Here is a 72,089-nt window from a genome sequence, read left to right as displayed (position 1 = left end):
CATAATTGAATACCAGTACTAAATAACCATAAGAAATTTTATTTTGAAACTCAAAGAAACCAAGATTTTATTTTAAAGCTTTCTTAAAACATAGCATATGGCTACAAATAGCCAGACCTTTATGGTGCACCAGCATTTTTAAATATGCCTTGTATATACTTGAAAGAGTAAAACCCATTCTAGAGGGTATGAGATACAAAATTTCACTCTCAATTTATTAAGTAAAGTTATTTTTAAGAAGACACAGAAGAACTGTACAAAAAAAGATCTTCATGACCCAGGTAATCACGATGGTGTAATCACTCATCTAGAGCCAGACATCCTGGAATGTGAACTCAAGTTGGCCTTAGAAAGCATCACTACGAACAAAGCTAGTGGAGGTGATGGAATTCCAGTGGAGCTATTTCAAATCCTGAAAGATAATGCTGTGAAGGTGCTGCACTCAATATGCCAGCAAATTTGGAAAACTCAGCAGTGGCCACAGGACTGGAAAAGATCAGTCTTCATTCCAAGCCCAAAGAAAGGCAATGTCAAAGAATGCTCAAACTACCACACAATCGCACTCATCTCACATGCTAGTAAAGTAACGCTCAAAATTCTCCAAGCCAGGCTTCAGCAATACATGAACTGTGAACTTCCAGATGTTCAAGCTGGTTTTAGAAAAGGCAGAGGAACCAGAGATCAAATTGCCAACATCCGCTGGATAATGGAAAAAGCAAGAGAGTTACAGAAATACACTATTTCTGCTTTATTGACTATGCCAAAGCCTTTGTCTGTGTGGATCACAATAAACTGTGTAAAATTCTGAAAGAGATGGGAATACCAGACCACCTAACCTGCTTCTTGAGAAATCTGTATGCAGGTCGGGAAGCAACAGTTAGAACTGGACATGGAACAACAGACTGGTTCCAAATAGGAAAAGGAGCACTTCAAGGCTGTATACTGTCACCCTGCTTATTTAACTTCTATGCAGAGTACATCATGAGAAATGCTGGACTGGAAGAAACACAAGCTGGAATCAAGATTGCCGGGAGAAATATCAATAACCTCAGATATGCAGATGACACCACCTTATGGCATAAAGTGAAGAGGAACTAAACAGCCCCTTGATGAAAGTGAAAGAGGAGAGTGAAAAAGTTGGCTTAAAGCTCAACATTCAGAAAACAAAGATCATGGCATCTGGTCCCATCACTTCATGGGAAATAAATGGGGAAACAGTGGAAACAGTGTCAGACTTTATTTTTTGGGGCTCCAAAATCACTGCAGATGGTGACTGCAGTCCTGAAATTAAAAGATGCTTACCCCTTGAAAGGTAAGTTATGACCAACCTAGATAGCATATTCAAAAGCAGAGACATTACTTTGCCGACTAAAGTCCATCTAGTCAAGGCTATGGTTTTTCCTGTGGTCATTTATGGATGTGAGAGTTGGAGTGTGAAGAAGGCTGAGCTCTGAAGAATTGATGCTTTTGAACTGCGGTGTTGGAGAAGACTCTTGAGAATCCCCTGGACTGCAAGGAGATCCAACCAGTCCATTCTGAAGGAGATCAGTCCTGGGATTTCTTTGGAAGGAATGATGTTAAAGCTGAAGCTCCAGTACTTTGGCAACCTCATGCGAAGAGTTGACTCATTGGAAAGGACTCTGATGCTGGGAGGGATTGAGGGCAGGAGGAGAAGAGGACGACAGAGGATGAGATGCCTGGATGGCATCACGGACTCGATGGACATGAGTCTGAGTAAACTCTGGGAGCTGGTGATGAACAGGGAGGCCTGGCATGCTGCGATTCATGGGGTCACAGAGTCGGATATGACTGAGTGACTGAACTGAACTGAATTGAACTGTATATACTTGAAAGAGTAAAACCCATTCTGGAGGGTGTGAGATACAAAATTTCTCTCTAGATTTATTAAGTAAAGTTATTTTTAGTTTCCTATAAATTTTACTTTTTTTTCAACAGACTTGGAAAGTCTATAATTATTTTAGATACTAACTTCACTTAGTATTTAAAATAGAAAAGTAAAGCAAAAGTTCTAAGATATTAGTGGTATTTGGGGCTTATTTGGAAGATATAATAGCTGAAAGTATCCTAAGATTAATTTCTAAGCTTTTTCAAACTTCTCCCAATTATATTCAAAAGCACACACACATAATTTTAATGTAAAGTTGTGGGAAAGATCTATCTTAAGCATTAAAGAAGCTAAACTATAAACTACTTAAATATTATTGTAATATTTACATCTTATTTTTAGAGTAGTAGTTTGGCTGCTAAGTTCTGTCCAACTCTTGTGACCCAGTGGATTGTAGCCTGCTAGGCTTGTCTGCCCATGGTATTCTCCCAGCAAGAATACTGGAGTGGTTTGCCATTTCCTTCTCAAGGGGATCTTCCTGACCTCGGGACTGAACCCAGGTATCTTGCATTGTAGGCAGATTCTTTACCAACTGAGCTACCAGAGAAGAGTACAAAGACAAATAATGTAAAATAACTCTCTAAAAATGTCATTCAGACCTGAAAACATTTCAAAGCCATAAAAGATTAAATTTTATAAAAATTTTACTTAGGCTTTATTTTAAGAAAAATTCATGCAATGAAATATTCAGTCTGTTTTATCTTAATCTGAACTATATCAAATTGTATTTGAAATCTCAAGGCTCTAGAAGTGATAAGTCTGGTAATAATTTACTTTCCATAAAAATTCTATGATGCTGATATCATATAGTGTTACCTATATTCTTAAATTATCGGCTTCTGTATCAGCTGGCTTTTCTTGCATTATAAATCACCTCAAATTTTAATGGTTTAAGAAAATAAGATGTATTCATTTCATCAGTCAGTTCAGTTCAGTTGCTCAGTCATGTACAACACTTTGCAACCCTATGGACTGCAGCACACCAGCCCTCCCTATCCATCACTAACTCCTAGAGCTGCCCGAACTCATGTCCATCGAGTTGGTGATGCCATCCAACCATCTCATCCTCTGTCATCCCTTTCTCCTCCTGCCTTCAGTCTTTCCCAGCATCAGGGTCTTTTCCAATGAGTCAGTTCTTCCCGTCAGGTGGCCAAAGAATTGGAATTTCAGCTTCAGCATCAGCCCTTCCACTCATTATTCAGGACTGATCTCTTTTAGGATGGACTGGTTGGATCTCCTTACAGTCCAAGGGACTCTCAAGAGTCTTCTTTCTTTAGAATCCAACTCACATCCATACTATTTATCTTCTACTTAGTTCACAGTTCTTTTAGTTCATAGTTCAGAGAAATAGCAAGTTAGCCAGTTGGCCTGGACTCAACAAGGCAGTTCTGCTGGTTTGAGCCAGGCTCGAATGATCTTGGCTGGGCTTCAGTCTTGTTTCTGCATAAGGGTGCCAGCTCCACTGGGAGCTAGCTGAGAGTCAACTGGAAGTCTTGAGCTTTACTCCCCAGGGTCACTCATTTTCCAGAAATCTAGTTTGGCCTGTCCACAACACCAGTAAGAAATCTCTTTTCAAGTCTCTGCTTTCATCAATTTTGCTACTGTCCCTAGTGACTCAGATAGTAAAGAATCTGGCAGCAATACAAGATCCCCGGTTTCAATCCCTGGCTCAGGAAGATCCCCTGGAAAAGGGAATGGCAATCGACTGCAGTGTTCTTGCCTGGAAAATTCCATGGACAGAAGTGCCCGGTGGGCTACAGTCCATGGGGTCGCAAAGAGATACAGCTGAATGACTAATACACTTTATTGATCAAACAAAGTCACTTGTCAAGCCTAGAATCAATGTGGGAAAGTTTCCCTAAGATGGAGCTAAGGGGTGGCTAGGATAAGTTGGGGACCATTATTGCAACAATCTACAATAGCCATTTGAACATTTTTATTTGAATGCCAGAAACCAGTAAATCAAAAATTATTGAAAAAATTAAGATTGGGTACCACAGAGAATTTCATATATTGGATTGTTCTTAGTAGATGATTGATAAACGTTGGCAGATTGAAGTGAGTTTTTATGAAGGGCATAAATTAACAAAGTATGTTACAAAACTACTTTCAACTAGAGTGAAAACAATGATCATGGCAACCAATTCATTATTAGAATGATGATAGGGGTAAAACAAAAAAGGAATGGAATTAAAAGATAGCTAATTGAGAATCTTAAATTCTAGGTACAGATTTGAATTGATTGAGAAAGGTTACTGAAGTAAGTTATTAAAAATATTGGATAGAAAAAAGTTGATTATTGATTAAATAAATATAGAATATAAATTTTGGATTGGGGGATCAGTCACACTGGATAAAAGTAGACTTGAAAAATTGTTGTTAACATAAATTTCATAATTACAGAGCTTATGTATGTTTTTATTTATTATACCCCATTGATACCTTTATGTTTAGTGAGGTGCTTGGCATAAATTCAGAACTGATAATTATTTTTATTGACAACTAATTAAATAGTTTTATTTTATTTCATTTTATATTTTTATTTTATTCAAATATCGGGTTCAGTTTTCATTACCAGGCTTGATGTAAAGTTCAGTATTAGTCATCTTTGAACTCTTTATCCAAATGCATGAAATCATATGTGTCTCAAAAGAATGAGAACTGAGCCTGGATCTTAGTCCATGATGGTATACTTGGTTGATATACTTTGGTGTACTTGATATACTTTGGTTGCAAAATGCTGCCAAACTAGTCCTCAGTAAACTGTCAGTGCTTCACAGAGCAAGCAATTGAGATGTCTTTCAAGAAATCCTACTCTGGCTGTAGGCTCTTACAAGGGACCATTGATTCTGTCTGCAAGGCAAGGAGCTTAGTACACAAAGCCTGTCCGCACCCACCTAAGATAGGTATAAGGATGAAGACAGAGATGGTGGCCAGGAAATGATGTTGACTTCAGATAGGACAATGGTAGTGGAGATAGAGGAAATTTTATGTACATGTGCATGCTCAGTCATTCAGTTGTGCCTCACTGTTTGTGACACCAGGGACTGTAGCTCACCAGGCTCCTCTGTCCATGGGATTTTCCTAGCAAGAATACTGGAGTGCGTTGCCATTTCCTCCTCCAGGGGATCTTCTCAACCCAGGGATTGAACCTGCATCTCCTGCATTGGTGGGAGGTTTCTTTACAACTGAGCCACCTGGAAAGCTCATAGTGGGAATTAGATGGGTGCAAAATATGTCTTGGGATTGGAGCTAGTAACAGTTTCTGATTGCTTCAATGTGTATGACAGTGAAAATAAGAATTGCCCAAGGTCCTGGATCTGGACACTCAACTGGATTAGGAGGTTGTTTACTCACATGGGAAACAAGAAGGTAACAGGAATAGGTATGGAAAAGATTAAGAGTTTGACTTTGTGTCTGTGTAATATGAATTACAATTTAGGGAGTCAAATGGAATTGCTGTGTAGGCAAATGCAGAGTGGAGTTGGGCTTCCCAAAGTGGTGCAGTTGATAAAGAATCTGCCTGCCAATGCAGAAGACGCAAGAGATGTGGGTTCAATCCCTGGGCGGGAAGATCCCCTGGAGTAGGAAATGGCAACCCACTCCAGCGTTCTTGCCAGGAAACATTGACAGACGGAGGGTTCTGGTGGGCTGCAGACCATGGGGTTGCAAAGAGTTGGACACAACTGAGCACACATGTAAGAACATATTGGAGTTAGATGACAGGGAGCTGGTTTGGGCTGGAGTTATACATTTTCATCCTTATCATTATATAGTCACCTGAAGTATAAGCACCTGAAAGGCAGGAACAAAGGGCTACATATTTTTGCTCTATTCACAATGCTTGCCATCTTTAATACCATACTAACGTGGTCACCAAATGTCTTAGGCCAACAGTGTAACTGTTAAGGGTACGCATTGGTAAACTCAGACAGTCTGTAGTTGTGGGTGACTAGATCGGTTCTGTCAACTTTGGAGAGATGCACAGGAGCCAGGCACAGCTGGTTTCACCTTAGCATGTTCAGCAGGAGAGAGATCCTATCCTTTTTCCTATTTTTACAGAAACATTGTAAAAGTGCTTGTGATATTTGTCTGAGTTTCTGCCATTTGTTTTAATGAAAGTGACTTTGTTTTCCATTAGAAAGACAGCATGGTTTCAGTTGTCCAGAGAAATTATAAACCAATGTTGATATTGCTAGTTAATTCCATAAGAAATAGAATACTCCACAACTCCTGTTCATGAGAAACAAAGCCACTAGACCAGTAAACCCTAGAGGTACTGAGGTCTTCGATGGACAATTCTGTTTTTCTCTCCACAAGATAAGGTAAAGTATTTATTGACACTATTTATTGGGTATGGATACCTATTTTATGCCCGTCAGTTCATAAGTACACATGAAAGTGAAAGCCACTCAGGCATTCTGACTTTTGTAACCCCAGTGACTGTACAGTCCATGGAATTCTCCAGGCCAGAATACTGCAGTGGTTCAGTTCACTTGAGTCACTCAGTCATGTCCAACTCTTTGCAACTCCATGAATCACAGCATGCCAGGCCTCCCTGTCCATCACCAACTCCCGGAGTTCACTCAAATTCATGTCCATCGAGTCGGTGATGCCATCCAGCCATCTCATCCTCTGTCGTCCTCTTCTCCTGCCCCCAATCCCTCCCAGCATCAGAGTCTTTTCCAACGAGTCAACTCTTCACATGAGGTAGCCAAAGTACTGGAGTTTCAGCTTTAGCATCATTCCTTCCAAAGAAATCCCAGGACTGATCTCCTTCAGAATGGACTGGTTGAATCTCCTTGCAGTCCAAGGGACTCTCAAGAGTCTTCTCCAACACCGCAGTTCAAAAGCATCAATTCTTCGGTGCTCAGCTTTCTTTACAGTCCAACTCTCACATCCATACATGACTACTGGAAAAACCATAGCCTTGACTGGACTAACCTTTGTTGACAAAGTAATATCTCTCCTTTTGAATATGCTATCTAGGTTGGTCATAACTTTCCTTCCAAGGAGTAAGTGTCTTTTAATTTCATGGCTGAAGTCACCATCTGCAGTGATTTTGGAGCCCCCAAAAAATAAAGTCTGACACTGTTTCCACTGTTTCCACATCTATTTCCCAGGAAGTGATGGGACCAGATGCCATGATCTTTGTTTTCTGAATGTTGAGCTTTAAGCCAACTTTTTCACTCTCCTCTTTCACTTTCATCAAGGGGCTGTTTAGTTCCTCTTCACTTTCTGCCATAAGGATGGTGTCATCTGCATATCTGAGGTTATTGATATTTCTCCCAGCAATCTTCATTCCAGCTTGTGTTTCTTCCAGTCCAGCGTTTCTCATGATGCACTCTGCATAGAAGTTAAATAAGCAGGGTGACAATATACAGCCTTGACGTACTCCTTTTCTTGTTTGGAACCAGTATGTTGTTCCATGTCCAGTTCTAACTGTTGCTTCCTGGCCTGCGTATGGATTTCTCAAGAGGCAGGTCAAGTGGTCTGGTATTCCCATTTCTCTCAGAATTATCCACAGTTTTTTATGATCCACACAGTCAAAGGCTTTGGCATAGTCAATAGAGCAGAAATAGACGTTTTTCTGAAACTCTCTTGCTTTTTCCATTATCCAGCGGATGTTGGCAATTTGATCTCTGGTTCCTCTGCCTTTTCTAAAACCAGCTTGAACATCAGGAAGTTCACAGTTCAAGTATTGCTGAAGCCTGGCTTGGAGAATTTTGAGCATTACTTTACTAGTGTGTGTGCAATTGCGCAGTAAGTTTGAGTATTCTTTGGCATTGTCTTTCTTTGGGATTGGAATGAAAACTGATCTTTTCCAGTCCTGTGGCCACTGCTGAGTTTTCCAAATTTGCTGGCATATTGAATGCAGCACTTTCACAGCATCATCTATCAGGATTTGAAATAGCTCCACTGGAATTCCATCACCTCCACTAGCTTTGTTCATAGTGATGCTTTCCAAGGCCCACTTGACTTCACGTTCCAGGATGTCTGCCTCTAGGTGAGTGATCACACCATCGTTATTATCTTGGTCTTGAAGATCTTTTTTGTACAGTTCTTCTATGTATTCTTGCCATCTCTTCTTAATATCTTCAGCTTCTGTTAGGTCCAGATCATTTCTGTCCTTTATTGAGCCCATCTTTGCATGAAATATTCCCTTGATATCTCTAATTTTCTTGAAGAGATCTCTAGTCTTTCCCATTCTGTTGTTTTCCTCTATTTCTTTGCATTGATCTCTGAGGAAGGCTTTCTTATCTCTTCTTGCTATTCTTTGGAACTCTGCCTTCAGATGCTTATATCTTTCCTTTTTTCCTTTGCTTTTTGCCTCTCTTCTTTTCACAGCTATTTTTAAGGCCTCCCCAGACAGTCATTTTGCTGTTTTGCATTTCTTTTCCATGGGGATGGTCTTGATCTCTGTCTCCTGTACAATGTCACGAACCTCCATCCATAGTTCATCAGGCACTCTATCTATCAGATCTAGACCCTTAAATCTATTTCTTACTTCCACTTATAATCATAAGGGATTTGATTTAGGTCATATGTGAATGGTCTAGTGGTTTCTCTTATTTTCTTCAATTTAAGTCTGAATTTGGCAGTAAGGAGCTCATGATCTGAGCCACAGTCAACTCCTGGTCTTGCTTTTGCTGACTGTATAGAGCTTCTCCATCTTTGGCTGCAAATAATATAATCAATCTGATTTTGGTGTTGACTATCTGGTGATGTCAATGTGTAGAGTCTTCTCTTGTGTTGTTGGAAATGGGTGTTTGCTATGACCAGTGTGTTCTCCTGGCAAAACTCTATTAGCCTTTGCCCTGCTTCATTCTGTATACCACAGCCAAATTTGCCTGTTCCTCCAGGTGTTTCTTGACTTCCTACTTTTGCATTCTAGTCCCCTGTCATGAAAAGGCCATCTTTTTTTGGTGTTAGTTCTAAAAGTTCTTGTAGGTCTTCATAGAACCATTCAACTTCAGCTTCTTCAGCATTACTGCTTGGGGCATAGACTTGGATTACTATCATATTGAATGGTTGCCTTGGAAAGAAACAGAGATCATTCTGTTGTTTTTGAGATTGCATCCGAGTACTGCATTTCGGAGTCTTTTGTTGACCATGACGGCTACTCCATTTCTTCTAAGAGATTATTGCCCACAGTAGTAGATATAATGGTCATCTGGATAGCCTTTCCCTTCTCCTGGGGATCTCCCCAACCCAGGGGTCATATCCAGATCTCCCGCATTGCCGGCGGATTTTTTACCAGCTGAGCCACAAGCGAAGCCCAAGAATATTGGTGTGGGTAGCCAGCCTATGCATTCTCCAGAGGATCTTCCCGACCCAGGAATCGAATCAGGGTCCCCTTCATTGCAGGTGGATCCTTTAGAAACTGAGCTCTCAGGGATGCCCATAAGTACATATATAGTAACCTGTTTCATCTTATTTATCATTATATGAAGGAGTTATAATTATCAACATTTTCCTAGTTAAGAAATAAACTTTGAAAGAGCAGTAACAATAATAAATACTCACCAGTGTCACCCACACAGTTACAGACAGAGATATAATTTTAGCCTGATTGACTCCAAAAACACTGAATCACTGAATGAAACTCCTATGGGGAAATGCTTCTTTATTGAAGTGAAGGGTAGGGAGCAGGGAGGAGTAAGCAGAGAGAGGATGAAACTGTAAAGTGAGGAAACAAAACTTCCCAGAAGACACGCTGCATAAGGCAATTTGCTATTATTAGCCCACCCTGCCAAATATTCTACTTGATTCTGCCCTTTGGTTTAGTCTTCAACAGATCCTGTGTGCCAAATCCCCTAGGTGAAGCCCTGCACTTCACACTTTCATCACTAGATCATAATACCTATTGTGTATGTGTGTGTCTGTGTGTACCTGTGTGCATAGTGCTTTTTGAATTTTTTTTTTTATTTTTTGTTGAAGGATAATTGCTTTACAGAATTTTGTTGTTTTCCATCAATCCTCAACATGAATCAGCCGTAGGTATACATATATCCCCCTCCCTTTTGAAGCTTCCTCCCATCTCCCTCCCCACCCCACCCTTCTAGGTTGATACAGAGCTTCTGTTTGAGTTTTCTAAGCCATACAGAAAATTCCCTTTGGCTGTCTATTTTATCTATGGTAATGTAAGGTTCCATGTTACTCTTTCCATACATCTCACCCTCTCCTCCTCTCTCCCCATGTCCATAAGTCTGTTCTCTATATCGGTTTCTCCCTTGCTGCCCTGTAAATAAATTCTTCAGTATTATTCTTCTAGATTCTGTGTGGATGTGTTAGAATAAGATATTTATCTCTCTCTTTCTGACTAACTTCACTCTGCCTATTTTTTATAGTTTACAGTTCAAAGACTTTTTCCGATCCATAAACACTGTTTACTCTGAAGATCATCTCCCTGCTTTCTGAGGATTCTATAGATGCACCAAAACATGTACTCAGGAAAGAGGCAGTTTTTATTATTTCAAATTGTAAAAATCAACAATTTTTGAGAAAATCACAGCTATCATCTGAAAGTTATATCAAGTTAGTACTCATAATACAGAAAAACATATAGCTCAGAATTGAAGAAGTGCCCCTATAGATAGGTAAGTAATTTTTCAATGCTCACTCACCATTTTGCTATAATACTTGGCCTTAGTTCTCAACCTGTATAATTACTCTCCTGTTTTGAGTGAAGAAATACAAATTATCCCGAGAGATTCAAACACATTTATTCCAGACCAAAGTTTGGGGCTAATCAATAATTTTACTTCTGTTTATGAGTTAAGAACTAGTTGATATTGAGTGTCCACAAATGGGATCAGCTAGAGCCTAGATTCTCACCTTTTATGTAGGTAGCTGGTGGTGGAATTGACTTTCTGAAAATCTTTAATAGAGAACAGAAGGAAAAAGAGTTAAAGGCTATGTAAGAATAGGGATTCCTTGGTGGATTAGTGTAAAGAATCCACCTGCAATGCAGGAGACAGAGGAAATGAGGGTTCAGTCCCTGGGTTGAGCAGATTGCCTGGAAGAGGAAATGGCAACCCACTCCAGTATTCCTGCCAGGAAAATTCCATGGACAAAGGAGCCTGGTTAACTACAGTCTGTGGGATCGCAAAGAGTCAGACATGACTGAACGACTGAGCACACATACACAAAGAAATGGATAACTTCTCCGGCACTCCTGCATTTCATGCATGAACTCAGTGCAGTGAATAGATTAGCACATTTAGTTTTCAGTTCAGTAACTGAGGGTTGTTATGAAAGTCAAGTGATACAGATGGTAGGCAATTATTCATGCTGCATCAGAAAACTACGATAAAGACACTATTAAAATATGATTGTTGATTAGTAATCATCATGGTTTCTGTGGGGAAAAAAAAAAAAAATAGTGAAAATGAAATCCCTGGTGGAGATTGCTAATGCATTAGGCAAAGGGAAGGTTAAGATGTCAATGTCATTAACTGTGAGATCAGATGACCTAGATCATTATTTTCCCCTTCCAAAGTCTGTCAGTTTAAACCAGTGCTTTTATTATGATTATATTATTATTATTATTATTATTATTATCCATGTGCATTTCTAATGGATCGCAGTACTCATGTAGCCTTGCAGTCACTATATTTCTTCTTTTTCAAAAGTGACCCTTGTTTCCTCCTTGTTAAAGCATTCATTTAATTGGGTATTGATTTTAAGGGAATTTGAAAATTCATAGAACATGATTTTGCCATTGGTGAACAACCCACATATTGTAACAAAAAATTTCATTGTTAATAATGATAACTTAATGAGAATTCATTATGAGGTGAATGTAGTCAGACTCGATTCTTGTAGATTAAAGTAGATTATTTCTAACTTTGCACAATAATGTGTCAAGATAGTATGGACTGAATGGTGCCCCCGCCCCAAAATTAATATATTGAAGACCTAACCTCTGATATTTGGAATCAGGACCTGTACGGAGATTGTTCTTATTGTTTAGTCACTCAGCTGTGTCTGACTCTTTGTGACCCCATGGACTGCAGGCAACCGTGCTCTTCTGCCCATGGGATTGCCCAGCAAGAATCCTGGAGTGGGTTGCCATTTTCTACTCCAGGGGATCTTCCCAACCAAGGGATTGAACCCACATCTCCTGCATTGGCAGGATGATTTATTTTACCTAAGTCACCTGGGAAGCCCCTTTCAGGAGACAGATAAGATTAAATAAGGTCATCAAGTTAGGACCCTAAGCCAATAGGACTGGTGTCCTTTTAAGAAGAAGAAGCAGCACTGTAGGTGTGTGCACACAGAGAAAAAGGCCACATGAGGACACGGAAGAAGGGAGTCAGCTGTGAGCCACGGAAAGAGGACCTAGGGAAAACAAAAACCAGCCAGCACCTTGATCTTGGATATCCAGCCTCCAGTACTGCAAGAAAATAAATTTCTCCTACTTACTCCATCTTTCGTATTTTGCAATGGCAATCCTCATGCAACTATTTACAAGAACCAGTCTGTGTTTGGTCAATTCCATGCCTTTCTGATTTCATAGCCTGGGTTGACTCACTGTATCTACAAATGCACTTTCAGAGCTGAATTGCTCTAATCAAGTACTAATCAAGTGCTCTTGAGGTATATGGAATTTGGGATAAGGGAGTAAGTATGTAAGTTTTATTCTTGTTTTTTAAATATCATGTTGTTTGATTCTACTTTTCTGACTTTCCCAAGTTTGGGAAGCCCAAGATTCTTGAGTATTTTGAAAGAACTTTGAGTATTTAACTCATACATGCAATGAACTAATATTTCCTAATTACCTACTATGTTCCAAGCATTATTCTATTATTGTGGATGCAATAAATAAGACATAATACCTCCCTAACTAGCTCTAAGATAACCATCATCCTATAGGAGGGAGAAGCAAAAGAACAAATCATTACAATACTCTCTGACAATGAATTAACAGTATGGTCCATGATCTCATTCTAGTTTGCAAACTCTTACTGATCTGCCATGTGATTAGTACAGATTGTGAGAGATAATATGTAGAAATGTCTAGAATTATTTTTGCATAAGAGCAAAATCTAAGCCTTTTGTTTGCTTGTTTTTGTTTTTGTATTTACACAAGTATAGGTCTTGTCTATAATCAGGAGGAAATTAAAAAAGCAAACAAGCCTATAAGAAATAGTCTTTGATCACAGATAGATTAGAAATTCTCTTCTGTGTGATGTCTGTGTTTCCTTCAGCTTGAGGAAGGAAAATGGAAAAAAAATTCAAAACTGGCAAGCAATTTACCCATGATTTATCATATATTTTTATTATGTTTACTTTCACTTGGGTCAAAAGGAAATAAATTAATGCTATATTTAGAGTCAGCTATTGAGTATATTTTATTTTAAAGTATAAAAAGAAAAAAATGAAGGATAATTGTATATAGATCAATATTTTTTTTCTTGTATTAGGTACCTTTTGTCTCAATAAGGAAAATAAAGTAATTGAGCTTATATAATAATTAGACACCCATCCTCTGACTTAGTTTTACAAAGGCATAAAATGATTACCCAGAAGTCTCTGCTTACAGCTGGCAGGAAGGTGGACCAGTCAAGAGCTGGCTTTGTCTTAAAGGCTAGAGCAAGGTGGAAACTAGAGTAAGGAAGAAATTTTTCAGTTTAATTCTTTTAGGTAATGTATAGGTTATTCTTTTCTGGATTTACCAAGGTGAGAAAGTTAAAAATTCATGTGCCTAATCCCGGTCCAGGAGAATTCACTAACATCATATAATCCCGGCCCGGGAGAATTCACTAACATCATATAGGCCATTAGTCATATGCCTCCCGAAGAAAAGAATGTCTGGATTGTGAGAATACCATTTGAAGCCAGGGTAGACATAGTCTTAGAAAGCTGGTTGATGTCACTATTACTCTCTTGAATTTTAAATAGGTTGACTGTAAAGAAATCAAAATAAAAAATTAAAAGTGTGATTGAAAAGCTTTCAATAACCTAATCCAGAAAATACCTGGCAACCGAACTGGTACAGTAGGACAATGCAATGTTAAATATAGTTATAAGCTGTATTGTCACAGGGAAAAAATAATTCACCCTTATATGTTCATAAGTAGCAAAGTTCAAAAGATGTAACATCACATTTATGTTAATGGAAGAAAATTAATGCTATGTATATATCTAAGAAAATTACCATAGATATGTAATTACTAATAAACTTTTTTCCTCTTAAATTTTAACAGAAGTTACACTTGAATATGAATTGCTCTTACTATGCAGAATTTCTACTCAGCCTACTCTAATCTAGAAAAGCAATCAGTTTTTGTCAGTTCTATTAAAACACCTCATATTCCACCTGTCCATGAAGTGCAATCAGCTCTCTTCTTTTTTCAATTTCCACTTTTTACAAAGGAGAACCTGGGTAGGTTTTGTGTTTCTTTTTCCTTGGAAAAAATGGGATAGAGTGTAATAACACCCCCGCCGATATTCCATTACCACATGCGATTTGGTATAAAATCTTTATAGAAAATTTGTTTCCATAGGAAATAAATCATTTTCTCAGACTTGTTCTTCATTTCCCAGATTTTTGGATTTTGTTTTGCATTTCCCCATTGGAAAGTTTGTGAAAAAAGTCCAATTCAAATTTAAGATATATTTGGTTCCTCTACTAGTTTGTGTATGCTTTTCTGTACAATTGTAGGTATTTTTCTAAGAGAATAGCCTTTTCCATAAATGTTGAGATTTATTTGACTTTGAAATGTTATTATGTTTGAGCAGGACCTTGGCATTCCTAATGTGGCTATAAGAATAGTTTCTTCAAGAAAAGCATCATCAATCATTTCAGTATTTTTATGATTAACTGGAAAAAATATTGACCTATATACAACCCAAATTATTAAAAATTATACTTTAATGTCTATGTTATGTGAAAAATCATGGAAGTAACAGATAACTGTAATTAAACATTATGATGCTTATTTTCATTTTCCCCCTGCTCAATAAACATGAAAAGAAAGAAAGAACATGGTGAAATGGCATGGTGAGTGCAATTAACAAAGAACGATTTTCTTCCATTTAGGAGAAATTATGAAATATAGAGTTCTTCTTTGTTAGAATCTGATCTAGCATCTTGGATCTATCATTTATTATTTTCTCAAATCTGAAAGATTGCTTATGCTCTTTGAATCTTAAATTGAGACTAATGGGTTACCAGTGTTAATGTGAAACAGTGAGATAAAATGAGCACATGCATTGTTAATTGGAATGTTCTCTGTTTGTGTTGATTTCATTTATTTGGGTTTCTTGAAGTTCATTTATAATTCTTCTCTGTTTAAAACTTGAAATATTTAATCATATTCTGACCTGAGGAAAATTTGCCAAGCTCATTTTAAAATTATTGACAACATGGACTGTAACAACCATTTGAGCGTATTTATTTACATTAATATCTAAAATAATGGATGTCTTTCTTTGTCGTTTTCTTCTGTATGACTCAGAATATATGTATTTTCCATAGATTTATCAGGTGCCTTCTTGTACATATTGATGCCTTTATCCACCGATATAAATTTATTTTATTTTTTTTTCAAACTCTCCTTTTCAATTGGCACTGTAGTCAGAGGCATAGATTCTGGATCCATATCTATCTGTGTGGCAGAGAAATTTAGATTAGCATTCTAAAGTTAGTGGAAAGATTTTCAGTGCAGTGCTCTTTCTCCTAGAAGTTTGTGGCATTCTTTGTTACCTAATGTAATCCAGAAAAGACAAACATTTGTCTGGCTGCTGAGAACTAGAAAAATTCCATTGCCCTCATTCCCCAGAGGGATTCCACAGAGAGCAACGTGACATATCACAATCTTTTCAAAGAAGTGCATTTTGACCCAAGATTATATATGGCACAAAAACATTTTTTCTCCTAATACAACACAGCAGGAGGTAAGATTCAGGTTTCCTTCTTCTGTTGAGCTTTATCAGTTTTCTGATTTTCATGACTTATACTGATCTTGAAATCTCAGTATTTCCAACCACCTCACACTGCTGGAATAAAGATTAATATCATGCCTTTAAAGATTGCAAGTTGTGGTAATATTTCTTAGATGTGTACATGTGAGATTTAGTGTGGAAATTTGGTGAATCAATCAAAGACAACCTTAATAAAAAATCTATAGATCAGAAAGCAATGAATGGTGCTGATCTTAAAATATATATATTTAATAGCAAATAGTTGACTAATATTTCATTTTGTCCATATCACTGCCCATTCATCTGTCAGTGGACATTTAAAGTCTATCATACAGAATGAAGTCAGAAAAATAAATGCCATATATTAATGCATACATGTGGAATCTAGAAAATGGTATAGATGAATCTATTTTCAGAGTAGGAAGAGACATGCAGTTGTAGAGGATGGGTATGTGGACATGGGAACTGAGAAGAGGGGAAGATGAACGTTGAGATTCGGACTGATGTATATACACAGCCACGTTAAAAACAGCTAGTGGGAATATGGTCTATTACACAGGGAGCTCAGCTCAAGGCTCTGTGATGACCCAGAGGGGTGGGATGGAGAGTGGGGTGGAGGGAGCCCCAAGAGGCAGGGGATATATTTATACATACAGCTGATTCACATCATTGTATAGCAGACACTGACACAACACTGGGAAGTAACTATACCTCAATTTAAAAACATTAGCAGGAAATAAATGTGAATTTTAGCTGACAAAGCTACTCCTATTTCAAGAACTTTTCATTTGCTCTTCCATCTGCTTGAGAAGTCCTCCTTCCTCCTTCCAGACCATTCCCAATTTCTGCAGTATCTTGCTTATACTCATCCCCAACCACTCTCTCATCTTCGCTTCTAGATCTAGAAATGTTTACTGTTCTCAGTACTTAGACAGATGCTCAAGGAGAGATTTTTCCCTGACTGCTTACCCTCATTTATATTCTTCATGATATTAAAGCATTTAACTTAAAAGTATATACTATTAGTTATGTATTTATAAAACATAAGTTTCATGAAGGAAGACATATAATCTGTTTTATACACCTTGGGACTATTACTATCTAGAATAATGTCTGGCATATAGTGTTTCTCAATTTTTACTCTTATTGACTAAATGAATGAATTCAAGTTTCTTTGGGCCAGATTTGTCACAAAGAAAAAGATTGGATAATTAAGGAATTAATTATTTTCAACATTATATTGGAATTGGTTTATTATTTTGAATATTTAATCTCTGTAACTAAACACTCGAAAAGAAAGCCCATTTTGCATGCCATCAAACAGAGCTGCATCAGCTTAGAATTCTATTATTTGCAAGTTAGGTGGACTTAGAAAATAAATCATCCTATGTAGCCCTTAAGTTTTTAATCTGTGTATTAGGAAGAATAATATTTTCATTAATAATTTTTGTGAGGCTTTATCCTTTGACATACCCTTTATTCCTGACCTTATTCTAAACTCAAGAATCTTATGTGCAACTACTTTCTTGAAATTTCCACTTGGATCTTTAATTAGTATCTCAAAACAACATTTACAAAACTGAATTCAGTACCTTTCCCAATTAGTTTCCCTTCTTATCCTCCCAGGGAAGATCCCCTAGGATCTACAGTCCATTCAGGCTACAGTCCATAGAGTTACAAAAAGGTGAACACCATTGAAGCAACTTAGCACACATGCATGCACTAACCCTCTCAGCCTCATATATGGTAACTGCATTTGACCAGTTGCTTCACAACCAAAACCTTGGAGACAACATTGTATAATCTATTCAAATCTCACAATTCATAGTCTTTAAAGTTATCTTTCCTAAAGTTAAATATGTAATCAAAATTCAACTCTTATTTCTCGAAGGCTTTTCCCTGGCTTACAAAAACTTAGACATGTTGTAAACTCACTACATGTCTACACTACCCTCCATAAATCTCCCCTGCTCCATTCAGTATTCATTGACTTTGTTCCTATGGGTCTCATGTGCTGAATGCATCATTCTTTAGGACTGTTTTCCAGAATAATTTTTCCCAGTTAGCTATAGGTCTAACTCTCTTATTTTTTTCATATATCTGCACAAATGTAATTCCATCAGACATTTTTTGGCAGTCTGCTATGGACTGAAAGTTTATGTCCCTCCAAAACTCATATGTGGGAGGTTTATGGTGATAATATTTGGAAGTGGCCTTTGAGAAGTAATTAGATCCTGAAGGTGGAGTCCCATGATGGGATTAATGTCCTAGTATGAAGAGGAAGCAGAAAAGGAAATGGCAACCCACTCCAGTATTCTTCTCTGGAGAATCTCAGGGACAGAGGAGCCTGGTGGGCTGCTGTCTATGGGATCACACAGAGTCAGACATGACTGAAGCGACTTAGCAGCAGCAGCAGCAGCATGCTCTCCATTTGCCTCATAAGGACATAACAAGAAATGGCCATCTCCATGCCAGGAATTGTCTCTCACCAAGAACCAAATCTACTGGCACCTTGATCTTAAACTTCCCACCGCAGAATTGTGATAAAGAGATATTTTCTGTTTAAGCGCCCCCTGTCTATGTTAATTTGTTGTGACAGACCAAGCCAAGATGCTGTCCTCATCTAAAATAGCATCCCTCCTCATGCCCATCTTTCCTATATCCTGTTTCCTTCTTCAACATAAAACTTAAACTTATATAGTCAATATGAATTTATTATTCACTTACTATTAATTTTCTCCCATTAAAATATGCTCTCCTTGAACTAGCATACTGTTTCATTTACTACTTGGGACAGTAACTAGCACAGAATAGGTACTAAATAATTATTTTTGAATGAGCTAATGAATGAATGAATGACTATTTTTTGCACTTAGAAGGTTCTTAGTAAATGATATACCTTATTAAAATAAATGGTTTCAAACTAAGGGAAATCAAGTTTCTATTTTAAAGTTGTGTCAAATAGAATATCTTTTTTTTTTTTAAAGAAAAATGATTTTCAAACTAGGTTTTAAACTACACATTATCTTTATAATACATACTGAGTTACATGTTTAACATTCTCTGTGGTGAAGCTGATTTAACCCATGGATGAAAACTATCTGTGGTGAACATATGAGATATCAGATTACCCAAAACTAATAATATTCTTTCTGTGTTTTTAATCTGAGACTAAGTTTATAATCAACATTCCACAAGAGGACAAATCAATAATAATTGGTTTCTCTTTGGCACTTCTTTGCATTAATGAGACATAAAACTTAAATGGAATTCTCATGATATCTTCTCAAAAATATCTACTATAAGCAATCTTTCAAAATTATACTTGATGTAAATATATCCTGATACAAGTGCTTTTTCTAAAAATTCAAATGAGACTCTACCATCTCAGTCATAAGTATGCTATATCTCCCTTATTTTTTTACAATCTCCTTGGAAGATCACAAATAAGATTTTGTAATTTGATTTGTCATGAAAACGATTTAATATAGGCTAAATCTTAAATTTCAGTAATGTCAAAAAATAGCACTTTATCTCTTCTGCAATCTCTATATTTTTTAAACTGTTGAAACCTACACAAAATTTGTGATTTCATTACTTCTTTGTTTCTCCCTCCTTTTTCTTTTCTTCTTTCTTTCTATGAAGATATCTTTAATACATATGTTCTACATTGATCAGAGTTCCAATTCAAATACAAACAACTAAAGACAAGAATAAACCTTCTTGGAGTAGTATACATTTGTGGATGGATCCCAGATCTTGTTTCAGAAATAAGAACTTGAGAATGTGTTCACCTATATCTGATTAAAGCAGTTTTAAATGAAGTAGAAATAACATCAGTGATTCATTTTGAAACGTAAAATGCATTTGTCAGTCTACTAAAATACCAATTATTAGATGGAAGTTTACTTTCAAACATTATTTCAACAAATGTAATTTTATAATGTAGGTATTATATCCTAGAATTATAGGATATTCTAAGTTCAAAATCATATAAATAGCCCTTTAAACCACTAATTTGTAAATGAGAAAAATGATCAGTGTTTTTAGAATTGTTTAATCACAATACTTATGCTAGAATCTAGTTTTCTTGACTCCTAGCTTGTTGCTTTTCTGTGTTTTTAATTATATTTAAATTGTTAACTTTTATGAACTTCTATACAGTCGGGACTATTTTTATTATTTCTTTATTCTAATTTCTATCAGGAATTATATATATCTTGATGTAAAGCAATACTCAGAAGTATTGACTACATAATTTTATATCTAGATATTTTATATATCTAGATATTTTATATCTAGTGTTGACTAGATATAAAAGAATCAGTTCAGTTCAGTCACGCAGTTGTGTCCAACTCTTTGCAGCCCCATGGACTATAGCACACCAGGCTTCCCTGTCCATCACCAACTCCCAGAGGTTTTTCAAACTCACATCCATTGAGATGGTGATGTCATCCAACTATCTCATCCTCTGTTATCCCCTTCTCCTCCTGTCTTCAATTTTTCCCACCATCAGGGTCTTTTCAAATGAGTCAGTTCTTCCCATCAAGTGGCCAAAGTATTGGAGCTTCAGCTTCAGCATCAGTCCTTCCAATGAATATTCAGGAAAGATTTCCTTTAGGATGGACTGGTTGGATCTCCTTGCAGGCCAAGGGACTCTCAAGAGTCTTCTCCAACACCACAGTTCAAAAGCATGTTATTCGGTGTCAGCTTTCTTTATAGTCCAACTCTCACATCCATACATGAATATTGTGAAGACCATAACTTTGATTGGATGGACCTTTGTCAGCAAAGTAATGTCTCTGCTTTATAATATGCTGTCTAGGTTGGTCATAGATTTTCTTCCAAGGAGCAAGCATCTTTTAATTTCATGGCTGCAGGCACCCTCTGCAGTGATTTTGGAGTCCAAGAAAATAAAATTTCCTGTCACTGTTTCCATGAAGTGATTGGGCTCGATGCCATGATCTTAGCTTTTTGAATGTTGAGTTTTAAGTCAGCTTTTTCACTCCCCTCTTTTACTTTCATCAAGAGGCTCTTCAGTTCCTCTTCACTTTCTGCCTTAGAGGTGGTGTTATCTGCATATCTGAGTTTATTGATATTTCTCCCAGAAACCTTGATTCCAGCTTGGGCTTTGATAACTAATTTCTTGCTTTACAGTTGTAAATGCCTTGACTATAGATAAATATTATTTCATTTCATAAAGATGAAGAATCCTTTCTTGAGGAAGTTTGCCATGTGAGCAAGGTTCATGGCAGCATAACAGTCTGGAAATAATTTTAGTGACAACAGTGACATCTGAAAATGCATACAAATTTAAACTATAGTCTTCAACATGTTTGCATTTAATTTTAGTAGTTGCTCTCCTTGTAAGATTGTTCTACCCAAACCTATTTTTTCTATACATAAAGACATGTTAAGGGTTATTAAATTATTCCTTCTACAATCAAAACATCCATATCTCTCATTATTACAAATATGTGCAAATTATTATCGTATTTTAAGTTCAAAAGTACCTTTAGAAACTTCCTGACTTTGCCCTCCTGACTGCGACACGAGAGAAGATCTCCTTTCATCATTTTGACAATAGGAATGATTTTGTAAATACTTCTTGAATGTATTTCACAGGTCAGCAGTCTCACTCCAATATAGATCTACATATTAGATTAGATTATAATTTGTTTTCTGCTTCACCTTCACCCTGACATGTTATTTCATATAATGAAACAGTAAATCAATAGAATCCTTGTGGGTGGGATTCTGTAAAGAAAATAACCTGTGTTGGCTTAATTACAAACTCATTAAAATAAGAACATGACATTTCCAAAATACTGATCCATTCTTATAAGTCAGATTCCACTGAAAGCTAAGTTTGGGGCTTACTTTCCTAAAAACAATCTTGGTTAAGTAAAACCACGCACAAGAAAAATCATCACGGATCTGGTTGTACCTAAAGAGCCTACGGATTTTGCTCTCCAAATGAATAGGTACAGTAGCTCACAGATAAGTAATCTGCTCAATTATAACTGGAATTTCTACTTAGTTAAGCACTCTAAAAAAGGGCGAGAGGGAATGTATGGTCTCAGAAAATCTCTTTTTTCTCATATGATTGCTGAGTATTTTGATTATAATCTCAAGGGATAAACAGTAGGCTTATGTCTTATAAAAGAAATTGTGTTTGATGTTCAAGGGTCTTAATATCCACATATAAAATATAATTCATAATTTAACAATGACTTGCAATACACATTAATTTGCTAATATTTATTATTCTCACTTGTCCCTTATTAATGGGTTGTTGTTGTTGTTGTTGTTTTTTTGACTGACTGTATAAAAATTATTTACAATGTTGCATTAGCTTCAAGGGATTCCCTGGTGGCTCAGACTGTGTACAGCAAAGTAATTTAGTAACACATACATACATCTCAGAGAAGGCAACGGCACCCCACTTCAGTATTCTTGCCTGGAAAATCCCATGGATGGAGGAGGCTGGTAGCATCTAACATACGTCTATTATTTTCCAGATTCTGAAATGCTTGTTTCACATTACCATCAACTTCCTATAGCAGTTGGGGAAAAACCTGGCTTGATAGCCATTATGGTTGCTGTTTGGTCACTAAGCTGTGTCCAAGTCTTTGCTACCTCATAGACTGTCGCCCACCAGACTCTTCTATTCATAGGATTTTCCAGGCAAGAATACTGGAGTTGATTGCCATTTCCTCCTCCAGGGGATCTTCCCAACCCACGGATCAGACCCACATCTTCTGCTTGGTAGACAGATTCTTTACCACTGAGCCACCTAGAAAATTCCCGTGTTAGCTATTATTCTCTCACATAAATGGTCTTCCACTCACTAAGTCTGTCTATTCCTTGGAAGCAATGAAATGAAGCACCTCCAAGGAAATAAAAAAATGTTCTTTGGATGCTGATGTAATTGTATTGGGTATATTTATGTTCTAGTAGATCAGGGTCAAAGACTTGAATTTGAAATTGCATTGTAATTCTCCCTAACTGGAAAAAAAAAAAAAAAGTTGGAAGAAATGATCTCTGGAATTATTTATCTAAGATTTGAGCTACTCATCCCTACAAAAACTTTGACTTTCAAATACACCTCCCCTCAAGGTCAAGATTCTAAATAATGAAATCTGCATTACTTCTCATTACAAGTGAGTATGAGTCAAAAAGAAACATGTCTAAGAAAGCAGGCTTCTCTATAACTTCTTCATAGAAGAAGAAAAAAAAGACAAGTCATTGTGGTGAGATATAACTGCTTTTGAGTTTTTATATTATCTGATATATTCCAAATTATTGTGGTTGTTAGAAAATATATTTGGAAATAAGTAAGTATGACACATATACATAAATATACATCAAATATATATAACTATATATTTAAATGAGCTTTCAAGCAGAAATAAATATAAGCAATAATTTCATATTCCTCTTAAAATACTATTTCCTAAAGAGAGGAATAAGGCAGCTGCAGTAAACAGAAGGGGACTTTTAACTCAAGCTTAGCACATTTAGATGTATGCATATATAAAACCAAAATAAATCTATGCATTACCATTTTGGGATATGACATTTTTGAAATGCTGATGTATAAATGAAGACATATAAAATAATTTTTACAACTCTATCTTCCTTTGACTTTAGCTATTGCATATTCTACCAAAATTCTACAATATAGAGTACATTAACTTCTTTATTTTTGTATGATTATAGTCATTTGTTCAAAAATAAAAGATAGACAAATATATGATACTACTTCTATGTGAAGTCTAAAAATGGGTATAAATTAACTTATCTACAAAACAGAAATAGAGTTACAGATGTAGAACACAAACTTAAAACCACCTAGGGGTAAGGAAAGTGGAAGGGATAAACTGAGAGATTGAGATTGATGTATACTCACTACTATTAATCTATATAAACTAGATAACTAATAACGACCTACTGTATAGCATAGGGAACTCTACTCAATGCTCTGTAATGGCCTATATGGTAAAAGAATCTAAGAAAAATTGAATGTGTATGCATGAAAGTGAAAAGTGAAAGTATTGATCCCTTAGTTGTGTCTAACTCTTTGCGACCCTACAGAGAATAGCCTGTCAGGCTCCCGTGTTCACGGAATTCTCAGCACAAGAATACTGCTGTGGGTAATCATGCCCTTCTTCAGGCATCTTCCAGACCCAGGGATCAAACCCAAGTTTCCTGAATTGCAGGCAGAATTTTTACCATCTGAACCACTAGTATGTATGTGTGTGTCTATTTGCTTCAGTCACATCTGACTCTCGGCCTTATGGACTGTAATCCACCCGTGGATTTCCTCTGTCCATGGAATTTTCCAGGAAAGAGTATTGAAGTGGGTTGTCTATGTCCTTCTCCAGGGGATCTTCCTGGCCCATGAATGGAACCCGTAACTCCAACCTCTCCTGCATTGGCAGGTGGATTTTTTTAACCACTAGCACCACCTGGGAAGCCCTAACTAGCATGCATATGCATAACTAATTCACTTTGCTATACACTTGATACTAACACATTTTGTAAATCAACTATACTCCAATAAGAATTTTTTTAAGCACAAAACAAACAAAAAAACCTTTTAAAATACAATCTCTTTTAAAATACAATGACCTGGAGGGTCACCTGAATGTGCATGATCCCTTCTATATCAAGATACTGCTTTGCTGAAGTGGCTTTTGGAGGAAAAAAACTTAGAAATTCCATTTAATGATGAACATGTTTACACTTCAGAAACAATAAATAAAACCAATGCTATGTTTTAATTTAAGGGGCAAAGTTACACTTCCAAGGTTCAAAGGAAGGTCTGATATTTAAATAGAATGAGCAGTTTGATATGTTGCATTACTTTTACTTTCCATTCTGAGATAAAATTCCTTAAGATCTTCTGGTTATATTTACTCCATTCCTAAAGGGTTTTTAAACATTTTACATGTAAAAATTTTGCTAGCCACTCTGTATTTTAGTACCTTCATCCTTAAACTCTTAACTATTTAGTCATTACACTTAAATTTTGCCAATATTAATTGGAAACACTACATCAACATTTTACCCTTTACTATGGTCTGATTATGTCCTTACAAGATTTATATGTTGCATCCTAACCCTAAAGGGGATGGTAATAGGAGGTGCTGCTTTGGGAGTTAATTAAGTCACGAGGGTCGAGCCATCATGAAGGGGATTAGTGTTCTCAAAGAGTCCTCAGAGAGCTCCCAAGCTCCTTCCAATACATAAGAACACAGAAGTAGGCAGTCTCCAGCTCAGGAGAGGGCCTTGACCAGAATGTAACCACGCACAATGATCTTGGACTTCCAACCTTCCAAACTGGGAGAAATAAATGTCTGTTTATAAACTACCCAGTCTGTGGTGCTTTAGTATGTTATAAAGCAGTCTAAATAGACTAAGATACATATCTAGACATAAAAATGTAGTGAATATATATATGCAAAATATCTAGCACAATTCCTGGCATATATTTAGAATAATATAAAATGTTTGGGGTGTGTATGTGTGTGTGTGTTTGTGTGCTTATATCTGTGTGTTAGTGTGTGTTAGGGGCACATGCAGAGTTAATTCAGGAATAAACATATATTTGGATAAAAATAAATTTGTAAAATGTTTAGCTATAAATAAATGTCTAAAGATTGTATTTTTCCCCAAAACCATGTGGAGATTTGATTGAATAATATGTTAATTTTGTTCCTTTTTGTCCTTTCACAATTTATGTTGTTCATTGTTTAGTTGCTAAGTCGAGTCATGTTCCTTGCAACCTCATGGACTGCAGCATGCCAGGCTTACCTGTGCATAACTTATACCAAGTAATTATTTGTATGGAAATACCAATCATGTTGGATAACATGCAGATCTTAATGGAATTTGTGAACCCACTTAATTTATATTCCCTTGGCGTCTACAAGACTTCTTAGTGGTCATGAAGGAGTTATGGAGGAATCACTCAAATCCAGTATGAGTCATTTAGACAACAGTTTTCAGAATCACACCTAACCAAAAAATGTACAGTTCTATTGGGGATCATGTATTATCCTGATTTGTTTTGAATTCTTTATGTATATCTTATCATGTTATAATTTACCTTCAACTTGTTTCCCAGATAAGTGATGTTTACTTTCTTTCTCTCTGAAGGAAAATTCATATAGCTTCTCTTAGATATATTTCCAGTAAAACATTTCTCAGAGCTTAACAGCTCTCAACTTGATAAAGATTTCCATCATTAAACAGATTGTAATGTTATAAACAAATTTCTACATTAATAGTTTGCCTACCAAAATACCAGTGACAAAGTTTGAAGATGTGAGTCCACATCTATTTGAGTCTATTTCTTTGGCATATTAAATATAGTTTTATTTAGATCACAGTTCATAGAAGACACTCAAAAGGCTCAATATTTTTGCTAAAAACACAAATGCTTAAGATGGAGGTATTCTTACATAAGACTAACAATTTTCATACAGATTATGATAAAGGATCCAGATGGCTTTTGTCCTTATTGTTTTTCTACCCCAATCACAATATCTTAGAAGAGTACTGTATATTCAGTAGACAGTTAATAAAAAATTAACTAGGATTCTTATCAGCTGTATGGAGACTTTATAGCATGAATAAAAATAGAAATACAAACAACAAGTGACGTTTTAAAGCTAAATGACGTTTATATGTTTTGGATCAATGTTTTCTCCCTTTGTGTAATATACTTGATATAATATTTAAGAAAATATAAAATACTGTGTGCTGATCACAGAGCCTTTATATCCTCTGGTCATTTCTTTGCAACTGAATGGTATTCTTTGAAGCTGAGATCCAATTATCATCATTTGAGGAAAGATTTTCTCTACCAATTTAATATAATTTTTTTAGCAGTCTACATGATACATGAAGGGAATATAACTATGTCCTTATTTGGTGTTAAATTATCTACTTCATGTAATAAGCAAATGTTGAAAATGAGGAGAGGATGTTCTGTACAATTTTTCTCAAATGACACAGATTGGATGTCCAGTAATTGGCTCCAGATTTGATTTCTGGTCAATTACTCACATTTGAGACCACATTTTATGTATCGAGTTTAGCCTCTCTTCCTTGAGCTTTTCCCATTTAATAAGCACTTTCTATTTATGTAATGCCTATATCTGAAAAATTTAATATAACTCAGATTTCTCATTAATTCTGATGATATAACTGTGAATTAGATGAGTATGCCTTTGCAATGATGGAAACTGAGGTAGAAATAGTTGGAGTGGCTCTCATACAATCTCACCATCTCTCATTTGTAAAGATTAGCCTTCAAGGAGGAATTGTCACCTCATATTCATTCAACACTGGTAGGTCACCATATTCAATAGTTTCCATAGTGACTGTCTCAAATTTTTATATTTTGAAGCTCATTAGCTGAGAGAGATGCTTCAGTTTTTGCTACTGCATGTACATCTGGCAAGAAAAATCTCTGCACTCAGTAAAACAGGAGTGAGGAAAAAGAGTTATTAATCCATTATATCAGGTTGTGAAGCAGACACAGTTAGTCCTCAACAGAGGTCTAGTTTCTAAATGTCTCAGACCATAACATATGCCAGCAACAAAGCTCAGGATCTTGGTCTAATAGTGAGGTCCTTGATATCTGAAGAATGGCATTTCAATTTTCAATATAATCACTAAAATAAAGGCTTCGAGCATTTGATGGGAAGCAGCAAGATGAAAATGAAGCCTTTACAACTGTATATTTCTCAGTCCATTATTTTTCCAAATACAAAATGAAAATAATAAACACAAAGTCTCGGATATTACTGTTCAATAATCACTCTGAAAAGAGGAAAGCAGGCATCTATACTGAAATGTGTCCCCCTAGAGAAACCTCCTTTTTAAAGAGAGATATTTAATGTGAAATGATGCACCAAAGGAAATGTTAGCAAAAGTAGGAATGATGCCAAACTTAACCAAACAGTAGGAACTAAGCTGATCATTAAATGATATTAAAGAGTTGATATGGAAACACAGCATATCGATTCCAGTTGTTAATCTGTAGCAGAGCCTGACTTCCCAATACTTGCTTTAAGATTCTATTGTTTTGAAGAGTCATTTCTGAGATTCCTTTCATACATTACAACTTTTGCCTTCTCTAGAGAAGTTCACATTTGAACCAAGTTACTAATTATAGTATTAGAATGCCATCCTTAAATTTTATATTTTTAGAAAATAAAAATACTAGCATACCTAATGAATTGTTAAAACTCTGAATGTGTTATATGTATTTAATATTACCACAGTTAGAATAATTTAGTAATATTATTTGAATAAAACAGAAAAAAGTGCTTATAGCACATATTTATCATACTCTTCAAGAAAGAGATAGAGGAAACCACCTACAATATATTCAGGAAAAAGGAAAGTAAGCATCACGGTTTACAGTTAGAGATGTAGCACAGGCCAGTGTTGGCTCCCTGCAATGAAATGCGAACGTCTTTGAAATATGTGAAATAATACAAGCAGAAATGATAGATGGAAGAGAATTTCTGCTTGAAACAATGCATAGAATGGATTATCTAAATCACCTTCTGTGAAAGCATGCTGTAGCTGTTGTTCTCTTTGTAAAAGCAAGAGGAGAAAATCAATATATAGCAATAGAATATATCTTTAATAGTTTAGTTTTTTCTGGTTTGTCTTCCCAAAAATGTTTTTGCATCGTGACAAATTGAACTTGTGGAACTTGTGTCAATACTGATACTGTTGAGATCTTAACATTGTGGTTTTTTCAAGTACAAAATCAGTGGGATACAATATATCAGGGTTTTCTAGATAATTACTGCCTCAGAAATACTGAGGGTACTTGGTAAATTTCAGATTCCAGACATTAAAGATCTACTACTCAGTACCTTTTGCTACTATAACAAATTAACCACAAAATTTGTTAAAACAAGACAAATTCTGGAGGTAGAGTCTGAAAAATAGGTCTCACTGGGCTAACGTCAAGGTGTGAGCAGGGCTCTTTCTGTTCTGGAAGCTCTAGGAACAACCTGTTGTCTTGTCTTCTCCAGCTTCAAAGCTAGTAGGGTCGCATCTTCAAATCTTTCTCTTTCTGCTACTAAAGTCACATGATCTTTTTTGATTTTGATCTCCAGTTGCCTTCTTTTAAGGACACTCGCAGCACGCGAGGCCTGCTGAAATTCATGGCATCGCAAAGAGTCGGACACGACTGAACGACTGAACTGAACTGAAGGACACTCGTGATTATATTAAGTCCACCTGGATAATATAGGATACGATTGATGTCTCAAGTCCTTAATTTACTCACATGTGGTATATATTTATTATGTAAGGTAATATACATAAGGTTTTAGAGATTAAGACTTCAACATCTTTAGGGCCCTTTTTCTGTTTACCAGGTCAAATTTTGGTAGAACTAGATAATCTTACTTAGCAATTAAATTCTGTATTCAGCAATGTTTTTGTTAGTACATACAACAATTTATTTATTGATTCATCTATGTAATCATTAATTTATTCATTATTAACAAGCATTTGTTTCATACCTGCTGGATGTCAACCACAGAGTCGGTCCATGAAGACACAAAATGAATTAAAAAAGAAATGTCTACCCTCACTTCATGGAGCTTAATTGCTCAATTTTTTTAGACTGAATTCATGTATTTATTGCCTAATATATGCATGGTGTGGTCCACTTACAAATAATTAGACATGTTAATGTAGTAGACAGAGTATGTATGTATTGTTTTCATTGAAATTACAGTTATTATTTCAGAAGTGGTTTGTAAGAGAGCATAGACAGCCATAGGAATATAACATAAATTTGCAAAGTAAAAAACAAAAGAAAAATGAAGTCTGTGAAACTACAACCTAAGGAGATACACTTAGCAATTGACATAGTACAAGGGTGTGAATAACATCAAATTTAGCCCACTAGAAGAATAAGGAGCTCTTTTCTCTCAGCACCCAATGGAGATTGATTTAAAAATGTGTATTTTATGCATGTTCCTCACCTCTTTTGATAAAATAAAAGTGCTAAAAGTGGTCACCTGGGGGTGGTTTTTAGTTTACTTTTTATTCTCTTTTCTGAGAAGAAACATGTTGTATAACTTCGATTGCACATAAAATAGCATAATAGACATTTTGCTATTTGGATTCTTAGCCAAGTGATTCCATTAAAGGATGTTCAATTAAAGGATGTGTTTTCTGTAATTATCATATAAGAACTGACAGAAAAGTTCCTCTACTTTAAAAATGTTCAAAGTTAGGCAACAATCTGTTAATGCTGCATGATCAGTAAAAATTAGGAAGTTTCTGAAAGTAAGCAATAGCTCTCATTCTCCATTGGCAGGTTTTTCTGAAATCAAGCTCCAGGAATTCTCATTTGTCTCAGGATCACTCTGTTTCTCTAAGCTTCTGTCTTCCCTGATGCTCCCACCTGTTTTTTTGTTTGTTCATTTGCTTGTTTTTACCATAGCTACTGTCCATTCTTCCTCCCCTGGGATAGCAGCAGAGATGTTTTGGGTACGAGTGCAGCCCCACATCACATGAGAAATTCTCACTTCTGTTTTCTCTTCAGCTACTCCCTGATTTGAAGCTGTTTCCTGGGTATTTATGTATCCTTTTGAGTTTGCTTCCTGCTTTGAACTTTCCCTGAGCTTTCTGTTTCTTCAAATGTCTCTACTGTGCTTTTGATTTTCTTAACAATGTGATGAAAAAAACCTGATGAGATGATTTGAGTTGTGTTGATATGTACAACTGGCTTTATATGATTCTACTTTCAGAAAACATGTTTAATAGGAGCCATCAGTACTAAAAGCCTCTCAATCACCTGTCCATTAGTATATTCAGGATGCTGAGCCATGCTAAGTCAATTCAGTCATGTCCAATTCTGTACAACCTAGTGGACTGTAACCCTCCAGGCTCCTCTGAACATGGAATTTTCCAGGCAAGAATACTGGAGTGGTTTGTCATGTCTTACTCCAGGGGATCTTCCCGATCCAGGGGCGGAACCTGCGTCTCATGCATTGGCAGGTGATCTCTTTATCGCTAGAGTCATCAAAAGTAAAACATGATGTATCTGTCTGAAGAATACATTTCAATTCATTTTAAGTAAATGAAAGCACTGCTTTTGTTTTATTCAATAGAATATACAATTTATGTTGGATTCTTTATGTTGGAGCCAAGTCTCCAATATATTTTGTCTTTGTGATAGTTCATTTCAGGTTCACAGAGATCTAGAACCCTACAGAAAATATAGTTAACTCTTTGGCTATTATGGATATTTCTGTAGAAAAGTTTGGCAGTAACTCCCTAAAAAGAGTGGGATTTAGCTTTGTTGAACAATTGTTCATAAGCCCTCATGATACACTTGTATCAACCTTAGAAATGGAAAAAGCAGAGGTTAGCTTTGAATTCCACAATTTGAGTAAATTTGTGTAACTACCTCTTCAGTGATAAGAGAAACAGTTGAGAAGCAGAGATATTAGAATAAAAAAGACTGCCCAAAAAATGGGATAATGCAAGAGCATTTTTTTTTTTAAATTCTTGCCAGCATCTATCACACTTGCAGCAACTTCAGGTGTGACAAGTTTTCAGATCTGTGGGTTAAGAGGGAATCAGACTATGCAACTTAGATGAATATGACATTATTTAGAACCACACCCTCATTTTACAGATGAGAAAATGGGGTGTGGATAAGGTGAAGAGATTTTTCTTTGATCTCACATCCCCTTGTTGGAAGAAGCAAGCAGTGTATTAAGGGAATTAGTCAATAAGTATTCTTATTATAATTAAAATAAAACAAATTGAGTCAACTTAAGGTAAAATGGAAAATTATTAGATCACGTAAGCCAACCATAAAATGACTGGCAGTTGAGTAGCACTGAGGGTAGCCTGGGAGTTAGGACTCGGATTGAGTTAGGGCTGGGTCTTCTCTCTGCTTTACTTCACAGATCAGCTTCATGTTCCCTTTATGTGTGTGGACTTCTTCTGAACATCAAAAATATGGCACTAGGTGTCTTGTTCTTTTATTCTAACAGCCTTTCACCTACAAAGAAAATCTAGTCTTCCTGTTGCAGAATTTAAAATCAGAGGGAAGGAGTCTAGCTGGTTTGTTTCAGGTCATTTGACCATTGCATGGACCAAAGAGAGATCAATTAGATTAATTTTCTCATTCTGCGTAGCCCAAAAAAAGAAACCATTTTTAAAGAAAATGAGGAGAGGATGTTGGGCAGATAAAACAATTCCCTGGGGGCTGGACTTGGAGAGGGAACAAATCTAGGATTTCCGAAGGACGCACTTTATACTCTGGCTGGAATATCTTATACCCAATGTGCTCTGATTTTATCTATCCAGAATGTTCATTACAGATATCAGTTTTAATTGGAATGTCAAATCAGCTGGAGTTAGAAGCATCATTTTTGCTTCAATTATCTTTCCTTTTAAAAAATCCCTTTAAAAATTTGATGAAACCTGATAGCCATATGTTGTATGAAACAATATATACAAATAAGTGAAATGGTCATTTCAGATTATAGCAAATGAACCATTTATTTTTCAGAAATGGTATAATTTAGGTTTTTTCCCCAAAATGCTGTTTTCCCTACACCTATTTTGATGCATGCTTCAAAAAGTCCTTATTTATTTTGAAATACAGATCAGGATGATATTTAAATTAAGTGAATCTATCTCTGCTATTCATACAAGGACTTTATCTTGTGACAGTGTGTCTTATAGCCCTTTAGTTTTCAAAGCAGTAAGCTGTTGGTTCCCATAGACAGGTGCCCTATGTCTACAAGAAATGCATCAATCCTTTTAATTGGACAGGACATTGATAAGGATTAGTCAAACATTATTTTTCCACTTTCTGAAATCAGTATGCTAACTGTGGTTAGAATAATTATTCCATCAGAGCTGTTGTTTTTCTGACTGTATATGAAATTTGAAAGTTTGATTTCAATATGAGGAAGAAGAAAAAATAAAGCAGCTGTCTGACTTCTATCTCCAAATGGGGTATAGAAATATGTATATTCTTTAATAACAAAAGATTATTTATAGAGTTCAGCTTTAGTGAACCTTAGCGAACCCAGTGTAGTGTTAATTATGGGTTCTATTTAGAGAAAAAAGAGGCAGCAAATTGTAGAGAAAGTGCTTCGTGGACATAATCAGGCCACTGAGCTCAACTCTAATCTCTGTGATCTTCAGAGTACCATTGTCAGAGATACTAGGACACTTCCTCCTCTTTCACAGCTTTGGTTCTTTTGTACTATAGAGTAACATGAAGGAAAAAGGAAAGGGAAAAAAACATTTCACCAAGAAAAAAATTAATCTTGCAGTATTTTATTAGCCAATGGTGACCACTAGGTCATAAGATAATGTCGCTCTTTCACCTGCTCTCAGTAAAAGAAACCTTCACTCCATCTTACTAACTAAAATAATAGAGTACCTTCTTCAATCCCCTCTCAGATTCAATACCTCTTGTTAACATAGCAACCTACATGTATAAAGGAGCAAGACAAGATGCTCCTGATTCTGTCTTTACTCAAGTATCCTGTCTGCTATTTGCTATTCCATGACTTCTAACTACAGCAAATGAAGCACATCATGTTACCACTTTCAAATACTTTAATTATTCCTCCTGCACATGAAACTGCAATGAGAGGTAGGAAGACAACACATTATCAGCTGTACCTTGTTTTAAATCTCTCCATCTGGAATATTGTATCTGCATTCTTATAACTCAGTAAGAATATCATCTGAAAATCCAAAGTTAGCATTTCCACCATTTTATAAAATTATAATTCAGTCTTCTAAGATAGATGGAATAAAATAAAAAGAGAATATGAAGGAACGAGTGGTCCAGAGGAAAGACCATGAACTTTAGAGTGGGAGAGACCTGTTTCTAATCTCAATCCTGCATATTATACCAAAAAGAATTTAGGTTAGTCACTTCCATATCTGTAGATTAGACCATTCAGGTATGACCTAAATCAAATCCCTTATGATTATACAGTGGAAGTGACAAATAGATTCAAGGAATTAGATCTGATAGAGTGCCTGAAGAACAATGGACAGAGGATTGTGATATTGTACAGGAGGCAGTGATCAAGACCAACTCCAAGAAAAAAAATCCAAAAAGATTGCCTGAGGAGGCTTTGCAAATAGCTGTGAAAAGAAGAGAAGCAAAAGGCAAAGGAGAAAAGAAAAAATATACCCATTTGAATGCAGAGTTCCAAAGAATAGCAAGAAGAGATAAGAAAGCCTTCCTCAAAGATCAATGCAAAGAAATAGAGGAAAATAATAGAATGGGAAAGACTAGAGAGCTCTTCAAGAAAATTAGAGATATCAAGGGAATATTTCATGCAAAGATGGACACAATAAAGGACAGAAAAGGTATGGACCTAACAGAAGCAGAAGATATTAAGAAGAGATGGCAAGAATACACAGAACTGTACAAAAAAGATCTTCAAGACCAAGATAATCACAATGGTATGATCACTCACCTAGAGCCAGACATTCTGGAATGCAAAGTCAAGTGGACCTTAGAAAGCATCACTACGAACAAAGCTAGTGGAGGTGATGGAATTCCAGTGGATCTATTTCAAATCCTGATAGATGATGCTGTGAAAGTGCTGCACTCAATATGCCAGCAAATTTGGAAAACTCAGCAGTGGCCACAGGACTGGAAAAGGTGAGTTTTCATTCCAATCCCAAAGGAAGGCAATGCCAAAGAATGCTCAAACTACCGTACACTTGCACTCATCTCACATGCTAGTAAAGCAATTCTCAAAATTCTCCAAATCAGGCTTTAACAGTATATGAGCCATGAACATCCAGATGTTCAAGCTGGATTTAGACAAAGCACAGGAACAAGAGATCAAAATGCCAACATCTGATGGATCAAACAAAAAGCAAGAGATTTCCAGAAAAACATCTACTTCTGCTTTATTGACTATGCCAAAGCCTTTGACTGTGTAGATCACAGTAAACTATGGAAAATTCTTAAAGAGATACCAGACCACCTGACCTGCCTCTTGAGGAATCTGTCCACAGGTCAAGAAGCAACAGTTAGAACTGGACATGGACCAACACTGGAACAACACTGGTCGCAAATTGGGAAAGGAGTACATCAAGTCTATATATTGACACCCTGCTTATTTAACCTAAATTCAGATTACACCATGAGAAAAGCTGGACTGGATGAAGTCGGAATCAAGATTGCAGGAGAAAGATCAATAACCTCAGATATGCAGATGACAGCCACACTTATGGCAGAAAGTGAAGAAGAACTAAAGAGCCTCTTGGTAAAAGTGAAATGAAGGAGAGTGAAAAAGTTGGCTTAAAACTCAACATCCAGAAAACTAAGATCATGGCATGTTGTCTCATCACTTTATGGCAAATAGATGGTGAAACAATGGAAACAATGACAGACTTTATTTTGTGGAGGCTCCAGAATTAATGCAGATGGTGACTGCAGCCACAAATTAAAAGACACTTTCTCCTTGGAAGAAAATTTATGACCAACCTAGACAGCATATTAAAAAGTAGAGACATTACTTTCCTGACAAAGGTCTATCTAGTCAAAGTTATGGTTTTTCCAGTGGTCATGAAAGGATGTGAGAGTTGAACCATAGAGAAGGTTGAGCCCCAAAGAATTGATGCTTTTGAAAAGTGGTGTTGAAGAAGACTCTTGAGAGTCCCTTGGACTGCAAAGAGATCCAACCAGTCCATCCTAAAGTAAATCAGTCCTGAACATTCATTGGAAGGACTGATGCTGAAGCTGAAACTCCCATTCGTTGGCCACCTGATGGGGAGAACTGACTCCTTGGAAAAAGACCCTGATGCTGGGAAAGATTGAAGGTGGGAGGAGAAGGGGACGACAGAGGATGAGATGGTTGGATGGCATCACCAACTCCATGGACATGAGTTTGAATAAACTCAAGGAGTTGGTGATGGATAGGGAAGCTTGGTGTGCTGCAGTCCATGGAGTTGCAGAGACGGACACGGCTGAGGGACTGAACTTAACTTCCATATCTGGGTCTCTGTTTCTCTATTTTCAAAATAAAGTTATTGATAGGAACTTCCTCAGATGATTGAGATGATTTAATGAGACTGCACCTATATGTCCTCTAGCACAAAGTGAATTGAAGTACAAAAAAAGGTAGTAAATAATCTAAACTATAGTCTTCCCTCCCTTTTGATAGTCACAAGACAGAGTAGACATCATGAGAACCACACCCTAATAGGGATGATGGACGAAGTAAATCTTCAGAAACATGATATCTCCTCAGATAAATCTGAAACTTCTGTTGGCATATTGACACTGATTCCAATGAGCCAAACCCAGATGTTGCTTCCGTAAGCAGTTGGTTGTCTTCCCTGAACAGTCGATCAGTCTCTTGAGTCTTTCCATCAGCCGGTCAGGACAGCTCTTCTCTTAGCAACATCTGGAGAAGGCAGCTTGATAAGGGAGCCCCACTGAGCTTTCTAGGGTAAGTCTGATTTATAAACCACTTGAAAGAGCTGATCTTTTAAAGATCTAAACTCCCTGGAGTTACCTTAAGAAAGCAGGTCTGGGGGCTGGGGAGCATTATGCATCAGTGTTTCCTCAATGTCTTCTGTGGCATCAGGAATCAGATGTAACCCAACCGAGCTCAGTGATCCTGTGAACTCTCACATCTCCCACTGGTGATGGAACACGATGTTAGAGCACAAAAGCCATCTGTCTCTCCCAAGAATTCCCTTCCCAGGCACCTAACAGCCTTGGGAAAAGACGCAAATGCTTCCTTACATTCACTTTTCCTAAAATCAGCCCCAGATAGCCCCTAATTTCTAACAGAAATAAACTTTAAAGCAGCTTCTGGGTTACTATTCCATAATCATGTTATATTCTGAGAAGTAAATTTTAAGTCATCAAGGTCACGCTGATATGTTAGCAATCATTTTCTAGCTGCCCTGGGGAGGGGTAGCCCAGGGCCCTCTACTCTGTGTCATCTGACAGGGGTTCTAATCCCTGCTCTGTCACTAGGCAATTATGTGAACTTATGTGAATCATTCAACAGCTCTGGACCTAAGGGCCCTCATCTATGCAGACTAAATTATTTCTGAGCTCCCATCCAGGACTAAGATTCTATCATCTGTACCATCAATTTGCTATTACTTGGAGAGCCAGGCTGATTGAATGCTCTCTCAGAAGTGCTAACTGTCCTTACTGAGATCACTTGCACACAAGCTTCTTAGGTAAATAAAAAAAGTTTCTTTTGGAAAGAAAAACCTCTTGGAACTATGGCTTCATATTAATATTTAATGCATTAATTTTATAAAGTTTATGCACCTAACATTTCTATTTCTTCCATTTTATTCAGCAAATGTGGGTTTTGTGAGCTTGATATGCTAGACAAATATATCTCCATGACTTATATACATAATTTGTCAGCCATGGGGTTGTTTAAAATACTTTCAAATGGGGGATGCCCATTCAATAATTTTCTTTTATCTATTTAGCAATAATTTCATATTTACTTTGATGCCCATATTACATTTATGAATAGTTCAGTATTTTCAAATGTTATACATATTGCATCTGCATCTATAATGAATCATTTATTCATCAATTGTATTACCAGTAGATAATGATAACTTGCATATACCAGAACTGAAGCTAATAGTCTTGAATGGATTTCTTCATTGACACAAGCCTAGTCATGCTCATGTGTTAAGATGCCAGTTATTGTAGATCACAGCTTATACTACCTTTCATCCTGTGCTCTGCATGGTTATACAGTTTAAATTCACATCTTTCTAACATTATATAGGATTTCCACAAGACTTCATTGGAGTAAATTGCTGGATATGATACAATAATAGCTGCAAACTCCTGGCATCCTGGGCTCAAGATGAATGACGATAGACCTGAGGCTAATCATCTCCATAATTCCACTTTCACTGCAGCTGTGAAAAGACTTAGACAAAAACATGCCAATGATCCATTTGAAATACTTTTGCAGGGGCAAAATGTTTCAAGTGGTACATTTATTTATGTTATGGTTGAGGCAGGTGGAACCTGTGTTTATTCTGATCTAATTTTTCTATATCTGCTTTTTATTTCATGCTTTAATTTGTTAAAATTATGGAGCTCTCTCATAAAACCTGGTATTCATAGACACAATAATAATAGACCCTGCAGAACCCGTTTATAATTAAGGAGCTGGACTAATCATAACTCAATCTGTTTATAGAGATATATCTGATCTTAACTGGAAAGATTGACTCTTTCCTGTATATGAATTATCCACGGAAAGGGATATAACCCCCCGAAAAAGAACATCTATCTTATCATCTCAAGGTTCTTGGGGGAGTCTTCTTAGGTACATTGACAATAATTTATGGAGAAAACACAGAGAAAGAAGTTGCTCAACTGTTTCTGTAATAAATCAGTCTTAATATACTATTAAATCTCAGTAACTCTAATCTACTACTAATAAATCTACTTATGTAGTAAATAAATAGATGTAAGTACTAATGTCATCTGTGGAGTACCCATAATAGGTCAGGTACTCTGTTGCATATGATATTTGGTGGAGGCTGAGTTAAGGTCTCAAAAGGCTCAAGTAGTAGAATAAACAGAGACAGATGCCAGTTAGTATGACTAGTGCCCTTTAAATGTCAAGTACAAATATCTACCATGATACTGAGTGTACATGAGGGCCAGGAAGGCTTCACAGATGAGAAGCATTTTTTGGATATCCGAAAGAAGGTTTTTGGATGGAAAGAAGGATATTGTCATAGAGGCAACAACAAGTTAAGGGAATGCATCTTGACTTACATATGCCAACTTTTGTGAATTTGATCAATATGAAACTGTTAATCAAGTCTAGTTTATGGGTAAGCAAGTTTTTAACTAAAGCACTATTCCACATCCATAAACCAAAACATAGAACTTAGGGTCAGTGTTGAGTTTACTTATCAGGTGGTGCTGGTGGTAAGGAACCTGCCTGCTATTGTAGGATATCAAAGAGAGGCAGGTTTGATTTCCTGGTAGAGAAGATCCCTTGGAGGAGAGCATGGCAACCCACTCCAGTATTCTTGCCTGGAGAATCCCATGGACAGAGGAGCCTGGCAGGCTACAGTCCACAGGGTTGCAAAGAGTAGGACGAGTCTGAAGTTACTTAGCACGTACCAAGCCACATTACTCAAAGCTGCCTCATATCCTTCTATTTTTCTTTTTTAGCATCCCTGCAGCTATAATACATATAGATCAAGTAAATAATGAGGTCAAAAAACAACAATGCACACATGTCTATGTACATTGCATATGCATTTAAAATTGGGTATGTTTAGTCCCTGCTTCTAAGATAAACAAAGATATTCATGTTAACAAAAAATGTCCAGTGTTATATGATATATGATTTAGTAGGTAAACATAGAAGGAACATTAAGAACACAGGTGGAAAAGATGCTTATATTCTCTCAGATTTGATTTAAGTGAGTGATTCCGATGGTGTGAGCTTTTGCATAATTACTCTCCAGTCAATGAAAGACCAAAATAGAGAATTGATTTTAAATGTCCACTAAATCCATCTGGAGGCACCCAAGCAATATTCAAACTACAAACCAAATGAAGTATTTATAGAACAGCTGGTTTCAGAATCATACACATGATATATATCCCACGTGTCTTTTTAAATACATCCCTTAGCATCACTGATCATACAGACTGTGGATGAACAAATCTAAAATCATACCAACATGTTATTAAAATTGGCTGAACGCTTTCATCGAGAAAATGCCAACCCCAGTGAAAATTCACTGGAGTTTGAAGAAGTCTTAAAACTTTTATTGGTAGAGCTAAGTATCGGCTTCTATAAATAGGAAAGACAAGAAAAAGTAAAACCTGTTGTTACCAATGAAAGAAAAATTTCATGCAAAGATGTAAAACTATGGCTTTGAAGAAGAAAACATTGGAATTGAGAAAATATGTATAGCACTTTTTATTGTAATCAAGATGGGAAACCTACTTAAATGATCTTGAGTTGGAAACTGTGGCCGTATACAGACAAATGTGGATAATATGATCCAATAACAGGAATGGCTGAATTTTAAATAACTTTTCTTTATAATTGTTATGTCTCAGTGTCACCATTTTTTGTTTTCATGAATTTATTTGTTCATCTATCTGTTTATCCAGCCTTAATTAGGCTTTTTCTATGTATATTCACTCAACATTTGTTGTGTTCATGCATGGTGGTCTATTTTGCTCTATTCTGAGGATTTTTAAATTCTCATTAAGGAGGATAGAAAGACTAGAGCATTTTAACCTGAAATTACCATGTGAGAGACAATCTGTTGTCACTGAAGAATTTATTTCACCTTTTATCTGGCATGTTGTTGTTATTGTTATTAATCAGAGCAGACTGATGAAACTTTATAGTATCCAGAAGTAACAAGTAGTTCCTTGAATTTACCTACTTGATGGGACAAGGGCATATGTGAACACTGTTCATTAGAAGCACATCTAATTAATTAGTAGAGAATAAAATTATATGTCTATCCACTCCATGTGAAATAGTTCTCAAAACTCAAAATTCTTCAATGAGAACTTACTTTTTTTAATGATTTAGACCATATTAGTTGAAGGTTATGAAAAGAGACCATGTCAACATCATCTTTGTCTAGCTAGTTCATAGAAAGTTGATAGGCTATTATTTGAAACATTCCCACTACCCACAAACCTCCTGACCTTCTTGTCTTTTGAATTCATCCTTCATTCTGATGTTAAATCTCAAGTATTTTCTCACAAAGGCAAATTGCTAAGTTTTTAACCTCAAGAGCCTGAAAGAAAACATACACAAAGTCTCCTAAGCACATCAGATACATTTCTCTGAAGTGTACTTGACATGGGGAAGATGACTGACACTTACATCCCGATGACAACAAGAACTGAGAGAAAGTAAACATGTTATCACATATTTGCTTATAATGAATCAAGCATCTGTTGAGTGATGTGGCTTTGAGTCCTTACTCAAAAAGTCAAAATACATTAGCCATAAAATACTAAAACAAGCATGTTTCTTGATTCATCACTTTATTTTTTGCATATTTGGTACCTAAGAAAATCTTTATAAAGGCAAGCCATTTTACTTAATGTTGGTAGAATATTCTTTTTGTTTGTTTGTTTATTTTATTGAAGTAGTTGATCTACAATGCTGTGTTGATTTCCACTGTAGAACAAAGTGATTCAGTTATACATATATACACCTTTCTTTTCACATTCTTTTCCACTATGGTTTATCATAGAATACTGAATACGGTTCTCTGTGCTATAAACTAGGATATTGTCTTTTATCCATTCTCTATATAATTGTTTGTATGCGCTAGCCACAAACTCCCAGTGCATCCAACCCCATCCCCACTCTGGCACCCACAAGTGTATTCTAGTGTTGATAGTGTATTCTCACATATATTTCTAATGTGCAGTGTGATTTCAAATATTATCTGTACAACAGATTTAGCTCTACCCAGGTAGTTTTGCTTCCGAGTACTACAATGAAGAGCAAGATATAAGACACAACTGTGGCTGTAACTGTGCTGATTATTTAACTGTGGAGGCCTGTCTAGAGACAAGTATCTACAATAAAAGCATGTGCATGCAAAGAGACAGATGATTAGTTCAACTAAGTAAGAAATTTTTTTTCTGACTGCTAGAACTGAAATGCTCAATTCTTTTCTAATTCTATATGAGCTATTTCATTTCTTAGAATAAGGTCTTGCTCAAAGTACATGTCTGCCTCTTCTTCCATATTATTACGTGATCATTAAATGCTGCTGCATAGGGAACATATAAATGAAATGATATGAGAAGTGGAGGAGTTTCAGCAGACAAGATGATAAAATGCTTTGAGGGGAATAGGCTCAAAGAAAAACAGCAAAAAGGCCTATGGTTGAAGCAGCCTTCATAAAGAACACTATAACTCAACTGCCACAGGTTATTGGGCTCTTGGAGGGCTGGCAATGATGAAAGAGCAAAGCCGAGTCTATAGTATGACTCAACTCATGGGCTTAGGAATATACTCTCATGTTCAAGTCCATTTTTGCACATGTTCATCTGGACCCCTTCCCAACAAGTGTAGCAATGTCATCACTCATTTGTGTTTGGAATGCAAAAGTAGGTGGCCACGAGATACCTGGAGTAACAGGCAAGTTTGGCCTTGGAGTGCAAAATAAAGCAGGACAAAGACTAATAATGTTTTGTCAAGAGAACACACTGGTCATAGCAAACACCCTCTTACAACAACACAAGAGATGACTCTACACATGGACATCACCAGATAGTCGACACTTAAATCAGATTGATTATATTCTTTGCAGCCAAATATAGAGAAACTCTATACATTCAGTAAAAACAAGACCTGGAGCTAACTGTGGCTCAGATCGTGATCACCTTATAGCAAAATTCAGGCTTAAATTGAAGAAAGTAGGGAAAAGCACTAGGACAATTCAGGTATGACATAAATCAAATAACTTATGATTACACAGTGGAAGTGAAAGTCACTCAAGTCATATCTGACTCTTTGCAATCCCATGGACTGTAGTCCATGGAATTCTCCAGGCCAGAACACTGGAGTGGGTAGCTTTCCCTTCTCCAGGGTATCTTCCCAACCCAGGGATTGCACCCAGGTCTCCTGCATTGTGGGGAGATTCTTTACCAGCTGAGCCACAAGGGAATTGGTCCACTGGAGAAGGGAATTGGTCCACTGGAGAAGGGAATGGCAAGCCACTTCAGTATTCTCGCCTTGAGAACCACATGAAGAGTATGAAAACGCAAAATGATAGGATACCAAAAGAGGAACTCCCCAGGCCATTAGGTGCCCAATATGCTACTAGAGATCAGCGGAGAAATAACTCCAGAAAGAATGAAGGGATGGAGCCAAGGCAAAAACAATACCCAGTTGTGGATGTAACTGGTGATGCTCTAAAGAGCAACATTGCATAGGAACCTGGAATGTCAGGTCCATGAATCAAGGCAAATTGGAAGTGGTCAAACAAGAGATGGCAAGGGTGAATATCGACATTCTAGGAATCAGCGAACTAAAATGGACTGGAATGGGTGAATTTAACTCAGATGACTATTATATATACTACTGTGGGCAGGAATCCCTCAGAAGAAATGGATTAGCCATCATGGTCAACAAAAGAGTCCGAAATGTACTTGGATGCAGTCTCAAAAACGACAGAATGAACTCTGTTTGTCTCCAGGGCAAACCATTCAATATCACAGTTATCCAAGTCTATGCTCCAACCAGTAACGCTGAAGAAGCTGAAGTTAAACGGTTTTATGAAGACCTACAAGACCCTTTAGAACTAACACCCAGAAAAGATGTCCTTTTCATTATAGGGGACTGGAATGCAAAAGTAGGAAGTCAAGAAACACCTGGAGCAACAGGCAAATTTGGCCTTAGAATGCAAAATGAAGCAGGGCAAAGGCTAATAGAGTTTTGCCAAGAAAATGCACTGGTCATAGCAAACACCCTCTTCCAACAACACAAGAGAAGACTCTACACATGGACATCACCAGATGGTCAACACCGAAATCAGATTGATTATCATGTTTGCAGCCAAAGATGGAGAAGCTCGATACAGTCAACAAAAACAAGACCAGGAGCTGACTGTGGCTCAGATCATAAACTCCTTATTACCAAATTCAGACTCAAATTGAAGAAAGTAAGGAAAACCACTAGACCATTCAGGTATGACCTAAATCAAATCCCTTATGATTATACAGTGGAAGTGAGAAATAGATTTAAGGGCCTAGATCTGATAGATAGAGTGCCTGATGAACTATGGAATGAGGTTCGTGACATTGTATAGGAGACAGGGGTCAAGACCATCCCCATGGAAAAGAAATGTAAAATAGCAAAATGGCTGTTGGTGGAGGCCTTACAAATAGCTGTGAAAAGAAGAGAGGTGAGAAGCAAAGAAGAAAAGGAAAGATATAAGCCACTGAAGGGAGAGTTCCAAAGAATAGCAAGAAGAGACAAGAAAGCCTTCCTCAGAGATCAATGCAAAGAAACAGAGGTAAACAACAGAATGGGAAAGACTAGAGATCTCTTCAAGAAAATTAGAAATACCAAGGGAACATTTCATGCAAAGATGGGCTCGATAAAAGACAGAAATTGTATGGACCTAACAGAAGGAGAAGATATTAAGAAGAGGTGGCAAGAATACACAGAAGGACTATACAAAAAAGATCTTCACGACCCAGATAATCATGATGATGTGATCACTAATCTAGAGCCAGACATCTTGGAATGTGAAGTTAAGTGGGCCTTAGAAAGCATCACTACGAACAAAGCTAGTGGAGGTGATGGAATTCCAGTGGAGCTGTTTCAAATCCTGAAATATGATGCTGTGAAAGTGTTGCACTCAATATGCCAGCACATTTGGAAAACTCAGCAGTGGCCACAGGACTGGAAAAGGTCAGTTTTCATTCCAATCCCAAAGAAAGGCAATGCTGAAGAATGTTCAAACTACCACATAATTGCACTCATCTCACATGCTAGTAAAGTAATGCTCAAAATTCTCCAAGCCAGGCTTCAGCAATACTTGAACTGTGAACTTTCTGATGTTCAAGCTGGTTTTAGAAAAGGCAGAGGAACCAGAGATCAAATTGCCAACATCCACTGGATCATGGAAAAAGCAAGAGAGTTCCAGAAAAACATCTATTTCTGCTTTAATGACTATGCCAAAGCCTTTGACTGTGTGGCTCACAATAAAATGTGGAAAATTCTTCAAGAGATGGGAATACCAGACCACCCACCTAACCTGCCTCTTGAAAAATCTGTATGCAGGCCAGGAAGCAACAGTTAGAAGTGGACATGGAACACAAGACTGGTTCCAAATAGGAAAAGGAGTACGTCAAGGCTATATATTGTCACCCTGCTTATTTAACTCATATGCAGAGTACATCATGAGAAATGCTGGACTGGAAGAAGCACAAGCTGGAATCAAGACTGTCGGGAGAAATACCAATAACCTCAGGTATGCAGATGACACCACCCTTATGGCAGAAAGTGAAGAGGAGCTACAAAGCCTCTTGATGAAAGTGAAAGAGGAGAGCGAAAAAGTTGGCTTCAAGCTCAACATTCAGAAAACGAAGATAATGGCATCTGGTTCCATCACTTCATGAGAAATAGATGGAGAAACAGTGGAAACAGTGTCATACTTTATTTTGGGGGTTCCAAAATCACTTCAGACGGTGGTTGCAGCCATGAAATTAAAAGACACTTACTCCTTGGAAGAAAAGTTATGACCAACCTAGATAGTATATTCAAAAGCAGACTTGCTGACTAAGGTCCATCTAGTCAAGGCTATGGTTTTTCCACTGGTCATGTATGGATGTGAGAGCTGGACTGTGAAGAAGGCTGAGCACCAAAGAATTGATGCTTTTGAACTGTGGTGTTGGAGAAGACTCTCGAGAGTCCCTTGGACTGCAAGGATATCCAACCAGTCTATTCTGAAGGAGATCAACCCTGGGATTTCTTTGGAAGGAATGATGCTAAAGCTGAAGCTCCAGTACTTTGGTCACCTCATGTGAAGAGTTGACTCATTGGAAAAGACTCTGATGCTGGGAGGGATTGGGGGCAGGAGGAGAAGGGGACAACAGAGGATGAGATGGCTGGGCGGCATCAGTGACTCGATGGATTTGAGTCTGAGTGAAATCCAGGACATGGTGATGGACAGGGAGGCCTGGCATGTTGCTATTCATGGGGTAGCAAAGAGTAGGACATGACTGAGCGACTGAACTGAACTGAACTGAACACAGTGGAAGTGATGAATAGATTTAAGGGATTAACTCTGGTAGACAGACTGCCTTCAGAACTATGGGTGGCGGTTCATAACATTGTCCAGGAAGTATTGACCAAAACCATCTCCAAGATAAAGAAATGCAAGAAGACAAAGTGATTGTGTGATGAAGCCTTACAAATAGCTGAAAAAGAAAAGAAGCAAAAGTTAAAGGAGTAAGGGAAGGATAAACACAACTGAATGCAGAGTTCCAGAGAATAGCAAGGAGAGATTAAATAAACCTTTCCTAAGTGAACCATACAAAGAGATGTAGAAAATCCATAGAATGGGAAAGACTAGAGATCTCTTCAAGAAAATTAGAGATAGTAAGGGAACGTTTCATGCAAAGATGGGCTCAATAAAGGATAGAAAAGGTAAGGACTTAATAGAAGCAGGAGAGATAAAAAAAAAAAAGGTGGTGAGAACACACAGAAGGACTGTACTAAAACTGTCTTAATGACCTGGAAAACCATGATGGTGTGGTCACTCGCCTAGAGCCAGATATCCTGGAGTGTGAAGTCAAGTAGGCCTTAAGAAGTATTACTATGAACAAAGCTAGAGGAAGTGATAGAATTCCAGTTGAGCTGCTTAAAATCCTAAAAAATGATACTGTAAAAGTTTTACACTCATCAAATTTGCAAAATTCAGTAGGGCCCAGGACTGGAAAATATGTTTTCATTCCATTCCCAAAGGAGGGCAATGCTGAAGAATGTTTGAACTACCATGTAATTGTGTTCATTTCAAATGCTAGCAAGGTAATGCTCAAAATCCTTCAAGCTAAGCTTTAGCAGTTCATGAACCCAGAATTTTCAGATGTACAAGCTGGATTTAGAAAAGGCAGAGGGACCAGAGATAAAATTGCTATTGGATCATAGAGAAAGCAAAGGAATTCTAGCAGAATATCTATTTCTGCTTCATTGATTATGCTAAAGCCTTTGACTGTGTGGATCACAAAGATTGTGGAAAATTATCAGTGTTGGGAATACTAGATCATCCTGAGAAACCTGTATCCATAATAAGAAACAATAGAATAGGAGGTGAAACTATAGACTGGTTCAAAATTGTGAAAAGACTTCACCAAGGCTATATATTGTCACCCTGCCTATGTAAGTTATATGCAGAGTACATCATGGGAAATGCCATGCTGGATGAATCACATGATGAAATCAAGATTGCCAGGAGAAATATCAAAAACTGAAAATATGCAGATGATATCCCTCTAATGGCAAAAAGCAAAGAGGAAACAAAGAGCCTCTTGAGGAGGGTAAAAGAGGAAAATGGAAAATCTAACTTAAACCTTAACATTCAAGAAATCAAGATAATGGTACATGGTCCCATCACTTCATGGCAAACAGATGGGGAAAAAGTAGAAACAGTGGTAGATTTTGTTTTCTTGGGCTCCAAAATCACTGAGGACAGTGACTGCAGCCACAGAATTAAAAGATGCTTGCTCCTTGGAATGCAGCTATGCCAAACACAGACAGTGTATTAAAAGGTAGAGACATCACTTTGTTGAAAAGGTCCATATAGTCAAAGCTATGGCTTTTCCAGTAGTCATGCATGGCTGTGAGAGTTAGACCATAAAGAAGGCTGAGTGCCGAAGAATTGATGCTTTTGAATTGTGGTGCTGGAGAAGACTCTTGAGAGTCCCTTGGACTGCAAGGAGATCAAATCAGCTAATCCTAAAGGAAATCAATGCTGAATATTCATTGGAAGGACTGATGCTGAAATTGAAGCTCCAGCACTTTGGTCACCTGATGCAAAGAGTCAACTCATTGGAAAAGATCCTGATGCTGAGAAAGATTGAGGGAAAGAAGACAAGGGGGCACCAGAGGATGAGATAATTAGATGGTATCATCAACACAATGGACAAAAGTCTGAGCAATCTCTGGGAGATACAGAACAGGGAAGGACAGGGAAGCCTGGTGAGCTGTAGTTGATAGAGTTGCAAAGAGTCAAACACAACTTTACAACTGAACAACAAAAACAATTATCACTCAGGAGATTCAAAATGTATTGGTCAGTTTTAGTCCACGAGTTTGGAGCAGGGACAGAATGTCTTAAGTTCTGAAAGGAAAATTGAGTTAGAATGATGTTTATTTCATTTTTTGGTAGCCTCCATCTTACCCACTCCTTATAGGTGCTCCACTAGAACATGAAGAAGGAATCAGAGTGATAGTGGAACTCAGAATGTGATCAAGAAGTTAAGGCTCAGCAAACCAGTTGGAGGAGGCAGACCAGTTGTTTTTCCTACCAGAGATACTGATGGAGGGAAGGAGAGAGGAGAGAGAAAGACAGACAGAGACAGACAGGATGACCAAGAGAGACAGAAAGACAGAGAGAGACAGAGAGAGATCAGAGAGATTCATCAGGAATGCAATGCAATATCTTTCTGTTGTGCATCCTGATGGAAGTTCAAGTTCAACATAAGCAAATGATGAGTAACACATGGACATTTTTTTAAGGCAGTGATTTTCAACACACAATTGCACTTTAAAACAACTTAGACGTGCTAATTCATACTAGTTCAATCCTGGGTTCCAACCTAGACCAATTAAATCAGAATTTCTGAAAATATAAATCTCCATATGTAATTCTAATATAAAGCAAAGTTGGGAAACTATTGCCTAAGGGTGTATAGAACAGGATGAAATGCATTTTGGTAGAGTTGAATATTCACTGTTATTTGGATTTGTTAACATGTTATGGTGATAAGTAATATCCAAGCCTCAAACACCATAAATGGATATAATGAACAATTGTGAGAGAACCCACTGGCTTCAAGACACTTCAGATAAATATAATGAGGCTTCCTCCAAGTTTAGATATTCTTTACATACTCTGACACAATGACTATCCTACAAGTTAACCATGCAATTTGTTTGTTTATGCCATATATATATATATTAGGACTACCAAGTAATTGTGCTCATTTCAAATGTTAGCAAGGTAATGCTCAAAATCCTTCAAGCTAAGCTTTAGCAGTACATGAACCAAGAATTTCAGTCCCAAACTCAAGGGACTAGAAAGAGAAGAGAAACTTAAGACAGGTTCTGTGGGATCTGAAACTTCAGAAACATATTCCAGGGATATTAAAATCCTGAGAAGGAAATGGCAACCCACTCCAGCATTCTTGCCTGGAGAATCCCAGGAATGGCAGAGCCTGGTGGGCTGCCATCTATGGGATCGCACAGAGTCGGACACGACTGAAGCGACTTAGCAGCAGCAGCCCAGAAACACATGGAAAGTAGTGCTAGAAATAAAGGTTGATGTCTTTAGATAGAGATGGCCTAAGCTCCACCAGAGAGCTTCTAAAGGTATTAACATGGTCCCCAAAAGAATCACTTGTGAGCTTTGCTAGACCTAGATTTAGAAAAATTCATATTTGGAAAGAAGGTATAACATAAGCACAACCTTCATTTAACAAAGGATGGGGAAGGACAAGGTATACTTCAGAGGACCAGAATGAATATATGACCAATAATGGCCATATGTTCCTACAACAATTGCTAGAGATAAATTTCAGTGTGACTGATTTTACTTTCCATCATTTGTCAGAACTGAGTTTAAAATAGAAATGATTTTGTCACACAGTTCTAAAGTCACACTTCACGCCTGCCTGAACTCGTGGCCTAGATTTGTACCAAATATGGAATATGTATCAATAGCATTAAAAAAGCAAAAGAAAAGAAAAAAAAAAAAAAACTCATGCAAATCTATCAAAGGATGAACGTTTCTAAGTCTCCTTAGACTGCTGATAATCTAGACCTCAAATAAATACATTTTTCTGTGTTCAATCTCTCATATGAAATCTCCCTGAATGTTTGCCCTATTTCTGGATTGTGTGTACTGCCTCTTGCTTCACAGTTCTCTTCACTTTTTTTTTTTTTTTGCAGTGTCAAGCTAAACTTGGACTTCATTTATGCTATGGCTTATAGGTTGATTCTGATATGCCAAGTCACCTAACTGGAGACCATGAAACTCATGTATTAGGCAAATTAAAATTAAAATCTCCTATTTATATAGCGTTAGCCAGCAAAACATGAGCCGTCACACAAACAGAGTTTTACCATATTTTACTATGTTTAGTGAACTAAACATGGTCAGATACAAAATACTTCAAACTAGCTTGTTACAGAGTTGTATTTTCAATATATTAATTGATTGCAGTGTGACTTTTCCCTTAGGGAGACCAACAAAAGTGGGTCTGGATAGGAGCAGTGAGAAGGTCAATTGGTAGCTAAAATTAGATAAAGAGGGAGAATGATTTGGGATCAGAAGAGAGCTGGGTCCCCTCATTGCAGAACAAGGAGCGCAGCAAAATCTTCAGGGATGAGCTGCCTCAGAACAAGGATGCCCTGCCTTTCAGTAACTTCTGTGTGCCTGCAGCCCCAGCATCACCACCACCCTCCCCCGAACCCTAACACACACACAAATAAGTGAAAAAAAGCCCAAAGGACAAAGGGTAGAAAACCCAGATTCCCTCAGAGGAAGTGAGTGCATACAGCACCTTGACTTCCATTTCTGTAAGTGTGGTGACATATTTTATCTTGACCATTCCTTCAGCTAACAACTATTTTATCAAAGGTGAAAAGCAGATGATGCCATAGACAGATTCAAAATTACAGTGACTGAAGAAAATGGAAATACACAAGTGTCTTTCTCTCATAAATTGTACTTAAGCTTCAGGTTGCAGTACTACCGGCAGGCTAAAGAATTGAGGGAGAGAGCATTGCTACTCAAGTATAATGAAACTGAGCTGAAACAATGGGGGTGTGTCCCTACAGGTTGGGTCAGCTGTGCTACCACTAAACAAGGCAACATCCACACACACACGCAAAGCTAAGGTTTTACTTTCTGTCTCACAATTCCCAGTATCTTCTATGCCAGTTGCAAATAAGAATATATTCCCGAGCAAGGCAGAAACTGTTCTGTTAATAAATGCCTGTGGGATGAAGGTCAGCATCTGCTCAGTCATTTGAGTTTGATAATAGAAAAGACAAATCTGAAGAGAGTCTTAAAGTGGATATCAAGAGAGGAAAGCACTTTTTTGGGGGGATGGGGGTACACGGGTTTGTTGTACTATTACAACTTTACTCGCACTCATCATTTAGATCCATCTATATATACACAAGCAACTTGTTCAAGGTGTTATGAGTTAATGTGGCATATTTTCACTCTTTATACATTTATAAATATAAAACATATTTCCTTTCAAGTCAACTTTCACTGATTTATTCGGAGATTTAATAACCTTCCTTATTCTGAACATTTCCTCTTCCTTTCTGATTTTGCAGTTATGAGTTAGCCTAAATATATTGCAACCCCCTCAAAGCCTGGAAAGCATATCATGTGGAGAGTGAAAATGGCTCAAAAGCATGAAGTCTCATTATCCATAGGTAAGTAACCCAAATCTGTGTCTAGATATTTAAATATAAATAGTTCCTGGTATCTGGACTGTGACAGATGTAAGTCACATTATTACTGCTTAATTGTCTCCATTACTAACTTCCTTACTTCTTTTTTGGCTCTTTGAGGACTCTGTGTGAGCTCATGGGGCCCCACTGGTTTGGGTGAGAGAGAAATGACCACTTTTCCATGGGTACATGGCTGGGATTTTGTTGATATACATCACACTTCGACCCCAGGTTATGCTAAATGAGTGACTTAAAACGATCCTTGGGGAGCTTCCCTTACACACTAGCTTCCTTAGCAACCCGAGTGCCTAAAATCAGCTCTGCCTATCACATTTCCAGTCTCTCCCTGTTCCCATCTCCTGTCTCCTGCAGCCTGCGGTGCTGTGTTGTACCTAGAGGGGCAGTTTGCTTTTCTATGATAACAAGTCTATTTTACCATCAACATTCTTTTGCTACCATTGAGATACAATTTATTTTTTAAGAAAAATCTCCATAGTGTTATGCTATATTAAGCAACAGAACTTCAACTTCCCCAGAAGTATATAAAGTCTGAAGGGTTGAGTTGGAATCCAAGATTACATTCCCTTAGCTGCTAATTGACATGGAACAATTATCTCTGTCTTATACAGGCACTTTGGGGCATACTTTGTTGATGGTTGATATTTTTCAATAATACCCTCCCTAGAGTGGTCCTGTCTTGGATTATCAGCTGATAATCTTCAAATCCCTTTGCCCTTTTCTCTTTCATGCAGATTTAAACTCCTTCACTTATAAGTTTATGTAATATAGTCACTGAATGCTTGTTAGAGCTGCAGTGTCTTTTTTTTTTTTCAGAATATTTCTTGGGCAATTGCTAACTAAAATTATCACCTGCATTGAAAAAACCTTGGTCTATGTTGAAATTATGTCAAAATGGCTCATTGAAGAGTGAAATATTTATCTCTTTTGAACTCTACAAGAAAATTATTTGACAGATATTAACACATTTCTTAAAATGTGTTAAATACTCTGCTGGGTACTAGGCACATATAATATTCAGTACATGCTCTCTGGGTCCACTCCAGACAGGTTGAGAGCATCACACACAAAAAAAGAGTAAAAATACAAGTTATATGCCATATAAGGACTTCCCTGGTGGCTTAGACGGTAAAGTGTCTGTCTACAATGAGGGAGATCCAGGTTCGATCCCTGGGTCAGGAAGATACCCTGGAGAAGGAAATGGCAACCCACTCCAGTACTACTGGCTGGAAAATCCTGTGGACGGAGGAGCCTGATAGACTACAGTCCGTGGGGTGGCAAAGAGTCGGACACGACTGAGCGACTTCACTCACTCACTCATATGCCACATAGGGAAATGATAAGTGAGTGATGCTCACATCAAGTTCTGTTTTTGCCATGCTGGCTGTAAAACTCTGGGCAAATTACTTACTTTCAACTTGGTTCCCTCATTTAGATAATGGAATAATAGTAATAATGCCTTCCCTGGTGAAGAAATCGGAGCAAAACATTAAGAGTCACAGCATTCTTAGAACAGTGTCTGGTATAGAGTATCTGATAAATATCAATTATTTTTACTATTGTCCTTAAAGCAAAGTCTAAATGCAGGATTGTGTTCAGAGCTAAAAGGAGGGAAAAAATTTCTCTCTCTCTCTCTTTATTTTTAAGAAAATTTCTCTTGAATAAAAGTAGAAATAAGTGTAGCCACAGGTTTTTCAGTCACTCAGTCATGTCTGACTGTGACCCCATGGGACCCCAAGCAGCACGCCAAGCTTCCCTGTCCTTCAAGATCTCCTGGAGTTTACTCAAACTCATGTCTGTTGACTCGATGAAGAGGTAATGAATAAATTGGATGAAGCTTTGTGGATTAGTAGAAACATCCTTTGGCTTGGCCCAGCTGTTAAGGGGTGTGTGTGCATGTGTGTGTGTGTGTGTGAGGGTAGGTATTCAGAAATAACTCTAATCTGCTTTTGTTTCATTTTTTTCCCAAAGATAAATTAGTCTAACTAAATCCATTAAATGGAAGGGTAAAGAAAGAGCCAGGGGTAGGGGATTCTCAGGTGGCTTAGTGGTAAAAATCCACCTGCCAATGCAGGAGACATGGTTTGATCCAGGGAGATACCAAACGCTGCAGAACAACTAAGCCAGTACACCACAACTATTGGGCCTGTGTGCTAGAACCTGGAAGCTGAAACTACTGAGCCATGTGCCACAGCTGCTGAAGCCTGTGAGCCCCAGAGCCCATGCTCTGCAGCAAGAAAAGCCATCTCAATGAGAAGCCCATGTTCTGCAACAAGAGAAGCCATCTCAATGAGTAGCCCAGGCTCTGCAAGAAGAGAAGCCATCTCAATGAGTAGCCCATGCTCTGCAACCAGAGAGTAGCCTCTGCTTGCCACAACTAGAGAAAAGTCTGCACAGCAACGAAGACTCAGCACAGCCAAAAATAAATAAATGAAATTATATATATGGAAAAAAGTGCAAAGATGAGAGAAACCCGGCAGTCATGGTAACAAGGTGTACTCAAGAGGATCCCTTGGGTGCCTCTGCCAGAATGAATAAACTCCAACTGCTTATTTCATGCTTCCCCTCAAGATTCAAGGTTCCTGCTAGTCCTACCTCTGACTGCTGCTGCCAAAGTCTGCCTCCTTAAAGGTGTCAGTTCTAAAAAACATCACACCAGTGACAGGATCCCAGGTAATCACATGGGTTATTACTCAGGAGTATGTAAGCATAGGGAGTCCTGGGCGACAGGTCTCACAAGTAGCAAGAGGAATAGGGAAAATTCTGCTTTTAGATTTGTTACATGTCATTATGAGATATACTAACTCTCCACAAACTTCTTGAAATGAATCATTGACTATGGCAGAAAAAATGCATTCAATAAATACTGAATCACTTTAATGAATTTTCACTCAGTATTCTGTGAGATTTTCACAGAACATTTTATAATACACATGCCTGTGTATCTATGAGAGCATTTAATTATAAAAAGCTACACAAAATATTTTCAAAAATAAAAGTTTATAAAAACATCTTGTACTTCAGTGTAAATTGTTAAACTGTTTACTTCGTTTATGAAGTTCTTTACAAATTAATTGACCATCTTTTTCTTGACCACTTGACTTTTATTAGAATTTGGACAAATAAAGTAAAAATTTACATACCACTGTAAGTCAGCTAAACTTCAATAAAATAACTTTTTTTGTAAAACCCCTGAATAACTTTGCTGGACAGTGAGAATAAACATAACACTGTAAATCAACTATACTTCAATAAAATAATTTTTAAAAAAGAAAAAGATTGGGACAGGAAAAGATAACAGCTTCGCCAAAGATCACAAATAGGGAATAGACAATATTTGGTGCAAATATTTAAAGAATTGAAGTTTCCAACCAAAATATGAAGATATGATTTAATAACACTAGTAATTTCAAGCCATATTCCAAATCAATTTAAAACTAGATGTTTTCATTCTATGCATCACTGAACAGAATTACTTCATGACACCTCATTCACAAGGTAAAATTAATCACCCACTGTTCTTAGTTTCATAAAAATACATTAATAACTCAGTTGTAACACAAATAACAGTGTATACTATTTGGTCACATGCATCTATCTTTGGCTCACATCTGAAGAATTAAAATAAAAGCTTATCTACATGCTTGTGGTCTCAACATTTAGCACAAGACAGTTGAAAATTTGATAGCAGAACTCAATGTGATTGATCATCCTGTTAAAACATAAAATGATCAAAGTATAGTATAAGGGAAAAAACAAAAACTTAGACACAGAACACTCTTTCTTACACTTTCAGGTTCTTTGTCAACTAACTTCAGGACCTCAAGAAAATAATTCCTTGTTGAAGGTGAAAGGATATATGACTCTCTGAGATGTTTTGAAGATGAAAGGTGATAACTATATCCTAATCACCATGCAAAATATTATTATTGACTTCAGTATAATTCTACATATGTTTGAGAATAACTGTTTTGTGTTCAATATTCAATAAAGCATAAGGGCAGTCTGGGAGTTAAAGGAGAGAAGGATCTATATCAGGTTTGAGATTTTCCTTAGAGTATTAACCAACACTATGCACAATTGCACTCATCTCACATCCTATTACTAGCTATTACTAGATTAATTTTGAGTAATGCTCAAAATTTTCCAAGCCAGGCTTCGGCAATATGTGAACTGTGAACTTCCAGATGTTCAAGCTGGTTTTATAAAATGCAGAGGAACCAGAGATCAAATTGCCAACATCCTCTGGATCATGGAAAAAGCAAGAGAGTTCCAGAAAAACATATATTTCTGCTTTATTGACTATGCCAAAGCCTTTGACTGTGTGGATCACAATAAACTGTGTAAAATTCTGAAAGAGATGAGAATACCAGACCACCCGACCTGCCTCTTGAGAAACCTATATGCAGGTCAGGAAGCAAGAGTTAGAACTGGACATGGAACAACAGACTGGTTCCAAATAGGAAAAGGGGTACGTCAAGGCTGTATATTGTCACCCTGCTTATTTAACTTCTATGCAGAGTACATCATGAGAAATTCTGGGCTGGAAGAAGCACAAGCTGGAATCAAGATTGCCAGGTGAAATATCAATAACCTCAGATATGCAAATGACACCACCTTTATGGCAGAAAGTGAAGAGGAACTAAAAATACTCTTGATGAAAGTGAAAGTTGAGAGTGAAAAAAGTTGGCTTAAAGCTCAACATTCAGAAAATGAAGATCATGGCATCTGGTCCCATCACTTCATGGGAAATAGATGGAGAAACAGTGGAAACAGTGTCAGACTTTATTTTGGGGGGCTTCAAAATCACTGCAGATGGTGACTGCAGCCATGAAATTAAAAGACGCTTACTCCTTGGAAGGAAAGTTATGACCAACCTAGATAGCATATTTAAAACCAGAGACATTACTTTGCTGACTAAGGTCCATCTAGTCAAGGCTATGGTTTTTCCAGTAGTCGTGTATGGATGTGAGAGTTGGACTGTGAAGGAGGCTGAGCGCTGAAGAATTGATGCTTTTGAACTGTGGTGTTGGAGAAGACTCTTGAGAGTCCCTTGAACTGCAAGGAGTTCCAACCAGTCCATCCTAAAAGAGATCAGTCTGGGTGTTCATTGGAAGGACTGATGCTGAAACTGAAACTCCAATACTTTGGCCACCTGATGGGGAGAGTTGACTCATTGGAAAGGATTCTGATGCTGGGAGGGATTAAGGGCAGCAGGAAAAGGGAACGACAGAGGATGAGATGGCTGGATGGCATCACCAACTGGATGGACATGAGTTTGAGTAAACTCCGGAAGTTGGTGATGGACAGGGAGGCCTGGTGTGCTGTGATTCATGGGGTCATAAAGAGTTGTATATGACTGAGCGACTAAACTGCACTGACCTGAAGCACCTGAAAAAAAAAGGGGGCTTAAAGAAAAGAACCTATAAAAAGGGACTCCTGAGAGTCCTTTGGACTGCAAGGAAATCAAACTAGTCAATGCTAAAGGAAGTTAATCCTGAATGTTCATTGGAAGTACTGATGCTGAAGCTCCAATAACTTGGCTACCTGTTGCCAAGAGCCAATTTATTGGAAAAGACCCTGATGATGGGAAATATTGAAAGCAAATAAGAGGGCAGCAGATGATGAGGTGGTTAGACAGCACTACCGACTTGATGGATATGCATTTGAGCAAACTCTGCAAGATAGTGGAGGAGAGCGGAGTGCAGAGTGCTGCAGTCCATGGAATTGCAAAGAATCTGACATGACTTAACAACTGAACAAAAATAACAACAAAGCACCTAAAAAAATCTTTGCATTAAGCTCAATGCTAACTTCCGTCTGAGAGTCTTGGGAGGCAATACAATGAGGCAATTCAGGGAATTTTGAACAATGTTTTCTGAGTATTCATTATGTCTAATGATTCCATTGACTACTATGATTATGAGTAAACTAACAAAAAAATTTTCATTATAGTGAGAAATGCAGACCAGAAGACAAAAATAATAATAACATCATAAATCAAAGGAAGTACCATGTACAATAGGGAATGATTGAGTCATTTTTCTTGGAGCATTTGCTCTTGAACTCTTAGGAAAACAGAAGGATATACAACTAGTAGTGGGTTGGAGCCAGTTTCTACAGGCTCAGGTGAGCTGATGGTGGGCATCTCTTCCCGACACTTCTTCCCATGATGTCATGTTGGTAGCTTGAAATTGCCCATGATGGTGATTTTTATAGCAAAGAAATAAACAAATATTATAATCAAGGGTTTCCATCACCATCACCCCTTAAGTCATTTTCAAAATGTTTATACAATGATGTTTTTATACTACTATACACAATTCTAAAAGAAGGTATTTGGTAAGAAAAATAAAATATGTTTGTGTCTTTAAGCTAGAATAAGTTGATATTTTACATTTTGTTTTATGTCTGTGAAGGCATGGTTTGCATGCTTGATGGTAGTTTTCGATTGTTTTTATCCTTTATTCTTTTCTAGGACCTTCCAGAACAAATAACAATAAATAAGTGAAAGGTCCTAATGGATGAGTTTATTCTTGAGACATGAAATAAATTCATTTGATAACATTGATATGAGATTAAGTAAATTTTAAGTATTTCCCTCTTGGCTTATAGTCTCATTATTACACATCACAGGTAATAACTCTTTTCATATGTTGTAGATCAATGCATGGTAAAAATGAAATATCCAACTGGACAACTGTGGTGAAAACATTGAGCATGGCTACAGTGTTCAAATAACCTGAGGTGATAATAACTTGTCTAAATACTAACTGAAATTCAAAGGACAGCTTCACTAGATTGAGTGCTGTTGTGCTTAGTACAGACTAATTTCACAGTTTTCTTTTTCACCAGCAATCACCAAGGATCCATGTCCAACTGCCAATAATAAGACTTTATTTGTTTCCTGAAATAATTATTTGTATGAAATAGAACTTGCAGAAGCCAGTTTCTTTCTTTCTTTCTGTTTATTGAAGCCTGCAGCAATTTCTCCTCCACTAGAACACTCTAAATTCGTTAACTTTTACAATTACTTTTGTAACAGACAATTATCTTTCTAACCCAATCAGTCTGTCCACATTTTCATCACTGCAGTTTTTAAGCTGGGGAGAAAATATGCTGGTAGGGTCCCAATTTCCATCTTAGAGTTACTCTTTTTGGTTTATGAGGTTGTAAAAACATGAATTATTTAATCATGCTCTTTTCTAAAAGTTTCACCACACCTTCAGGGCTTCGTTTACCATGGCAAAGGGTTTTAAATGGTTTTGAATGAGTAAATAAAATATTTCTCCTGAATGGCTGCAGGTCAGGACTGGTTATGGAATTGTGGCTGCTTCAACTGTACGCTGATCTGTTAAGCACCCCCATGTTTTGGGCGCTGTTTATAGCTGGGGATAAGGTTCTAATTGCTAACACTTCCTAAAGGCAGGCGAAGATCAGCAAGTAAGGTAAAGAGAAAAGGTCAATAACACATAATAGCAACTTTCCGCAGAGTCCCAGCAGAAAAATATAGAAAACAGAGAACCCACGCTGTATTTTTGAGAGGCAGTTTCCAGGGACTACTTGCTTTGTTAGCGATCTGACCCAGAGCCTTAAAGACATGAGAATTTATGGAAAGGACTTGGATTTTTAATGTTTCTCAGTGTAGGGCTCCTCTCAATTTGTGAGATGTCCTCTCCGCAATTGGAGAAGTTAGTTACCACTGAACTGAGAAGCCCATGCAGCCTGAGGACAAACATGCAAGACTCTCTTCCAAAGGGAGTGTTGGAGGACGGCTGAATTAATTCAGTAGGAATAAGTACATAGATCAGAAAGCCAACAGGTTTGAGGGAAAACTGACTTGCAGTCATGTGATTAAATTAAACTCACCTGGATAATCTTCCTTCTTGAAAGTCACATAAATATAACAGATCATAAGCTGATCCCAGGAACAAAATACTCCCTATTTATAGTCCCAGGTGGCTTGCAGAACATCTACACAAGGAATAGAGAATCTTGGATACCATTTCAGGATTCTGCCAGCCACATGATGGGTGAGCAACAGTCTCAAAAAGTTGTGAGGATTAAGGGTAAAAAGTACTGATTTTTAAAATCTTGATTAGCATATACCACTTGATACTTGGTAGCTATTAAAAAAAAAAAAAAAAAAAAAAAAGACTTATTCTCAGGTCTAAGAGACAAGCATGGAGCCCAAATCAGAAAATAAGAGATTCAAAGTAAAGTAATCCATAAAAGGAACAAGACAGAAATGAGAAATGATTGTTCAGATTTTGTTATCAGGGACCAATTTTAATTTTGAAAGCTTGCAGTTTCTGTTTATTGGATGCTGCTAGCTTGTTAGGTAAGCGCTGACCCAATTATAAGGCATAGGAACAGGATCAACATTATCTTCATTGATACATGGACTTTGTATTGCTAGTTTAGTTGCATTCAGGTATGCAGCTTCTCTCCATTCAACCTGATGTTCTTGGAATAAACTACTACTTTTTCTCTATATTGCCAAACTCCCTAGTACTTTTTTATTCTTATCTATCACCTGCTATTCTTAATGAATAAATCTGCCAATAGAAATTTTACAACAGCTATGTGATACTTTATTTTAGAGACTATACATGAACCATGAACTTCCTGATGTTCAAGCTGGTTTTAGAAAAGGCAGAGGAACCAGAGATCAAATTGCCAACATCCACTGGATCATCATAAAAACAAGAGAGTTCCAGAAAAACATCTATTTCTGCTTTATTGATTATGCCAAAGTCTTTGACTGTATGGATCACAATAAAATGTGGAAAATTCTGAAAGAGATGGGAATACCAGACCACCTGACCTGCCTCTTGAGAAATCTATGCAGGTCAGGAAGCAACAGTTAGAACTGGACATGGAACAACAGACTGGTTCCAAATAGGAAAAGGAGTACATCAAGGCTGTATATTGTCACCCTGCTTATTTAACTTATATGCAGAGTACATCATGAGAAACACTGGACTGGAAGAAACACAAGCTGGAATCAAGATTGCTGAGAGAAACATCAATAACCTCAGATATGCAGATGACAACACCCTTATGGCAGAAAGTGAAGAGGAACCAAAAAGCCTCTTGATGAAAGTGAAAGTGGAGAGTGGAAAAGTTGGCTTAAAGCTCAACATTCAGAAAACGAAGATCATGGCATCTTGTCCCATTGCTTCATGGGAAATAGATGGGGAAACAGTGGAAATAGTGTCAGACTTTATTTTTTGGTGATCCAGCATCACTGAAGATGGTGATTGCAGCCATGAAATTAAAAGATGCTTACTCCTTGAAAGAAAAGTTATGACCAACCTAGATAACATATTCAAAAGCAGAGACATTACTTTGCCAACTAAGGTCCATCTAGTCAAGGCTATGGTTTTTCCAGTAGTCATGTATGGATGTGAGAATTGGACTGTGAAGAAGGCTGAGCGCTGAAGAATTGATGCTTTTGAACTGTGGTGTTGGAGAAGACTCTTGAGAGTCCCTTGGACTGCAAGGAGATCCAATCAGTCCATTCTGAAGGAGATCAGCCCTGGGATTTCTTTGGAGGGAATGATGCTAAAGCTGAAACTCCAGTACTTTGGCCACCTCACGTGAAGAGTTGACTCATTGGAAAAGACTCTGATGCTGGGAGGGATTGGGGGCAGGAGGAAAAGGGGATGACAGAGGATAAGATGGCTGGATGGCATCACGGACTCGATGGATGTGAGTCTAAGTGAACTCCCGGAGTAGTGATGGACAGGGAGGCCTGGCGTGCTGCGATTCATGGGGTTGCAAAGAGTCGGACACGACTGAGTGACTTAACTGAACTGAACTGAAGTTACATATAAGAAAACACATATATATATATATATTTTTTTTTTTCCAAAGGCAGGTCTTAATATGTACAAGTGATATAAAAGTTATTGTAGTTGGCTAATATAAATTATGTCCCTGTCAGATGAAGCTTTGGAGTAATATCTCTTAGATCAGGTTATGGCAGCTGTGTGGGAGCTCATAATTCTTGCTCCTCCATATTTTATTACAGTTTATGTAAAATCAAACTGTAAACAAAAATTTAAGATAGGGTATGTTACTATTAATCATCAGTTTTTGCAACAAAGCAATGATTATGAAGATATAGATATTCTGTCCAAGAATTCTTGGCATTAATGAGAATGATAATCGTTGCATAAAAAGAGCTTCCTTCTTTCATAAAACATTTAATGAGAGCCTATTTTGTTCTAGGCACTGATGATATGTAGCAGGGATAAATAATATCTCCTTTTGAGGAGATTACAGTGTATTCAGGTGCAAAATAGAGAGATAGATCTTTGATTAAAAAGTATAGTCAGAATTATGCCAGATTTATGCTCAGAAAGCTATAGGGACAAAAGTTTGTGGAATTGTTTTTTAATTCCAAAAGTTCTGTGACTTGGAATAAAGACTGATTGTAGATTGTTCTGCCATTAGGCATAGATGCCAGACTTATCTCTTTTTTCACTTTTCTTATATTATCACATCCCTGTCAGGTTTGCAGTTCATATCTATTCAGTAAGTGAATGAGAACATTATTTTAGTGAATAATTTGGCTGTTAGCATTTTCCCCCTTTCTCTTAATTATCGTCAAATAAAAAGTACAGACTTTCTACACCATTATCTTTCCAGGACCTAGCTTCAGGGAAATCCCTCTCTACTCTTGGCTTAGAGTCAAGGTTAACTTCATCAACCTAATTTAGTAGTCCTCAACTAGGAGCATGTTTGTTTCCAGGGATCTTCAGAAATATCTGGAGACCTTTTTTTCAGGAAGGGGAGGTAGTGGCATTGGTTGCTACTGTCATCGAGTGGGTAGAGGCCGGGGAAGTTATCACAATATCTCCAATGCAGAGGATAGTCCCTCTCCTCATGAAAAAATTATCTGGCTGAAATGTCAGTAGTACAGATATTGAAAAGTGTACAGATATTGTACAGGTTTAATGTTAACATTTCTAATCCCATGAATTTGTTCAGGGAAGAGCACCTGATCCAAATTGATCAAATCAGACCAAAAATTGGAGGGGTTTTTTTTGTTGTTGTTGTTGTTGTTCTTTTTGGATAATCAGGGGAAATGAATTTCTATTGATAGAATATATGATATGCAGGAACAAACATTGAATGTGGGACTCTCTATAGCTGAGACCTCAGTTAACTATCTGAGACATGAATAATTGTATGAGATTAGGATTCACGTTAAGGGAAATGAGTTAAGAAATTAAAAAAAAAAAAAAGAAAGGTTAGTATGATTTGAACAATGAGATTCAACAGAGTCTGAAGCCTTCCTTACCCTCTGAATGTTTTAGTAATATAATCCAAAAAATTTGCCTTATATTACTTAAATTTCTGATTATAGTAACTTGCAGCAAAACCCTCCAATCTGATGAATAAACAAATGAATTATAAGTAAGACATAGGTAAAGAGAAAGGTAAAAGGCGGCGTTTGCAAATGTGAAGGAAGCTATGAAGCAGGACAATTTATTCCAGCATCCCCATGCTAGCAGATTTTTAAGTACTATCAAGAGCATGATTTTATGAGAAGACAAAATTTTTTATTCCATCAGCATGTTCAAAAATTTGTTTTTGATACTCAGGACAATCACCTTGTCATTCTGAGATTCCTTCATCAAAAGAGGCTGTAAGAAGGCTTCCCAGCCCCCAATGGTCATGATTAGCACCATCCTTTGCCCAGCAAGCATATATAATTTCTGAAATAAAATTATTTAAATCTCTTTCTTATGTTCTATTACAGTCTGATAATTAAAAGCCATTAGTTATTTTTTGTGACTCAGATTTGTGCTACTGAAAGTTAAGAATATTCTTCATCATCTTTGTACCTCACAATTTAAAAGGCTATTTATAGCTGATAGTAGTAGCAGTGAGAGTTGCTCAGTTGTGTTTGACTCTTTGTGACTCCATGAAATATATAGTCCATGGAATTCTCCTAGCCATTCTTTTCTCCAGGGGATCTTCCCAACCCAGGGATTGACCCAGGTCTCCCACATTTCAGGCAGATTCTTTACCAGCTGAGCCACCAGGGATGACCGTTTATACCTGATAGGAATTCATGAAACTTCATTGAATTAAATAACACTTTATTACCAAACAAAATAGAATGAACATTTCCTCCTTTTTGTTAAATAACATTTTATTTTATTTTTTTATGACCTTGTCAAACAGCTTTTTTTTAAAAATTTTTTTTTATTTAATTTTAAAATCTTTAATTCTTACATGTGTTCCCAAACATGAACCCCCCCTCCCACCTCCCTCCCCATAACATCTCTGTGGGTCATCCCCATGCACCAGCCCCAAGCATGCTGTATCCTGCGTCAGACATAGACTGGCGATTCAATTCTTACATGATAGTATACATGATAGAATGCCATTCTCCCAAATCATCCCACCCTCTCCCTCTCCCTCTGAGTCCAAAAGTCCGTTATACACCGCTGTGTCTTTTTTCCTGTCTTGCATACAGGGTCATCATTGCCATCTTTCTAAATTCCATATATATGTGTTAGTATACTGTATTGGTGTTTTTCTTTCTGGCTTACTTCACTCTGTATAATCGGCTCCAGTTTCATCCATCTCATCAGAACTGATTCAAATGAATTCTTTTTAACGGCTGAGTAATACTCCATTGTGTACATGTACCAAAGCTTTCTTATCCATTCATCTGCTGATGGACATCTAGGTTGTTTCGATGTCCTGGCTATTATAAACAGTGCTGCGATGCACATTGGGGTACATGTGTCTCTTTCAATTCTGGTTTCCTCGGTGTGTATGCCCAGCAGTGGGATTGCTGGGTCATAAGGTAGTTCTATTTGCAATTTTTTAAGGAATCTCCACACTGTTCTCCATAGTGGCTGAACTAGTTTGCATTCCCACCAACAGTGTAGGAGGGTTCCCTTTTCTCCACACCCTCTCCAGCATTTATTGCTTGCAGATTTTTGGATCGCAGCCATTCTGACTGGTGTGAAGTGGTACCTCATTGTGGTTTTGATTTGCATTTCTCTGATAATGAGTGATGTTAAGCATCTTTTCATGTGTTTAAATCCTTTTTATAACCTAGGACACAGCTCACTATTCAAATTATCAGAGACAGAGAGAGAAACTGGATCTAAAAAATTGAATCTAGATGCTCTTATTGATGATGTTTCCTTCAAGTTTGAACACTTCCCCCATCAGTTTGACTTTAAAAATGTTCTTTGTACTTCCACCTTTATAAACATTTATTGTCTTAAAGGATGGAAACAGAGAAGAGTCACGGAACATTGGTGTTACCCTCAAAAGGGAGTGGTAGGGCATTGCTTTCATCCTCAGTTATTATGAGACTTCCATAGTGGATCAGATAGTAAAGAATCTGCTTGCCAATACAAGAGACCCAGGTTTGATCCCTGGGTCAGGAAGACCCCTTTAGAAGGGAATGGCTACCGACCCCAGTATTCTAGTCTGGAGAATTCCATGGACAGAGGAGCCTGGAGGACTACAGCCCAAGGGATTGCAAAGAACTGGACATGAATGAGCGACTAAGCATGTATGCATTTCAGTTATTGTAAGTGTATCTGTCTCAAACAAATGGAATAGGAACACAAACTTTTGTGCTAATTAAAGTCAGTGTTTACACTTTAAATACTTTCTGGGAGTAACACAGAGTATACAATCACAGAATATAGCTCCTATGTATTATTAATATATCATACTGCCAGGATAATATCCCTAAAAATATGCTCAGATTCTGATCTCCATCTTGTAAAATCCTTCAGCAGCTTCCAAGATCAACAAAGGTCCAAGCCAGAATCTATTGAGTTACATATACAACCATTTGACCCTATTTCTTGCCTCCATATGGTCCATTTTTTCTTCACATAGTGGGTTTCCCTGGTGGTTCAGTGATAAAGAATCTGCCTGCCAACACAGGAGCTGTGGGAGATGAGAGTTCAATGCCTGGGTGGGAAGATCCCCTAGAGGAAGGAATGGCAACCCACTCCAGTATTCTTCCCTGGAGAATCCCATGGATAGAGGAGCTTAGCAGGCTACAGTCCATAGGGTCGCAAAGAGTCAAACAACTGAGCATGCACGTTTCTTACACTCTTTCAGGTAACATCTGCAGCAATTTATTTATTACTAAAGTACTTTCAACATAGCATGATATACTACATCGTTGGTTTTGTATATCATAGTTGGCCTACTGGAAAGCATTCTCCTCTTCCTTGGCCACATGACACTCACTATTCTATCAATATTAAGACTTAAACTTGAACCTTGCTCACCTTTATACCTCCCATCATGGGTGGAGATGAGTTATCACTGTTCTCCATATCAGCACCCTTCATATTTGTACTTGTTGATTACTTTGTCTCTCTTAGGTAAAGAAACTTTTTATATGAATATTTTTATCCTTTAAGAGATGGCTTCCAAATATTTGAAACTATAATAAGTGCACACTTTAAGAATGGGTCTTAGAACACAAATGTGTGTGTGTGTGTGTGTGTGTGTGTGTTTCTGTGTCTGTCCATAAATCTCATGTATATAGACTGATCTTACTGATCAAAACCCACGATATTTTCTCTTCTTTTCTTTATTATCTTCTACCTATTTCATAACTAACTGGAAATTACTCTCTCTCCCACTCTTCTACCTGTCTCTCACATCTAAGTAAAAGTAGTACCATCTGCTCAATTATTTCAGCAAACATCTGAGAGTCATATTTATTGCTCCCTTTTCCTCATCCCTCTCATGTAAACCAGCGCATCTTGCATCCACTGCTTCCATTTCAACTCACGAGTCAGTCCAAATAACTATTCCTTATTTGGGCCATTGAAATAGCCACCACTTGGCCTTCATGTATTCAAAAGTATCTTTCTATAACCTTTAAAGAATCAAAACAAAAACCAGGATTGCACTTCCTCTGAAGTTTCTAGGAAACAATATCTCCTTACCTCTTTAAGCTTCTGGTGGGCTCCAGAGGTTGCCTAACTCATGACTGCCTTCATCTTCACTTGGCTTTCTCCCTTGTGTATCTCAAATTCCCCTTTGCCCATTTCTTATAAAGGTATCTGTTGATATGTTTTGGGACCATCCTAATTCAAGGATATCTTTATCTTGAAACATTTAATATAATTATATCTGTGAAGAATCTCTTTCCAAATAAAGTAAGAAATATAGATTCCAGGTGGATACATTTTTTTTAGGTGGTAGGGGAGGAGTTACAATTTAATGGTTTGGTGACTTACTAATGCCTAAAGTATCATATTTTTACATTACATTCTGTATTAATTGTAGATATGAAGTCAGAGGTAAAGGAGTTCCATTAAAATTAATTTATTAGATTTTTTCATCTTTTATAATTTCTAATTTGTGTTTATATGTTTTTGTTTGTGCCCCAGGTTAGATGATAAGCTTATGGGAGCAAATACCATATGTATCATTTTGAGCAGTACTTATAAATTCATGTGCCAATGACATTGTCAACATTCAATGTATGTTGGACAAGTAAACTGATTATTGAAGAAAATAAGGGATGGATAGACAGTGAAAGAAGTTCATCGACCCATTGAAAGATGATTAGTATCTGTTATGCTACTCTCATGTCTTGAGAATAACCTTTTTGGAATACCTTATTGAAGTTATATTCTGAAAAGGGCCCAGGTCAGTCCTTCTCCTTTACAAATACTCAAAAATGGAGGATTTACACTGGGAATTGGAAACTGTCAGGTTGCCTATTGGAAATAGAAGTAAAGCTTGACCTAGATGGAGTCTTATAAAGCACTTGCTTTTTCCTACAGAGAAGCATAAAATTATGTGTAATGAAACATTTATTTTTAGCTCCATTTGATATGCCTGATTTCATGTTATAATTCTTTTTTAATACTTTATGTAAAATATCCATTATATGGCTCAAAGGAAATTATAAAGCATACTTAATATTCATTACATTAACATTGTGAGAAAAATAATTTTACATATATCATAATTAATGAAAGAGGAAAAGTAAAGAATGTTATTCAAACCACATTCAAGTGACAACACAGCTTGCTAGATATTTTATATGTATAAATAGAATTTATAGCCTACAAATTAACAGATGAACGTGTTAGTTGCTCAGTTATGTCCAACTGCTTGCACCCTATGGTCTGTCCATGGAATTCTCCAGGCAAGAATACTAGAGTGGGTTGCCATTCATTTCTCCTGGGGATTTTCCCAACCCAGGGATCAAACCCAGGTCTCCAGGATTGCAGGCAGATTCTTTACCATCTGAGAAACAAATATTAGGCATTGTTAATCTTAAACCAAGAAAAATTTAAGTCCATTTAAGTAAAAAAAAAAAAAATAAAATAAAATAGCTTTTAAAGATGTTACTTAATTATAGAACAAATGGTTCCCAATCTCTTTAGAAATATTAACATTGTAATAATCATAAATTAGGTTAAGACTTCAACTATGAATATTTTTGAATCATTGCAATATTAAAATATTGCTCAATTGCTTATTTAGAATTCTGTCTTTGACTTCAAAAATTGAAAACAAAAGTTATGATTAAAATGTGCATTGTTATTCACCTTTCACACTTTAAAAGAGCAAATGAGAAAATTAACATAATAGACATCAGAAAGAAAATGGCATTTCATTAAAATTACTCAGCTTTGTATCACTTTATTAAATACCCATTATGTTAAATATATATGTATACATACTATATATGCATACTTTCACTTTATGACTCGTTTGACAAAAGATGTAAGCTTAGAAAGTGAGTATTTGGAATTGAAGTAACATTTAAGTCTGCAGAAAGTGTATGTATTCTTCTCATAGACATTTATTGACCATCAAATATGTGACTGGAGAAGGAAGTGGCAACCCACTCCAGTATCTTGTCTGGAAAACTCTCATGGACAGAGGAGGCTCAAAGGTTACAGTTCATAGAGTTGCAAAAGAGATGGATGCAACTTGGTGACTAAATGATAACAAATAAATGATAGGGACACTACTTTGTGTAAATTTTGATGACATATACTTCCTTTCCTCTAAGAGATCACTTTTTAGTCTTATAAGAATTTTGTTGTTTCCCCCATTCATTTATTCAATAATTATTTATTGTGTGCCTACTATGTGGTAAGCATTATGCTATTTGTTAGGTATATAACAGTGAATAGTAAGCCTGAAATGATCTACTTTTCTCCATTACACATACATTAAAATAATCAATAAATTTCTTTGATTTAATCCAAATTATTTTTCCTTTGTCCATGGCTAACAGACTTGTTCACTTGTTAGTGAATCGCCTCTAAGATTAAGGAAATAAATTCAAACTCTCTTATCACGTTTCACCAATCCACTCTCTATAAAGTCCACTACTAGCTTTAAAAACTTTCTTTAAAATGAGAATGAAATACAAATTCTGTTCTAGAAGTCAAAAGGAACTCAAATTTAATCTCAGATAGTTTTGCCTCCAACCTATGTAGGTTATTTACCATTCCTTTTGCCTGTCCTCATTTCCACAATGATTCTAATGGCTAGTCCTTTCCAATACTTTAAATTTTCTCTTAAATATCATTTCCACAGAAAAATCATCTCTGGTAACTCCATTTTCTTAGTTCCTTACCTTCCAGAATATTATCAACTGGAGTACCTTGTAAGTTTGTTGAACAGTATAAATGGGTGAATGCATTGGAGAAGGAAATGGCAACCCACTCCAGTGTTCTTACCTGGAGAATCCCAGGGACAGGGGAGCCTGGTGGGCTGCCGTCTCTGGGGCCACACAGAGTCGGACACGAATGAGCGACTTCACTTTCACTTTTCACTTTCATGCACTGGAGAGGCAATGGCAACCCACTCCAGTACTCTTGCCTGGAAGATCCCATGGATGGAGGAGCCTGGTAGGCTGCTGTCTATAGGGTCGCACAGAGTTGCACACGACTGAGGTGACTTGGCAGTAGCAGATGTTAATAAGATTTCAATTTGTAGAAATTAGAAATAGGTCTACAGGAACTATAAATAAGCAAACAGACATTTATAATTTTGAAAAATACTATGATGGTATATGTACAGATTATATAACAGTTAATAAAAATGTTAAACCTAACCTACTCCCTGTTTCTACAAAGTGTATAAACAAGGATATAAAAGATAAGCAGAACTGACTAATCAAGGCTGGGAAATTGAGAAAGCATTGAGAAATTTGGAGAAAGATTTATAAGCCATATAAAGAAAAAATACACTGGGAATTGGACATTGGGAGATGATAAGGAATAAAAAACAGGCTTCCCTCATGGCTCAGTTGGTAAAAAGTAAAGTTAAGAGAGGATCGAATCTTGAGGTGCTTTATAATTCACGTGAGGAACTAGGTCCTCATGCTGGGAACAACTGGGAGTCATTCCATATACTTCAGTTATCAGTAACCTCTTGATATAGAATGAGGGGAAGAGACGTATTATTTTTATGTTGCTGCCATTACAAATTGCCACACATTTCACAACTTAACATCTATTCATTACCTCATAATTTACATGAGTCAGAAGTCTGTTCACAGTGTGGTCCAGTTGGTTGTGTGCTTAGAGGTCACAAAGCTGGAATCCAGTGTTAGCAGAGCTGTGTTCCTTTCATGATTCTAGTTTCTTCAAGGTAATGGCAGAATTCACTTCCATAGTGGTAGACTGAAGTCCCTGCTTCCTGGTTGGTTGCCAGTTAGGGGTCATTCTCAGGTTCTAGAGTCTCAACCATATCCCTTGACTCGTGGCCCCTTTGAAAGCCAGCAACAGCTGGTCAGTTACTTCTCACACTTCTCAGACCTCTTTGCCTCATCTTTTTTACATAGTTCTGTCATCTTTTCTATTTGTAAGGGCTCAAGTGACTACATTGGTTAATTTGTATAACACAGTTTATTTCCTTTATCTCCCTATCTTAAGGTCTGTTGATTATTAACTTGAAGTCCTCTGCAATTTCCCTTAGTTTAATATTTGATATTTCTGTTGTTTCTTTCACTGAATTTTAATATCATTATAATTTATTTTGGTGTGCAGTAGGAATCATGTCTGAATTCCTTCCTCACTGATCTCTAGTAACAAATACTAATGTTTATTAGCTTCATTTTCTTAAATTTTCAAATGGTTTTTATGGAAAACTAGTTTTTCTTAACCTCTCTCATTTTGAAAGCATTCTAAGCTATTTTTTATATTTAGTTTTTGAAAATCCAAGTGTGTGTGTTTATAAGAAATGTATTGTCATGATACTATACTACTGACCTTATAATGAGGAAAAACATGTTTAATATATAAAAATATCTCCATTGAAATGTTTGATTCACCTGAAAAGATGAATGAATATTAGGAGAAATGAAAAAAAAAAAATGAGCTAAGTAAAAAGACCCATAGTGGGCAAAAATATATATTCCCTTGGTATTCCCTTGGCCTTAATTTAAAACTGTCAAATGTCAGAGAAATATGGGAAATAAAGAATGAAATAAGACCAAGACCGAAAAGCCCCCAAGGCTTTCGGGAGGACTTTTCTTGGGGAGGGTTTCCTGGTGGTGCAGAAGGTAAAGCGTCTGCCTGCAATGCGGGAGACCTGGGTTCAATCCCCGGGTTGGGAAGATCCCCTGGAGAAGGAAATGGCAACCCACTCCAGTACTCTTCACTGGAAAACTTCCATGGATGGAGGAGCCTGGTAGGCTACAGTCCATGGGATCGCAAAAAGTCTCACACGACTGAGCAACTTCACTTCTAGGGGCTTTCGTTGCAAATTAAATATAGGTGATTTAAAATTTTATCCTTGGAATATATATTTTTATATTTTATAAAAACTATTTTATAAATATTTTATAAAAACTGTTTTTGTTCCACTTCCTTATATATCAAAGTAACAATTGACAATGACAACTGGGGAGAGAAAAATCCATGAAGATGACAATCAAGTTGAATTAGAATATGTAATCTAGTTCATTTTATGCACCTGGGGGGTTTGTTGTCAAAGTTCAAATTTTGATGTGTGGTTGTAAATAAAGGCGTCAATTCCCTTAAGCAATATTTCTCAACTTTGGTTGAATATTATGTATAATTAGTTGGGGAGCTTTAAAAATCCCAGTGCTCAAACCACACCCCAGAGCAATTATATTGGCATCTCTGGGGTTGGCATCTAGTTAGCAGTACTTTTTAAAGCTCCCCAGGTGATTACAATGTGCAGCTAAAGCTGAGAATCACTGTTTCAGAGCGGTATTATATATTTATTAAAGCGTGTATGTTTGTGTGGGCTTCCCAGTGACTCAGCACTGAAATATCCACCTGCAATGCAGGAGTCACAGGAGATTCAGGTTCAATTCCTGGGTCAGGAAGATCCCCTGGAAGAGGGCATGGCAAGCCACTCTAGTATTCTTGCCTGGAGAGTCCCAAGGACGGAGGAGCTTCTTGGACAGAGGAGCTTCTTGGACTACAGTCCATAGGGTCCCAAAGGGTCAGACACAATTGAAGTGACTTAGCACACAGCACACATATGTATGTGTATATTTACATAAGTGTTACATGTTTATTTCTTGACTTTCTGTTCTACTGATTTCTTTTCTGGTATAATATTTGAATTACTGTTAATTCTTTAATGTTTGAATATAATTTGAAACAGGCATTTTTATATTTTTCTAAGCATTTTTATATTGTATTTATTTTCTTTTTAAAACAGTTATTTTAATTTAAATAGAATCTATAAATGCCTTATATATTCATCAATGTTCATATTTCATTTAACATTAAAGTAGATATTATTTATTCCCTATTTTTTTAATTCATTACTCTTATAATAGAGAAATATATTGATCTGGAATTGGGCAATTTTAACAAAGTTTTTGCAGTTTTTTGCCTGATTTATTAAAATACATATCAGATACAGAAGTGATATGTAAATTGATTTTCCTCTTTAAACACTGGTGATTCTGCACTTGAAGTCCTTAG

This window comes from Capricornis sumatraensis, chromosome 7, assembly GCF_032405125.1.
Source record: "Capricornis sumatraensis isolate serow.1 chromosome 7, serow.2, whole genome shotgun sequence".
Classification (NCBI taxonomy): Eukaryota; Metazoa; Chordata; class Mammalia; order Artiodactyla; family Bovidae; genus Capricornis; species Capricornis sumatraensis.
This window is presented reverse-complemented; position numbering follows the sequence as displayed.